This window comes from Mus musculus, chromosome 8 (genome assembly GCF_000001635.26).
Source record: "Mus musculus strain C57BL/6J chromosome 8, GRCm38.p6 C57BL/6J".
Classification (NCBI taxonomy): Eukaryota; Metazoa; Chordata; class Mammalia; order Rodentia; family Muridae; genus Mus; species Mus musculus.
In genome coordinates, this window is record NC_000074.6 from 46,266,965 (window position 1) to 46,338,567 (window position 71,603).

General features: G+C 44.8%; 1 protein-coding gene, 2 long non-coding RNA genes and 2 pseudogenes across 7 annotated transcripts; 3 read left to right on the top strand and 2 right to left on the bottom strand.

Moving 5' to 3' along the window:
• Nucleotides 1-5,086: 5,086 nt before the first annotated feature.
• Nucleotides 5,087-5,183, top strand: Gm24669 (annotated as a pseudogene).
• Nucleotides 12,644-13,231, top strand: Gm8575 (predicted gene 8575; annotated as a pseudogene).
• On the bottom strand, nucleotides 14,981-17,705 carry Gm30880. The gene is made up of 3 exons (XR_378932.1): nucleotides 17,627-17,705; nucleotides 17,084-17,085; nucleotides 14,981-15,027 (listed from the first exon to the last, which is right to left on the bottom strand). It is a non-coding gene; the product is annotated as a predicted gene, 30880 (long non-coding RNA).
• Nucleotides 17,706-25,078: 7,373 nt separating this feature from the next.
• Helt (helt bHLH transcription factor) lies at nucleotides 25,079-27,784 on the bottom strand. Of its 4 annotated transcripts, none has more exons than XM_030243446.1 (4): nucleotides 27,060-27,784; nucleotides 26,521-26,625; nucleotides 26,204-26,369; nucleotides 25,079-25,765 (listed from the first exon to the last, which is right to left on the bottom strand). In XM_030243446.1, the coding sequence occupies exons 3-4, from the start codon at nucleotides 26,262-26,264 to the stop codon at nucleotides 25,272-25,274; spliced, it is 555 nt and encodes a 184-aa protein (XP_030099306.1). In that variant the 5' UTR covers nucleotides 26,265-26,369; nucleotides 26,521-26,625; nucleotides 27,060-27,784; the 3' UTR covers nucleotides 25,079-25,271. The 4 variants fall into 4 exon arrangements, with proteins under 4 accessions (XP_030099306.1, XP_006509452.1, XP_011240515.1 ...); XM_006509389.2 differs by having other exon boundaries at nucleotides 25,079-25,768; nucleotides 26,204-26,300; nucleotides 27,060-27,641; NM_173789.4 differs by having other exon boundaries at nucleotides 25,083-25,765; nucleotides 26,204-26,300; nucleotides 27,060-27,707.
• Nucleotides 27,785-34,672: 6,888 nt separating this feature from the next.
• Nucleotides 34,673-58,765, top strand: Gm39168. Of its 2 annotated transcripts, XR_001778550.1 has the most exons (5): nucleotides 34,755-34,783; nucleotides 37,538-37,713; nucleotides 39,690-39,835; nucleotides 40,047-40,134; nucleotides 57,818-58,765. It is a non-coding gene; the product is annotated as a predicted gene, 39168 (long non-coding RNA). The 2 variants fall into 2 exon arrangements; XR_001778549.1 differs by lacking the exon at nucleotides 37,538-37,713 and having other exon boundaries at nucleotides 34,673-34,783.
• The last annotated feature ends 12,838 nt before the right edge of the window (nucleotides 58,766-71,603 follow it).

A 71,603-nucleotide genomic window follows, 5' to 3' on the forward strand; every position in this document is an offset into this window, starting at 1 on the left:
GGAATTCTTCCCTTCCCTTGAAGACAAGAGCAGCCTCATCCGGCTGTTTGCTGTTACTGGCTGGGGACCAGTCACTTTGCCTTGTTGATGACTTTTCTGCATTGAGAAATGGAAATAATCACACCCACCTCACAGATATAAAGTATTCTGGGAGAGACAGATGTGAAACGAGACACTCTAGAGCAGCAGTTTTCAGCCTTCCTAACACTGCGACCCTTTCATACAGTTCCTTATGTATTGGTGACCCCCCACCCCTGACCATAAGTATGTTTTTGCTACTTCATTACTGTAATGTTGCTACTGTTATGAATCATAATGTAAATATCTGTGTTTCTGGTGGTTTTAGGTGACCTCTGTGAAAGGGTTGTTTGAACTCCAAAGGGGTCACGACCCAGGATGAGAAACATGTCTCTACAGAGATTGCTTAGCACAACTCTAAGATTTCAATATCTCTTGGTGATGTGGCTTACTGCCGTTATTATAAAGAAGGTGAACACTGTGCGTGTTTGAACCAAGTGGGCACACTCAACCTGATAGATTTCCTGTCCTAGATGCTCTGTGTCATGTCAGGATCCACAAAGGACAACTTTTGAGTTTCTTTAACTGTCCTTGAATCACATGATAAGGCATCACAAAGTCAGAGCACCTTTGGGTGTTCTGCATGAGTGGTTAATGGAGGAGGTCCTCTAATATTCCATTCAAAAGCAAAATACTTTAATGATAACATTCAGGGTTCAGGCTGTGAGTATCGTTTGAAAGGTTATACTAACACATTACAAACAGCATCAGTGACATGGCTTGTCATTGGTCAAATTGGCACTTGAGACCTTGTAACTTCATCTTGGCTAACTCCTTTCTGATAATAAACTATTCTCTGAAGGGCCTTTTTTAAAAAAAAGATGTATTTATTTATTTTGTGTATGTGAGTACACTGTAGCTGTACAGATGGTTGTGAGCCTTCATGTGGTTGTTGGGAATTGAATTTTTAGGACCTATGCTCGCTCCAGTCAACCCTGCTCACTCAGATGGGCCCCGCTTACTCTGGTCAACTCTGCTCGCTCCAGCCCAAAGATTTATTTATTAATATACATAAGTACACTGTAGCTGCCTTTTCACACACCAGAAGAGGGAGTCAGATCTCATTGTGGGTGGTTGTGAGCCACCATGTGGTTTCTGAGATTCGAACTCAGGACCTTCAGAAGAGCAGTCAGTGCTCTTACCCGCTGAGCCATCTCGCCAGTCCATTCTAAAGGGTATTACTGTGTTGATATTTTTAAAACCCTGGATTAGGTTTGCTTTTGTTTTTTTTTAAAGATTTATTTATTATTATACATAAGTACACTGTAGCCTTCTTCAGACACCCCAGAAGAGGGCATCAGATCTCATTACGGATGGTTGTGAGCCACCATGTGGTTGCCGGGATTTGAACTCAGGACCTTTGGAAGAGCAGTTAGAGCTCTTAACCACTGAGCCATCTCTCCAGCCCTGTGTTGATTTTAAAAATAAGATTATCCTAAGGACAGGAGAGATGGTCTGGCAGTTAAAATCATGTACTGTTTTGTTAGAGGACCTGAGGTCAGTTCCTGGCACCTATTAATTATATATTAATTATGTATTATATATACATAATTAATAATTTTAAAACCTTTTTAAAAGTTTTACTTAAAAAGTAGTCCTAGAGCACACATTAGGTATCAAGAGTAGTAAATTATTGTGTTTCTGGGCATAACATAGATCTTGATTTTATTCTTCTGTTCTCTCTGGTCTTAAAATAATATGCTTATTAATTTGGAATAATGGGAAGAAGGGCTTGTCTATTCATTATTGGTAAAAATTGAAGAGGCAACTTCATGACATCAAGCGCTAACCATACTGCAAATGAGAGCATAGCCAGGGAAGCCCTAGGTCTGTATTGAATGACAGTGCGTCTCAAACAAAACAGGGTTTTCAGATACAAACATTGACTATGGACATTCAGAAGTTGAAAACACACCTCAAGACTTGAGATCAGATGTTTGGGGTGGCAGTTACCAACCTCAGACTGGCTAGATCTGGCTAGGCAAGCCCAGGGAGGATTATGAAGATACGTTATTTTGAAGAGTTTTTTAATTTTATTTTGTTTTTAATCAACATGGGAAGCAGCAGATTTTGTTACAGCATTTTCATACACATATGTCATTGTCCTTATTCATGGTCCTCCCCGACACTGTCCCTAGCTTTCTGTTCTTCCAGCAATAGGTGCTTAATGTCATAATACTTACCACTATCCAAGCAGGGAGCACTGAATTAATACTGAAACCTGGAAAAGTTGTCTCGGTTAGAATTTGTTAATTTTTGCATCTCCATGCTAATATATCCTATTTTAGGATCATAAACAACCAAATGCTTGGAAGAAAATCCTGCTATTGAGTTCGATGGTTCTTTTGCCTTTTCTCATCCCCACCCTCGACTCCCAGGGAAGTTTACCTCTCTGTATCTCAAGTGAAGCAGCACCTTGACACTTGTGCAGCTCTGTATTGCCAAAGGCTGTGTGTCCTAAGTCAAACACTTACAAAGCACCCTGACCGATTCACACTAGTGTCCCTCCAGGGACCTTGCTGTCACGCCTCTCTTTGAAGAGTCAGGGGGGTCTTACTCCTGTAGGGAGCCTTCACTGGGCTGATGTTCCTGGCGATTTCTTCTCTGAAACCATCATGCTGAGTTCTTGTGTTCTCTTCTCCCAGAGGTCATGTCCTGCCCAGCATCCCATGGTGCTGGGTCAACAAGAACATGGGGTGACCATTATTTGCCTAAACCTAGAGAAAATAAAAGCATGATTTGATTTCACCTCTAGGTTTCCCCTACATTCGACTTTGTTATTATTCGTATAGAGTCTTTATCTGTTTTACTCCTTGGGCGTGTCTAGAAGGTAACGATAGATTCTTTACTTTTCAGTTTGGGCAGGCCATGACTGAATAGTGAACGCCACCAGAGAATGCCTGAAACGATCTTGTTTCACCCAGTAACCACTGAGACAATTTCAACCCATGTACAAAATCAAGGATCCATTAGACCCCCTCTTTTTTCTTTGTATGTGTAAGTTTCATGGAAGTTCAGATACTCTGGATCCTCTTTTAAAAATTAAATTAAATTAGCCAAAAGGCAAAGAAAAAGAGCTTGCATTTTCTAGAGTTCCCTGGAGGGTTTTTATCTGTTTAAAGTAATCAGGGTTTTTTTTTCTTTTCTCATATTGACACAAGCATTCATTTGCTAATTCACTGGGCATTACACTGTGTGGCGCTTTCCCCAGAGACTTGCATGAATCTGAAATGTGTGGGTCCTTACTGTTGCCCAGGTCCTGCATCATTCCCTGCACACATATGGTTTCCCTCCTCTCCCCATAGATAAGAGTCAGCCCTGATCGCCTTAAGGGATAAATGAGTTAAATGGACCAATATTCTAGGCCTGGACATAAAAACCCAGGCTTTTCAGCAGTGCCCGGAGCACCTGCAGCAGCAAAGTCATTTGCACATACATAAATAAATAAATTAACAATGAATAAATAATTTAATCCCAGCCACACAATGCCACCTTGCAGATTTGGTCCTTCGAAGCACCCAGTGAGTTTGCCCATTGCTAATTCTTTTTGATAAAGTCTTCAAATACTTGCTGACTGTCAGGGTCATTTTCTTATTGATTTCACTTGATTAGTTCTGTATGACCTAGGGTCACCCTAAAATCTACATCTCTCGTGAAGACTTGGGAAGACCTTCTTTTTCTTTTTTTTTTTTTTTCTTTACGCATCCCCTGGAACGGAGAGAGAGCACTTGCCATCGCTCCATACAATGGTAAGGTTATTTTTAGTCACCAGCCTCCTGAGGAGGCTTTTGGCTTAACCAAGCGCAAAAATAACTCATTAAGGGATATCCTGTTTTTTGTAGCCTCTTGATCCAGTGTGCTTGGGTGTGCCTGCAGCAGGTCTCCTGAGCCATCTTTCCTTTAACCCTGCTGGGCCAATAACAGCACCAGGCTCCTGGCACCTGGCCACCCACAGGATGGCTGCTGTTCTGTGCTCTTCAGCAAAGGGTGTTAGTCTCTGCGGGGAGGAAGGCTCATTTCTTCTTTAACTTGCTTACTTAGGTAGCCGGAATCCTACCTAATTCTCCAGTATCTGGGATCCCCTAGTTCTAGATTGGGTCCTTCTTTTATAGTCAGCCTGCCTCACCCTGGTTACTCTATCCCTAGCCAAAACGTCAGGTCTGTAAATGAAAAAACAAAAATGTGTAAGACCTTGGTTGAATAAAACAGCCTGAATTAGTGGGAGCTAAAGTCTTCACTTCTGCTTTTATTACAAAACTCATGATTATTTAAAGTAGCTCTTCAGCATCCTCCACCAGTTATTTTTAATTTTTTCCCCTTTTACTTATTTATTTTTTATTTTTTAAATTACTTTTTTTTAAAGGTCCAGTTGTTACCCCATCCTGGTCGGCCCTCCCACAGTTCCTCATCCCATATTTTTAAAATTTTTATTTATTTTACGTGTGGGTGTGAGGGTGCATGGTATGTCATATCACATACAGAGGTCAGAAGACAGCTTATAAGAGGCAGTTGTCTCCTCCCGCTGCGTGGGTTCTGGGGATCCCCCTTAGGTGTTAAGTTTTCTTTACTTGCTGAGCTGTCTCTCCAGCCACCCCCAACGTCCCCCACCAGAGCTGCCAACAATTCTGGTAGCGCTTCCCACGGCTCTGAGCGCCAAGTTCTTGGTTATAATGTGACTGGGCTTACACATCGTTCTCACAATGATGGACAGTAACCCAGGACTATGGCTTAAAACAACAACAAGAAACCCTTTCTCCCTAACTGTCTTTAATTGTTGTGTTTTATCTCAGTAACAGAAAGCAAAACTAAAAGTTAATAAATAATAGTTATGTGGTAGATAAATTATACATAATAGATGATAGATTAGATGATTGATAGATGATACATAGGTAGATAGATAGATAGATAGATAGATAGATAGATAGATAGATAGGTAGGTAGATAGATAGATAGACTGACAGATAATGACTAGACTATCGCTGGCCGAATCATTAGAAAATAGATTATAGTGCTCGCTTCAGCAGCACATATACTAAAATTGGAGAAGATTAGCATGGCCCCTGAGCAAGGATGACATGCAAATTAGTGAAGCATTCCATATTTTAAAAAAATAGATTATAGGTTATGAATACAACATTGCCCTTTAAAATACTTTCCCACCCATATCCTAAGACTAGTGTAACCATGGTCTCTAAAGAATTAAAATTCCCCTGGAGCTCAGTACTGAGAATGGAAACAATTCAGTTGGCCTGGGTACCAGGAAAGTCACCCGACATTCACTAAGAAAGGATGGATAACCTGCCTGCCAGCTACATCCATATATGCGTAACTCCTGACTCTTGAACTTTCCCACAAATCCTAACACTGTTATAGGAAGGGAGGAGAGAAACTAAGAATATTTTTCTCCTTGGTTGTGGACAAAAGAGTAAATAAGCTTTCTTCTACTTTGTTATAAGTTCTGTCCTCTAATTTTCTTGTGTCCTGAGGGCATCTTTGTGATAACTTCTTCGGACAAAAAGTGGGAGTTGTCAGGGAAACAGTTAGGAATAAATATAAGCTGACTAAGGGACACCAGTTCCTGGAAAATGAGCATCATTAGCCTAAAGATTCCATCAACCGTGTACAACAGCAAATTCCATAGTGACTAGAGAGATGGCTGGGGTCTGAGTTTGATTCCCATCACCCACATACAGAGCAGAACCTGGAAGCCTGAGCTTGGAATCCTACTGTTGGGAAGACTCGGATTCCTGAGGCTTGCTGGCTGGCCTGAAAAACCAAACCAGCGAGCCCTAGGCAAGCCAAGAGACCTTATCTCCAAAAACAAGATGGTGGTTCCTGAAGAACACCACCTGAGGGTAACCTCTGACCTCCACATTCACACATGTGCATCCCCCAACACCTACACACACATAACTATGCACACTCACCTACACACACATGGCTGTACACACTCATCTACACAATATGTATACACACTCATTTATACACACATGCCTGTACACACTTATCTATATACACAAACCCATACACACTCATCTATACACACATGCCTGTACACACTCATCTACACACATGCCTGTACAGACTCATCTATATATACATACATGTACACACTCATCTACATACAATACCTATCCTCACTCATCTATACACACATGCCTGTACACACTCATCTACACACACACATGCCTGTACATACCATCTACATACACATACCTGTACACACTCATACACACATGTGCCTGTACACACTCATGTTCACACATGTGCACACATATAGGATACTCTCATCTTTCCTGCTTCATCTGTTCAGACTCACAAACTCAGCAGGAGGTTCCGTGGGGCCTCTGTAGCTTACAGGAGCTCATCTTTAGTTGGGTTCTTTATTTGCTGTGTGTCTTTGTCCTTCAGAATTTTGGGGGAAAGTATAATCTGAAGGAGTCGGGCATTTGTACTTCTCAAATTGCTTCTTAGTCGTCCCCCGAACACTTGAAAATTTGTCAATCTACCCATGTCCGGTTGGATTTAGTTTACTTTTATTTTAATTATTCTTTAAGAGTAGTTTTCCGAGGCTGGAGAGAAACCCAGCTGTTAGGAGTGTGTGCTACTCTTACAGAAGTCCTGAGTTCAGTCCCCAGCACCCGTATTGCATGGATCACACCGCCTGTAACTCCTGCTTCAGGGAAACTGGTCACTCCTGGGCTCGGTGGGCACCTGCACTCATCTGCACAATAGACACATAATTAAAAAGAATAGTACTTGTTCTTTTACCATTTCACACATGCATACATCTATCCTGACCACACCTTCCCACTCTGCATCTACCTAGAACCTTAACTTACTCTTTTTTTATTAAAATCTTTTCCACATAATATCTTTTCATCACATTCTTTCCCCTCCCACAACTCCTCCAAAATCTTTCCCTACCTCCCTACAACCCCAACTTTGTGTTTTTTCTCTTCCTCTCTCAGAAAACAACAACAAAAATATAAAAATAAAAACAAATAAAACCACAATAATACAAAAATACCCCAAACAAACAAACAAACAAACAAACAAACAAACACAAATGCACACACAAAACCATGGGATCTCTTTTGTGTTGGGCATCTCCTCTTGGGCACGGGGTCTGCTCTTGAGTGGGGTGGCTGTATACATTATCACCCTCTGTCGGGGGAAACTGATCTTCCCAGAAGGTATCAATTGCAAAGAGCTTTTGGCTAGGGATGACAATTTTCCTCTTCTTTGTGCTAGGGTTTTTTTCTTTTTTTGGTTTGAACCTATGCAGGCCTTGTGCATGCTGTCACAGTCTCTGTGAGTTCATATGTACATCAGCTCTGGCGTGTCAGGAAGATGTTTCCTGAAATCACTCACCACCTCCGGCTCTTAGACTCTTCCCACGTCCTCTCCACATAGATCCCTGAGTCTTGGGGAGAAGAGTTTAATAAAGACATCACATTTAGGGCATAGTTATCCAAAGTCTCTCACTTTCTGCAAGTTGTCTACGTATGAGTCTTTGTGTTAATTCCCATCTACTGCAAGGAGAAACTCTGATGAAGTCTGAATGACCATTGTATGCCTAGTTTCATAAGTAATAGATTTTCCCCTAGGCCTATGACCTATTTAGCCTCAGAATCCTGGCCATTTACGTTGTATCAGGTATGCATTCCATCTCATGGAGTGGGCCTTAAATTCAATTTTTTAAAAAAAAGGTTGGCTATTGCCATAACTTTTGTGCCACCAGTGCACTGGCCTATCTTATAGGCAGATGGCTGTCATGTGTCTCTAGGTGATACTGATCATTAACGTTCTCTCCTGGTAGCATGCAAAGTGCCTCTCAGCACCACAGACACTAGTCAGCGGTGTGTGTGTGTGTGTGTGTGTGTGTGTGTGTGTGTGTGTGTGAAGCTTCCAGCTGTGCACCGGCTCCATTTGTCCACATTCAGCGACATAAATGGTGTCTTCAGCGCAGGGCCTTATAGTCAGGTAATGGAGGGTAACCAGCAACCTTGGCAATGATGATGATTGGTGATTGGGGGGGTGGTTCCCTGGGGTCCCTTGGGCCAATGATTGAAAATGATATAACTCATTTCTGGCATTGGAGGTTTACTTGTTGGCAAAAGGCATTTAGTTGGAGCAGCATCCCCCTCATTATATGGTGACTGTACTTAAATTCATCTTATATATGGATATATTTTAAGAAGTTTCTACAGTAGTAGCTTTCTATACAGTTTTTCAAAAGGCTTTTAGTGTATTAACTTATTTTTAATTCAACAGCAGGAACATCTCATCTGCTCTCAAAGTAAATAATAATGGTCCCTGTCCTTGGGAGGCATAGTGGAGGACAATGGAAAAAGGACGGTTTCATTCTTTGCCTGCTTGCCCTCGCCTTGCTGGCACATCCATCCCTTCACTGGCATTGGAGTCTGCTTCTTTGAGATTCCAACATCTACAGAAAAACAGATGAGACGTCCAGTTTGTGGGCTGAGCAATTATAGATTCCTGGACTTTCAGTTCACAGATGGCCATTGTTGAATTAGCTGGACAGCAGCTGAGAGAGAGAGAGAGAGAGAGAGAGAGAGAGAGAGAGAGAGAGAGAGAGAGAGAGAGAGAGAGAGATTCATTCCATAAGTTCTGTTACTCTAGAGAACATACTAACATACCTTTGTAGGCATACATTTTTTGCAACTTTTTTTTTTTTTTTTACTTTTTGGGAAAAAAAAACACTTGATTTTATTTAGGTTGCTATCTGTATGCTAAGCCTCCTCCTTGGCTTGCATCCAGTTTTTGTTTTCTACCTACTTTTAATAAGGGTTCAACCTCTCCTATAGCCCACCACTCAGCAGAGGTCGTGGAAGATATTAGGATATGGGGGAAGTGGACCTGCTTAGCAGGAATTCTTTGGGGGTAAGCCTGATCTTCTTTCTCAGCAGTTCTGACCCATAGCAAACATCAAATATGACTCAGCGGCTGCAGGGCAGTCCTCCAGGCAGACAGACACCAGGCACGAACCAGCAGCTGTAGGTCAATTCTGAAGAAACAGAAAGGCTCACCAACCAGCCTGCATCTGGCCGTGGAAACAGCAAACTGCCTCAGGAACCTCACTAGCAGTTCTTGGCCAAGTTTCTCTCAATGGTGTTGTTACCAGAGGTTGAGCTCAGCAATGCTATGTAAGGTGAACCAGTGCATGCATGTTGCTAGCAAAGATTAGCAAGGAGAAGCAAACCAAACCAATGCTCAGTGCTTGTCTCCCATGCTCTGTGGGGTCATATCTACACTCCTTCATCACAAGTCCCTTCCCATGTCTGATCCAGCAAAACATCCTTTCACCTGTGTGCCCCAGCAAACCATCATTTGACATAACTAACTTTCCAAAGAAACTAAAGTTTCCAAAGACGAAGAAGGTGGGTGAGGAAAGACCTGAGCTTCACCACAGAAACAGCTTTATCTGTAATTTGGAGGCCGTGGTGACAAGGCAACAGTGTGTCTGTGTGTGTATGCACAGGTGATGTTGTAGTTTGGAACTTGAATGGCCTTCAAGTCTTTACTTGAATGGTCCTTACTCTGAGCCCTGGTCATTAGCTGATGGCACTATTTGGGTGTGTTTAGAACCTTTTAAGAGGTGAGATCTAGCGAGAAGAAATTAGGTGACTGAAGGCATATGCCCTTAGTGGAGAGAATGGGACTCTAGCCCCTTCCTCTTTCCATCTCTGTTTACCCTGATCCCTAAGCCATGAGCACCTTACTCTATCCTGTGATTCCAGCATGATGCACTACTTCCCATGGGCCCTGAAACAGCGAGACTACAACCCCAGGATGAAAACTCCACATAAGTTAAGACAAACCTTTCTTCTTCCTAAGCTGATTGCCTCAGTTATTTGTCACACTCATAGGAAGCTGAAGAGCACGGACTGGAATCCTGCCTGCCCAGGGGAGGGTCACATGGCACACGTAGGCTTCTTCCTTGCCATAGGCATGGTCAGCGATGAGAAAGGAAAGAGCCGGGTAGCCTCTATGCCTGTTAGTTTGCTGGCAGCAGCTCGCTTGGTGGTTGGTGTAGCCAATAGTAAAGAGTTCACACATGCTAGTGTTCCCAGGCTCTTGCTGCCGCCAGTAACTCTCCAGCGAGCCCCCGCAGCATCTGGCTCGCTTGTCCCGGGAGCCTCTAGTACTTCCTTAGTCATAACCCACGTAGTCAGCAACCCCTTATTCCAGTAACTAAATGGAACCGCCTACCTCGGGGTCGCATATCACAATATCCAGTAACCCTGTAAAATCAAGACTCTTAAAGCTTAATTAACCAATCTGATGTATGTATCAACAATATCACAATTTACAAAATGCCGATACAAAAATTTCAGAGCCAATTGATAATGATAAAAGCTTTATCCCGATTAATCTAACCTTACGATACCACAGCTACTTGTGGCTGGTAAACGTCACACGGGTTCACGTCTGCAGCCATCATCTTTCTCCCTCCTACCCTGAGATGCTCTCTGTCTCTGCAACTCTTAGCTCCTCCTCCCTTTCCCCTGTCCAATCACAGGCCTCCTCTGCACTAATATAATTGGACAGGGAAAATCCTGCGACATGAAAGGACTCTGACAGAGGCTATTTTTATTAAGCCTCTGTCAGAGTAAGTATTTCTATATGCCATCAGGACACTGCTATTGACCAACAGCTATTACAATTTTATGGTTAAGAGCTGTTTATCCGGCATGTACACTGATAGCCCGCTTTTATTAACGTCTTGCTTGTTTGTCACAAGGAATATTTCAAATCCCATCAGCTTTCCCACCACCACCACAGCTTCTTTAAGACTTAGCCCAACTAAGGGATCCATCCCATAACCAGCCTCCAAACGCTGACACCATTGCATACACTACCAAGATTTTGCTGAAAGGACCCTGATATAGCTGTCTACACAGAAGTGGATGCTCACAGTCAGCTATTGGATGGATCACAGGACCCCCAATGGAGGAGCTAGAGAAAGTACCCAAGGAGTTAAAGGGATCTGCAACCCTATAGGTGGAACAACAATATGAACTAACCAGTACCCCGGAGCTCTTGACTCTAGCTGCATATGTATCAAAAGATGGTCTAGTCGGCCATCACTGCAAAGAGAGGCCCATTGGACTTGCAAACTTTATATGTCCCAGTACAGGGGAACGCCAGGGCTAAAAAGTGGGAGTGGGTGGGTAGGGGAGTGGGTGGGGGGAGGCTATGGGGGACTTTTGGGATAGCATTGGAAACGTAAATGAGGAAAATACCTAATAAAAAAGACTTAGCCCAACTAGAATAAATATACTTAATTCTAAGTTCAGGTCACAGGGACAAACACAGTAGTGTGTGCTCACAGTCCTAACACTTGGAAGGCAGAGCTGAGGACCACGCATCTGGGGCCCTTCTCTCATGGAGTGAGATCATGTCTCCAAGATGAATAGGTAATGGATAGATAGAAAATGTATCATTGTAGATGCTTAAAACCGTGTTCTCTATGTTTCATGTGGTCTAACAGAGTTTCTAAGGTGACCGCTTGCCCTAGCAGAGATATTAAATTTAGAGTCATGGAACTTAAACCCCTTATTTTTAAAAAATTAATTTATTAATTTTTTTACTTGTTCACTTTACATTCCACTCACTGTCCCCCTCCCAGTCATCCCCTCTCAAAATCCTTCCCCTATTCCCCCTCCCATTCTCCTCTGTATGGGAGGGAGCCCACAGTATCCCCTCCAACCCCCCCCCACACACACACACACATCAAATCTGAGGCTAGGTGAATCTTCTCTCACTGAGGCTAGACAAGGCAGCAGCTAGAAGACCATATCCCACCCCTCATTCAGGCAACAGCTTTCGGGATAACCCCTGCTCCGAATCCACATGAAGACCAAACTATACACCTGCTAAACTCCTTATTTTACTAAAGGGGAAATCAAGACCTAGAGAGCCGGTGACACTCGGCTCTACCCTTCCTTGTTTTGACACTTAGTTGGATAATCTCTCTCCGCCCCCCCCCCAAAGCTCCCATGTTGAGTTTACTGTTGTCCCATGATCCCTCGAGAACAATATCATCGGTTGTAACAATCATTTTGGGTTCCTAGTCAAGACTAATATATTATAAAACCTAAACAAACATTTGTGACTATTTCTGAGACACCTTATATTAAAACCGGGTTACTTAGAAAATAAGTCAAAGCTTTCTTTATTCGTTCCTAAAATAGCTTAATATAAGTTTCAAATTTTGACTATCAAAAGCGATCAGCTAGTAGCAAAATAATTTGAAGATTTAGGCAAGATGAACTTGATACCTTACGCAGGAAAAGGTCTGTGTCCTTATAAAGAGGTGAAGAACTTCGCTTTGTTTAAAGCCTATTTGTAAGAGCATGCTTAACATTTCACATCCTGGCTAGATGTACTCTTTATAATGACTAAAGCATGACCTTGTTTGAGAGAACAAATAAAATCATTTTAAAAAATAATCGGGGGTGGGGGGGGACACCTCTTCCTGCATTCTCGAGGTTGTTTCTGTTTGTGAGGCCTGTGGCTCAGCCCTGCTGATAGCAAGATGTCTTCAGGAAATACAAACACTGGGCATCCTGCTCCCAAAACTTCAAAGCAACAGCTGTTGTGCCAGATGGGCAACTCAAAGATATCAGCCTAAGTGAACACAAAGGGAAATAAGTTGTGCTCTTCTTTTACCCTCTTGATTTGACTTTTGTGTGTCCCACGGAGATCGTTGCTCTCCGTGATTGAGCAGAAGAATTTAAGAACTCAACTGCCAAGCGATTGGAGCTCCTATGGATTCTCACTTCTGCCATGGATTAACACACCCAACAAACAAGGAGCACTGGGACCCATGAGCATTCTCTTGATATCAGACCCCAAGTGCACCATTGCTCAGGACTACGGAGTCTTCGAGGCTGATGAAGGCATCTCTCTCAGGGGCCTCTTTGTTATTGGTGATAAAAATATCCTTCAACAGATGACGATAAACTATCTTCCCTCTGGCCGCTCTGTGGATGTGATTCTGAGACCAGTCCAGACCTTCCAGTTCACTGACGAACATGGTGAAGTGTGCCTTGCTGGCTGGAAACCTGGCAGTGGTACCACCAAGCCTGATGTCAATAAGAGCAAAGGGTATTTCTCCAAGCAAAAGTGAGCACTGGACCACTTTTCTGCCAGGCAGTGTTGAGCAGCCAGAAGAAAATCTCTTGTATTCTATTCATGCTTAAACACATGATGTGGTGTGATCCCAGATAAGCCTTTCCTACAGGGCTGGGGATGGTTAGCCTTTCTTCTGCTATTGGTAATGGCCTGAGCTGTGTTTTAGGCAGACCATCTTACATCAGTCACACAAACCAGCCTGTTAATTCTTTTTTTTTTAATGTTTTAAAAGTATCTATTAAACGTGAATTCTGAGAAACAAACAAACAAACAAACACCACAATTCAAATTCATACACGATTGATGCATATGTTTATTTGGTGGCATTTATTGAAAACCTGGACTTTGCTTCACAGCAATGCCTCTCATGCCCTAGAAACGGTCATGACAAAGAACCCAGAGGCATAAATCCATGTTGTGAATGTATTTCTGTGTGCTTATATGTCTAGCCTATTCCAACTTCCCACGACACAGCACAATTATCTAGCCACAGGTTTGATGTTCATCCTGAACTATCAAGTGGAGATATTTGTGGTCTAGAGGAAACACTGACCACAAACAAAGACAAGACCCTGAACTTCATTGGATCTGTAAGACACTTGGGTGACCTTCCCAAACATACCCACTTTCCAGAAGCTAATATCAGCTCCCCAGGGAGAGGTGACAGCTGCTTCAAGAGATAGGATTTTCGACTCTCAGCTGTAGTTCTGAATTCTTGTGGATCGGAACCGGAGCACAAGACCTGCCATGCCCAGAGTAGACGGGTGAATGGCTCAGTTAGCTGCCGGAGTGATCCAGGCTCCAGAGCCTTGTCTTTAGACCTCTGAAGAAAGGTGTTGATTCCTCGGTCCCGGGGTGAGGTTCCAAGTAGAAGAGGGCTAGCAGGGCACCATCGATTGTGACTTTTTCCAGACAGGAAATTTTCTTTCATCACTGCACCCCCGACTTCTCACACTACTTCTGAAACTCAGGAGTGTGGCCCCTGCCTCCCGTCAGTCCCACCAGTGACCAGGGATTGCATTTTCTATATCCTTTATTCTGTGATGTGCAGCTTAGTTTTCCCGGAAGACTTTCACTTCTTATTTGTAAACATGTTTAGAGAATGTAGATGCAGTCGTTTTAAAGTTAAGTTAGCAGACAACCTAGTTCAACACATGAGGAATACCTTAGAATTGGGATCAATTACATGTGGGAGATGAGGCAGGTGTTTAAACACACACACCACCACCACCACCACCACCACCACCACCACCACCACCACCACCACCACCACCACCAGTAACAGAAAAATAATCTCTGAGAGATGGGCCTGTGGGTGTGGGCGACTGGTTGTATTGCTTTTATTACAAACTCGATCTTAGCCATTTTCTCCTCTCATTGCAGTTTTCGTTTTCTCATCTGCCTTTCTCCCTTCCTTTTGGGGTCCGCCTTTAACTTTATACTTGATGCAGTGTTCTGAAGTGGGAGGGAGAATGGTTAATAAGAGCAACGCTAAGCCTCACGAGCGCCCCCTGCTGCTTCTCGGCTGACTATACAAGTCCTTGCGATTCGAATTGGCAGAAGCACCCTAGTTCCAAAGGGTGCTACAGAAGCCCTTGTGGGTTTGCTTGGTCTAAGCTGCAGATTCCTTCATTGCTGGAGCTTTATAGACTCAGACGCGAGGGGAGGAGTCTCGGCGTTTTATCTGAACTATTGCTTAAATAAATTGCTGATAAAGAATGAAGTCAAACAAGTTCACCGGGCCTGAAGTGGAATGACAGCAATGTTGAAGCAGTTAAGTTTTTTCTGTAAAAAGGTAGAAAATGATTATAGGTATAGGTATTTGCATTGTATCATTTATGTTGTGCTTGCTTTATTTTCTCAAACATCTTAAAATTACATATATATGTAATTATATATACAAATATATATATATATATATATATGTATATATATATAGTTAGTTAGTTAGTTAGTTAGTTAGTTAGAAATGAAAGTAGTTTTTGAATATGACACCAAAAATCCAGTTAATGAAAGAAAAAGATAGGCAAAAGGAATTTTATCAAAATTAAAGCTTTCATGTATCAAGGGCACTAGCAACAGAGTGAAAACATTTGATAGAATAGAGAAAACATTTACAAGTCACGTATCTGGTTGAGCACTGATATTTGGAATATTAATAGCCATAGCTCCAATGATACACAAATGATGACTACGTCCACGGAAATGTCCACTGAGTATTGATGTGCATGAGAGCCACTGCATGAGGTATGACCCCACACACATTAGAGTCAATCTTTTAAAAACCACAGAAGCGCTTAGAATTGGGAACAAAACACCCATGGAAGGAGTTACAGAGACAAAGTTTGGAGCTGTCACGAAAGGATGCACCATCTAGAGACTGCCATATCCGGGGATCCATCCCATAATCAGCTTCCAAATGCTGACACCATTGTATACACTAGCAAGATTTTGCTGAAAGGACCCAGATAGAGCTGTCTCTTGTGAGACTATGCCGGGGCCTAGCAAACACAGAAGTGGATGCTCACAGTCAGCTATTGGATGGACCACAGGGCCCCCAATGGAGGAGCTAGAGAAAGTACCCAAGGAACTAAAGGGATCTGCAATCCTATAGGTGGAACAACAATATGAACTATCCAGTACCCTCCTGGAGCTCGTGTCTCTAGCTGCATATGAATCAGAAAATGGCCTAGTTGGCCATCAGTGGAAAGAGAGACCCATTAGTCATGCAAACTTTATATGCCTCAGTACAGGGGAACGACAGGGCCAAGAAGAGGGAGTGGGTGGGTGGGGGAGTGGGTGGGGGAGCATGTGGGGGACTTTGGGGATAGCATTGGAAATGTAAATGGAATAAATACCAAATTAAAAAAAGAAAAAAAAAGAAATATAAAAAAAAACGAAAAAAGTAAATATTGAGGGATCCACTTAAATGAAGTCCCCAGGAGAGTCAGGTTTATGGAGCTGGAAAGTAGAATCAGGCTTCATGATATCTAGTGGGAGAAAGATCACAGGTCAGGTATACAGAAACTGCTTCAAAAGTGGACATCTCCTGCTTCGGTGTCTATTTCATGTTTGACATTGCATGTTACACTGTTTCTTAACACTTCTGTATCTATTTTCTCACATCTAATTCTTCATCCCTACGACTTTAACAATTTTCCTCATTTGTTTTAACTCATAATATACATAAAATTGTCATTGACCTACACTACAAACACTAACAATAGAAGGCATGATGACCTTGTTTTTTAATGCATGTAAGTGTTTAATGGATACAAAGTTACACTTCAGAGAACTTTGAGTAAGTTCTCTAAAGAATAAGAATAAGAAGGCAGGAACACAGTGGCTGTAACAAAGTAACATCGCAAAGGAGGCAAGGGACAGCTGAATCCGGTGACCGAAAAGTCAGCAGATGTTTTTAAATGAGTGAGACAAAAACTAAACTATATATCAAAGATTCATTTGGATGCTAAAATTATTTTTCAGCACAGGAAAAAGATGACTATGTTACATATTTAGGAGAGGCGTATGTGGTTGGGATGAGGCTATATAGAAGTAGCAACCTTCTGTTTTATTTGCTCTGTGAGGTTTTTTAGGTTCTTCCTTTTGCTTGAGCAATAAAAGATTCCATGGGTAAGCATCGAACTCTTTTTTGAAACATGGTCTCAATAGCCCAGGATGACCCTGAATTTCTAAGCTTCCCATCACTGTCTCCTGGGTGCTGGGATCAAGGCAGTGTGCACACCAGGCCTGGGTTTTATGCAGTGATGGGGACCAAATCCAGAGCTCTGCCCAAGAACTCTGACAAACCGATCTACATCCCCTGCCCTCAAGTGTTGACTTCTTGGGCGTTTATTATCTTGATTCGCTTGCCTACCATGCGATCTTGCCCTACAATTCAGCGCTGCAATTTGCTTTATGTCTGGACTTTATTGTCAGGTATGCATAATTTACATTCCTAAAATCCTTGTTAGTCATTCCCATGTCAAACATCAGCTTGATTTCAGTGGCTGCCTAAAGGCCTTTCACCTGTGGCTAGGTCTGGGTTATGCTCATTCCTGTAGATGGTACCTGCCTTTTGTTTTCAAGTTTAGAAATGTGTGTGTGTGTGTGTGTGTGTGTTTGTGTGTGTTTGTTGTTATTGTTGTTGTTTTTTTTAGTTTTAGTTTCATATAGTATGTTCAAATTAAAAAAAAAAAAACCCAAGAGATTGCGTTTTCTATTGTATATACACTGAGATTCAGCTGTCCTGTGTTGAAGTCATGGTGAGCCACAGTTTTACACAACACAAAGAAGATTCTGTATTAAAAAACAACTAAGAAAATGTGTGAACTGGCAAGGAACAGACCCAAGTTCAAATTAAAACTCTCCATGAAATACTCACTGTCGGCAGATCAGCTCTCCGAGTCAGCCATCGCCAGCAAAGCGCAGGCAATAAAATCCACTTCAGAGGCTCTTGTGAGATAAATGGACTGTTGATGTCTGACAGCCCCAAACAATATGCTGGGTTGGGGAGGCATGGAGACCATCTCAGAGGGTGTTGGCTCCTCCTTACTCTCAGCTCTACCAAAGTCTCTTCAAAAATCATTTATGCCGTGCTGTACTGGCTAGTTTTGTGTCAACTTGACACAGCTGGGGTTATCACAGAGAAAGGAGCTTCAGTTGAGGAAATGCCTCCATGAGATCCAGCTGTAAGGCATTTTCTCAGTTAGTGATCAAGGGGGAAAGGCCCCTTGTGGGTGGGACCATCTCTGGGCTGGTAGTCTTGGTTCTATAAGAGAGCAGGCTGAGCAAGCCAGGGGAGGCAAGCCAGTAAAGAACATCCCTCCATGGCCTCTGCATCAGCTCCTGCTCCCTGACCTGTTTGAGTTCCAGTCCTGACTTCCTTTGGTGATGAACAGCAGCATGGAAGTGTAAGCCGAATAAACTCTTTCCTCCCCAACTTGCTTCTTGGTCATGATGTTTGTGCAGGAATAGAAACCCTGACTAAGATACGTGCATATGCATCTCGACAATAATGCCTGTTGCTCCTAGTTGGTTCTTCTGGTCTCTTCTATGACTCTTAGACCCAACTCAGCTACTGTTTTCAGTGGATGATTGTTTCCTCTGTCTTCAGTGTTTCCATCCATGTATACACTGACTGAAAACCTGCATGTGGACATGGACACACACACACACACACACACACACACACACACACGGCTCTCAGAAGCCTATGCTGCTCAGTACACACAGGCCTGGAGGTTGATCTCCGATCTTAGTTGTGAAAACTACAGGTTCTGGTTTACACTGACCCAATACATAAAACTCATTTGCTCCTCTGTGCTCAGAACCATTTTAGATCTAGATAAAAGTGTTAAGAAGAGACCAAAAAAAAAAAAGTTCATTTTGTGATTTGGGATAGGATGGAATTCAACAAATGGGGACAGTGGGCTTGAAGCGATTCACTTCTGAATCAAACTTATATATTCATTAAAAGCACAGTAGGAGCTACAGTGTTATACCCTGCCTTGTAAAGAATATTTGCTTGGATGTAGGCAGATTGATACCTAATATTAGCAGGTATACGAAGTATGTGAAGTCCTGTGGAGATGTCCATTGCTTCACATGGGCATGGCCTTGCCAAGAACCACAATGCCTCAAACATACGAAAGTGGCAAAGCCTTCCTCAGCTAGGGCTCAGGGGGCTAGCAAAGCCCTCCTCTGGATCTGTGTGTGAATGGCGACCATGTGTGCAAAATGTCCACCATAGCTTTTTCCTCCTGGGTGTTTACTGCCTAAAGATTCCTCCCCTACAGAGACTGCTCCTACCAAGATTAGGTGGGCTCTGTGCTCTGATGGGCTCACACCAGCAGCCTGGAAAACTCAGTATGTTTTCTATCTACTGTTGGCTATAAACCTCCAAGGTAGGTTGGTTATTTATAGCTGAGTCCAGTTAGCTAGGCTCAGTAGGAGGCCTCTGTTGGGGGAGCAGTCTCAGGTTGCAGTTGTCTTGGCAGAGGAAGCTGTAGCTGATAGTTACCGCAACCCTTGGTTTTAGCTGAAGGTCAATGGTGCCTCAGGATCTGTACACGGACCAGGGGAAGGCCCTGCCTTTCCGTGGGTCTGAGACACTGTGGTCCTTGACATGACTGTGCTCCGACAAATAATACACATTTGCTCAGGACTTCATTCGCTCTTCACAGTTATGCACTGTATAGGTGTATTCAAAATGTCACATTTATGAACATAAATAAGTAAATCACTATGCATCAATCAAAAATATTTAAAAATATAAATGCTTAAAATGATGGCCATATCAACTACCATGACCACTTACTATACAATGTATTATTTATTAGATGGCATGCAATATCCTGTATTCATGTAGAATTTTTTAAAAGATTTATTTATTTATTTTATATATGTCAGTATACTGTTGCTCCCTTTAGACTCACCAGAAGAGGGCATCAGATCCCATTATAGATAGTTGTGAGCTACGGTGTGGTTGCTGGGAACTGAACTCAGGACCTCTGGAAGAGTAGTCAATGCTCTTAACCACTGAACCATATCTGCAACTTCATGTAGAATTTTATGTATAAAATATGTAAGAAACATGGAGAAAAACATTTTTGAGATAGGGCTTCTCTGTGAGCCCTGGATGTCCTGGAACTTGTTCTGTAGACCAGGCTGGCCTTGAGCTCAGAAATTGACCCGCCTCTGCCTCTGAGTGCATTAAAGGCGTGTGCCACCACATCCAGCAGAAATATTTGTAAGGGATGAGAAATAGTACTCAAAATTTGCTAGTGGCTTTTACCAATTCTTGCCTAAAGGAGAACTTTAGTCCTTTAGAAATTGTGCACAACCATAGCCCATAGCCCAAAGACTGTTTCAGAGGTAGATTTACAAATTCTAACCCATTTCCCTAAACAAAGAAAAGGTTTGTTAAAGAAACATGGGTGTGTGTGTGTGTGTGTGTGTGTGTGTGTGTGTGTAAAGACTTACTTCACTATTTGTCTGAACATTTTGTTACTTAGTTTGAGGTCACCCTAGGGTTCTGATTCTTTGAGAGGGAGAAAGAGAAAAGACAGGAATAGGGCCTGCTGTAGGGACAATCTTCTGTGTACTGTGAGGAAGAACCACCTGCCAATAAAAATCTAATGGCCAATAAACAGAGGCAGGATTAGAAGGTGAGACTTCCAGCTGGGACTTCTGGCTGAGAGAGTCAGCATGGGAATTTTCAACCACTAGGCAGAGTGGAAGGCAAGAAGACAAGGAGAGGAAACCAGCCACATAGCTGAAATCAGGTTAGAATAAAAGGGATAATAACGGATGGGGTTTCGGGGGCGGGGCGGGGGGTGTGGTCTGGAGAGATGGCTCAGCCCTTCCAGAGGTCCTGAGTTCAATTCTTATCATCCACATGGTGACTCACAAGCATCTGTAATGGGATCTGATGCCCTCTTCTGGTGTGTCTGATGACAGCTACAGGAGGGACCCACCACTATAAACACTGGATATCTTAATCCTCCTAAGACTTCTGCAGTGACTTTGGATCTCCCCAGACTTCTGCAGCATCTGTAATTTTCATATACATAAAACAAATACATATTTTTTTTTAAAAAGAATTAGTTGGGAAACCAGCCTAGCTTATAGCCTAGGCATTCATAAATAATATTAAGCCTCTGAGATTTTATTCGGGTACGAGGGCACAGGTGGAAAAGCCAGCGGCCACAGCTAACATTTATTGAATGTCTACTATATCTTTAGCGCTGTCTAGAGCATTTTGAATATACTAATCCTCTCAATCTTGATAGCAATCATGTTAGTTACGTTTGTGTCTCTATAACCACAGTAGAGGGCAGAAGCAACCTAAGAGGGGTAGTAAGATTAAGCTCAGCTCACTGTTGCAGAGGGCTCCGCACGTGGTGACAGGAGGGTGGGGCAGGACAGAGGTGCCTGAGTCATGACCTTGGGAGTGTGTGGCTGCAGCTGCTCACCTCAGGGCAGACCAGGAAACAGAGTGCAAGATAACAAGTAGGGGAGCTTACCATATCCCGAAGACCTGCCCCCTGTAGCCCACCTCCTTCAGCTGAACCCATCTCCGAAAGGTTCCACAGCCTCCCAAAACAAAAACAGTAACCCCGGCTGAGGACTGGGTGTGTGAACAAAATATGAGCCCTGGACTACATTTCAGATTCAAGCTATTGCAGCCGCATGATGAGAGATGCATGTTGGGTATTCCATGCCCCAGACCATGCAGCAGACGTACATCCTACTGAAGCCATAGTACTGTGTAAATTGAGAGACTGGCTTCAGACAGTAGCCTCTGAGTACCTAATGGAGTCAGGGCCAAGTCTGTCTGGGTCGGTTCAGCCATGTAGCTGTTCCACACAAAAGGACAGGAACCCAGGAGTTCTGAGCCTGAGTCACCGAATTGCCATCTGTGCCGTTACCTACGCCTACAGTAAGAGCTAATTACCTTAACCAAGCAAGGCAGGCATTGTCTCCCAGTGTCAGAACATAGGTAAGAAAAGAAAAAACGACCCAGAGCAATTAATTGCCCTTCTCTGATAACCTTCAGTGTGCGTGTAGACTATGCCACAGATGCCTAGATGGATACATCTAAGGGAGACATCTGAGAGATTTTGATTCAGAATTCTAACAGATTCGGCTCTACTGGGCTGTTAATTCCTTCGGCCATTCCACAAATACTGATCAGGTGCCTGATATATGGATGATCCACACACACAGTCTTCTCGGTGTGTGACTCTGTATAGACATCCATTACCAGTTTCTAAGAGTTTTTCAATCCGTTTCCCTAGTTGCTGTGAGTACCTGAGTTAATGATGCTATCTATCTATCCATCCGTCCGTCCATCCACCCATCTATCTATCTATCTATCTATCTATCTATCTATCTATCTATCTATCTATCTATCTCTGTGTTCTATCATCTATCACTGGCTTACTTACTATTTATTCTTTTATTTTGGCTTGCTATCTATGTCATCATCTCACTCATTCAAAACACAAACAAGAGAAGAACCTATCTTTGGGGACATTTCTCTCACCTTTCTTTCCTGGCATCCAGCAGCCCAGACTAGAAGGGCTCCCCCACTATACATGGGGCCGTCTTTGTTCAACAACGCTTGGAAGCACAAGTGAGCTCTGTATTTACCACCCTTTCTGCAGGGTGGCTGGGGCGCCTTCGCAGCCACGGGACCGCCCAAAGCACCAGCCACGAGCTTTGTTCCTCGGGCCTCTGGAGAAAAACCTTTGATTTCATGGGGATGATTATATTTATTCTTGCCCACTCAAGGATGAAGCCCAAGGAACAAGAGGGTCCCCCTTTCAGAGCCGTCACAATGGCTTACCTCCAGCCAAACCCACGGGGTTTTTGTGTTCTGTTATTTCTGGGTTTGGTTGGGCCTCTCTTGGAAACGATTACTATACAACTTACTTAAAGAAAGAGTAGGATTGGGCCTAAGAAACTCAGACGGGGGGGGGGGGGTAGAGTTGGAAGGGGTGGGTCTGCAGTGCAGAAGCTGGGGCGAGGGAGTATGTGACCAGAAAAAGAAGTGTGATAGAGCGCCCTAAAGTCACTATGCAATGGGAATTCATTCCACTTTGAAGTGATGTTTTCAGCCTATTGCAAAGATGCAATATTCCACAGTTGACTTTTGGAGAAGCCTAAAGAATTGGAATTTTTGCATGGAATTTTCAGGAAAAAAAAAAGACAACACACACACACACACACACACACACAGAGAGAGAGAGAGAGAGAGAGAGAGAGAGAGAGAGAGAGAGAGACTTTTATCCTAAAGTCATTGTAAATCCAAAGCAGGCTTTTATCCTCCACAGTTAAATAAGAAGGAAAGAAAAAAAAAGAAATCTCGAATACCAACATTTGAGGTACAAAGACTGTCATGGACCAGTGGAAGTTTGCAAAATTATATGTAAATGACTCTCTCTCTTTTTTAAAAACTGCGGTGGCCCTATGACACTCCCAAAGCTAATCCTAAAGAGAAAATCTACTTAGCAAAAGAAAGTTTTGTCTAATTTGGTTAACAGTTGAGAAGTGACAAAAATGTTGAATATATTAATAATTTATATTTCCAGGGTAACACTATATCTTTAATGCTTCACTGCCAAGTGAAACTCAGAGCGGCTTAATGCTGGAGGGGGGGGGGCAGGGGGCATTTGAAAGGCCTTCTTCATATTCCGTATTCAGCACTGTTGAAAATGGGTGTAAGACATGTGCTGCAATAATGGGCACCATCCATTCTTGTATTTCTGCATAATTTGTTTTTATCCCATATATCGCCCTGTGTGCATTTGCTGCCCAGGGAGGCCTGTTCCTTCCCTACAAGTGTGCACACTCTAGCTCTTACCAGCTCAAAAGGAAGAAAATGGTTCATATGTCATAGATGAATCACTTTAAACATTTAGTAAGGCAAGATCATTACTAAAATGTACAGATTCCCTCCCCCCCCCCCGTTGTTTTTAGGTCACAAGTTTCGAGGCATGGGCCATGTAATCAAAGGCTTTGTTTGTTTGTTTACCTTTGTGTAAAGAAGTTTGATGGTTTACAAATTGCAGGTCATCCCATTCCTTGACCTTGGTAAATAGAGTAGGTCAGGGCTCTCTTAAACCCTGTCTTCCAGAGGGAATAAGTCAATTTACTGTTCCCCAGCTAAGCAGGGAGAAACCTTGCCCCTCTTCAATTAAATGACGTTTAGAAACCGGAAAAACAATATGACATAATATCAAATTACTTGTTTAAAGGGCACCAATTTTAACAGGACCAACATTCTAAAGGTGGAAAATTAATGGTGAAAAAAATCAGTTTCCACTATTTCACCTGGTTAGATGCTTTATTTTACCTGTTGATATTAACAGAGCATAGAAGTCCATTTTGCTGTTTGGATTTTAGCAAAAAACGGGAGTGTGGTCTGCCCACGGCCTCCGGAAGGGAAAACCCTGATCCCTTGAAAAATCGCGGTCTCCTGAAAAATCTGTAAATGCGTGAAAAAACACCAGCCACGCCCTCTCTAGACACAACCTTTCTCACCACACTCTGCACGGAGGGAGATTAAAAGCAACATTCCATTTTAGAGCCGGGCTGAGCCTTTCTCCGCGGACCTGAGAACCCCAACAGAGGACTCAGCTTTTGGATCAAGTGTCAGAATCAGCGGGGAATCCCTGGGGGAGAGGGTCACATATCTTCCAATCAGATATGCGCGCATCTGCCAGGGTCGTCTAGAGCCCTACAGAGGGGTTGATTTGTGCGTAAAAGGGAAAGTCCGGGACCCCTCTGATGTCCAGTGATTGTCACCGGGAGGAAAAGAACAAACTATGCTTCGAAGACAACTTAGAATGTTTCTTGCTCCGCGCCTTTATTTTATTTATTTATTTTAAAATAGAGACATATTGAGGCTGTGACCTCAGCTATTCATTAGGCTTGCCTGAGCTTTGCGCTTTGCCAGACCAATGAGAGTAGGAAGGGCCTCCAGGTCCCAGCTAGTAAAAGAGGGCTCCTGCCATTCTCGGGGTTGTTTTGTGATTTGCATTTTCCAAGAACTTAAGGTCAGGTTCCAGACTTCTGCACATGTCGCACAGGGCCAGGATAAAAGGAGGAAGGTCTTGAGCACCCCATGAGTTTAGTCTCCTACCCCCTAAGAGACACCTCTAATATCTGCTTAAGCTTCCATTCTGTCTGCCTCGGACTGCGCAAAGGTCCTCTCTCCTTGGCTAAATTACTGAATGCCCTCACCTGGGCTCCTAGCCCCCTTAGGATTCCTTGTAAGACACTTAGAGTGGATGGTTTGTGGGTGAGCAAAAGATAGCAAAGAACTTCATTTCTTTAGCACAAAATATTTATTGATCTTTAGCACAAAAATATTTATTGGTTGGGGAGGACCTTCAGAAGGCGAATTCGCTTCTGACGCTTTCCCATCCAGATCTTGTTAGCACACTATTTACACTCGTACAACATATACATCGTCTCAAGCCGCCACCGAATCGCAAAGTAATCTAGGCAGTGAGTGGGTGTCAGAGCACCGGAGGGTGCTGGGGCGTGTGCAGGTTGAGGCCGTTGGGGTGGCCATGGCCGATCAGATTGAGATAATGCCGGTCCAGGCCCTGCATCGGAGCCAAGAAGGGGCTGTGCTGCTGTGCCGGGCTGGGGAGAGGTACCGTCGCGCTGGACAAGTAAGGCAGTGCTGGGCTGCGGGCAGCTCCAGGAGGCCATGGGAATGACCCTGGGGTAGCCCCCTGCGGGAACATTGTGGCTTCACCTGGGCTGTGGCCCGGGAACTCTGGGCTTGCTGCATGCAGCTGATAGGAGAAATCTGGCTCCGGAAGCGAGAGCGGCGGAAAGGTGGGCTCGGCGCCCAGGCGGGCCTTGGATTGCAAGAAGGCGAGGATGCGCGCATACTTGGTGTCTTTGGTCTCCATCCGCTCCACGGTGGTGAGGTAGTGCACCAGGTTCTTCATGCACTCGTGGTAACCGTAGTGGAAGTAGTTGGCAAATTCTGCTAAAAGCTCTGCTGGGGTAGCAAAGTAATAATAACAATAATAATAATAATAATAATAACAACAACAACAACAACAACATAAATGGTAGGGAGAAGGAAACAAAAGAGAACAGGCACACCCCTTCCTAGAACGGTGCCGAGGTATCTTAATAGGGTTTGGGCTGGATTCTCATTTGAGATTGGCATTCTCTACTCTGCAGTCTAGACATTGGAAAAGCAGTAATCTTGTCTCAAGAGCCTGACCCCGCCACCCCACGCCTGTGAGGAGTAATAGACCTGCATCTTTAGGTGCTGGTCCATAGCATCCAGCAGGTGCATGTTCAGGAACCAAGCGCCTGGACGCTTCGGGGGCTTCCTGCTCCCGGACTGTCCTCCACTCTCAGACCCTAGGTTCCCGCGAGGCATACTCTCCCCAGTCAGGTTTCCTTTGCCTGAATCAATGCCCACCTTTTTCCCTTCCCCGGGGAAAATCCGCGGAATGCAGAGCTCTGAGGTACTGCACTGTCATCTCCAGGATCTCCGCCTTCTCCAGTTTCCCGGAACTCTGCAAAAACCCCACAGGAGCTTAGAGGCGGCCCATCCACAGCAGACCCACGCACATGCTCTCTGTCTTCTGTAGGGGAGCAGCCAGGAAGATGCTGGCGTCAGAGAGGCTACTGCCGCCCAGAGTGGGGCGAGTTCTCTTAGGCCAGCAGCGTCTGTAGAGACTTTGGGGACTCTGCAGAGAGTGACAGTGGGGGAGTACCCAGCACCACAAACGTTACCTGTTTCGCCAGGGCCATAGGGACTGTCTTGCCCAGCTCGTTCAAGCAGCGGTTAATTCGGTCCCTCCTTCTCTTTTCTATCACTTTATGAGAAACCGGGGTTCTCTGTAAACAGAAAGTTTTGCATTTAAGATGGCTTCGCCCAAGGAGTCATCCAAGGCAAAGCTTCTGTGTTACAAGGGTCACTAATTCGCCAACCCGAAGAGACCCCTGCCCCGCCACACTAGACCAAGAGAGCTCTGTGTCCCCGGACTCAGAGCTCTGTGTCCGTGCTGGCTGGCTCTCTTGCCGTTCAACTTCCCTACACATCCCTGCCAAGGCCAAGCTAAGTGCCAAGGCTCTGGGACGTGGCCACCCGCCTCCCAGAGTGAGCTGTCTCCAATCAAGGACTCTCCTTCCAGTCTCTGTTCCCTTTCCAAACCACTCTGGATTTCTCCACACTTAAAGTTCTGGGTGGCACATCTTAGTCATCTATCCAGCCAGATGTCAGGTTAGTTGGTGAGTCACACTCTTCCACCACCAGAGCGCAAGGAACTCACTTTGCGTTCCTTGAGCCTGTCAGACATTCTGGTGTGCGTGCGCGCCCTCGGCAGAGGCGGTGGCGCGAGGCACTCGTCCACGTTCCACCTCGTGTGCCTCTTCAAGTGTTCCAGGTAGACTGCAGCCTCCCAGGTCCGAGGGGGCTCCCTTTATAAAGCAGCCATCTAGGACTGCAAGTGCATTCTCACGCGCTGAATTATTCCATAGGATTAGGAGTTCTGCGTTTGGAGCATGTATGCATTCAAGGTCAGTTTTAAAGAAGTTGACAAAAAAATTTTTAGCAGCCGAGGGGGGCGAGGTGGGGGCAGATCAGCTTTGTTAATCCACGTGGCTCTTCAAAGGACACGTGATTCGTCCAGGAATAACATTTGCATGGCAACAGGCACCTCAGGAAGAGGGGGCGAGAAACTGGAGCCGGCGGACCAGCGAGCGCCTGCACTCTTAGCCGGCGCAGAGCGCAGGGGCGCAGTGGCTGCGGGCACCGGGGGGCGAGGACCTTCACAAAACAGCGTCGCTTCCTTTAGTCCCACCGCTGAGTCTCACACGATCGCCTGTTTACAAATCCCAGCAAGCCCGCGGTCCCAGCGCCGAGTGCGTTTTAAAGCCTGTCCAGAGTCATTAAAGTAATTAAGTAAGCCTTTAATAGGCTGTTCCGCCGGGTTCAAGGGAGAGCTTCTGGAGACGGAGGCGCCCCGTTTGTTCCCAGGCTTTTCTCACACGACTTGGTGACACGTCCGTCTCCCCCCTTTTTGTTTACACCGCTTTATTTGTCCGGACATCCCGGCAGGTGTGGGGCTGCGGCTGGCACACGAGGCTCCCGCCTCGCTTCGCCCCTCCCGCGGGCCTTTGGCACGCGACTCTCTCCTCCCCCCGCCCCAGTCTCTGACCAAATCCTCTGCTTTCTTTTCTCCCCCCTCCGGCTCTCTCTTCGCGGGGGGAAGAGGCTCAATTTGTAGCCTATTATCCTATAGGAAAATGTCCATTGAAAAGTATGAATAGTTTCATTGGGCTAAATTTTAATAATGCCAAGAGTGGGGTGGAGGACAGACAGGCGGGTGTGTGTGTGTGTGTGTGTGTGTGTGTGTGTGTGTGTGTGTGTGTGTGTGTGTGAGGGGGGTGGGAGGATTGGGGCAACACAGAGGAGAGTGGGCCGAGAAGAAAAGGGAGAATGCAGCTGGCCCAGGCGAGCATTATGCGCCGTCACCTGCATGAGGGGGCGCCTACAGACCCCTATTCATTTGCCTAATTTTGGTCAATTTAACAAACTTCAGGAGAAATTATTGTGGCTTTGTCAGGGAGGGTGAAGCCTTCTGATCGAATTAACAGCATGTTTTGATCCGGTAAATGTCATTAGAAAGGGAGAAACAATCGCGCTTAGAGGGCTCTGGGTAATGCGCCCAAGTGGAGACGCCAAAGCGCACAGCTCACAAAGGGAGCAAGTAGCTGCCACAGGGAACTTTTGTACCCGCCCATCGCCCAAGTTTTGACACAAAAAGGCATTATTTCATACTTGAATACGTTTAATCCAACGATTGTCTATTTTTTGCAAACATATTTTCACAGCATTGTTAACTTTTTATGTCCCCCTCTCGCGGGCGCCTTTTCTTAACGTTTGGGGGCGGGAGAGCGCAGACACTTTGGGCATCAATATTTGTCACTGAAAAGGGTCCCGTGAAGTTAGGGAATTTGATCTCTTTTTTATGGTTTTAGAAAGCGAAATATGGGGGGGGGGGAGGGAAGAGACGGACAGAAACTCAGAAGGAAACTTACTGGACAGGCCCAGAGGGAAGGAGGGGGTGGCAGTTCCTGGGAACTCTCTCTCTTTGCTCGCTGTGTCTTTGCCTTGAGCCTGCTGTACAGCCCCAGACCTCTACCAACCAACCTCTCATTGCTGCCTCTGGGCATGTGGGGGGTGGTGGAGGGGGCGAGCTTTCCTTCATATAAAAACAATAAAAATGACCTTTGCTTTATGACTTTATTCCAGAGTCAGCAAGTTCTCATCTGTTCCCAATCTTTCTCATCTGGGAACAAGGAAAACCACCCTTCAAGTGTCGCCTTAGTCCCTTTGCCCCCCACCGTGGAGTAAATTCTCTCTATTCTGCTAGACAACAGCAGGCCCAAGGCTTATCCCTTTGGGGAGTGCCAGTCCCTTGCCAGAGGTAGGTAGGTAGGTAGGTAGGCAGGGTGGGTCCCTGCAGCACCTAGGAAGCTCCGGGGCGCAAAGCTAGCTGTGAGATGCAGGACTTCTGGAAAGCAGCCGCCAACCTTCCGGTGCCTGGAGGGTGTGGAATCGGTTTGCACCGAGCACACTAGGGTGCCCCAGTCTTGCTTACTGGTTTTTGTTTTGTTTTGTTTGTTTGTTTGTTTTGTTTTTTTCGACATACTTCACGCCAGATTGGGCAGGATCCGCACCTTTTTACAGGTTGCTCTGCCAGCCGCGTGCTCTCTTAGGGGTCATCGGCCTCGGTATATTCACTCGCACACAAGGGGATTAAACAGGAAGCCTGATCGTCCAAATCAGCTAACTTGAATGAGTAAAAGGGAGCCCGGAGTTCGCCCCCCGCCCCCTTTTTTCCCCTTCCCTGCCAGCGGACTTGAAGTTGATCCTCTTACTGTTGGTGTTAACTGCAGCTGCAGGCACGTTCCTCAAGCCAAATTTCATCTCACACAAACTGTTTAATTTTTCTGCGTTTATGGGAGCCAGGGACCGTTTGCCCAGAACTAAAAGTTCCTTCTTGGGGTGGTGCGGAGTGGATGGATGCAGACCGGGAGCACAGGGAGCAGGTTTGCCCAGCCCCTCCAGGATGCAGCAGTAAAGGAGAGAGCCCAAGGTTTCTTCTTAGGACTGGGGAAAGGATGCTTCCAGTTTTGCTCTTCCTTGCAGCGTGTCTCAACCACACTCTCAAGGAAATGGACGCCTTACTAGATATTGCTTTTACTCTCTATTTTTAGTGTGCTGATCAATGCTCCCTGGATCTCCGGGTGATTTACACTCTACCTGAGAGCCAAGGGGTTAAGATGCAGAGCCGGTTTGTGCACCAACTGCACTCCTGCCCTGAGAGCCAGACACAAAGCAGGGGAAAGATCCTCGACTGTGCGCCTCAGTTTTCCTCTTCTGTAAAATGGAGATAACATTGTGTCCATTATATGCTACAAGGCTGTCACTGGGGTGAAATAAGGGACTAGAGTCAAGGCACTCAAGGAGGCCTAACTACGACATTCATCTTTTATTTTTTGCCATCAGGGTTCTCTGCGTTGACTATTTTGTTTTAGGGAAACTGTGGAACTGTTAGGAGCTTCCACTCTATAGTGGACTCCCCCCCCCCCTCCTCCTCCTCCTCCTCCTCCTCCTCTTCTTCCTTCTCCTCCTCCTCCTCCTCCTCCTCCTCCTCTTCTTCCTTCTCCTCCTTCTCCTCCTCCTCATCCCTCTTCAAAAGCATTGCTCACTCCAGAAAAAGTCAGACGCCTCCTGAAGTCTGTTAAATTTAACCCAAATTAGGTAAATGAATGTGGGGGAGGGGACTTTGGGCTCCCCTCTCACTGAGGGCTTCACCCAGTGTTCTCTGGCCTGCTTGCTCTTTCAGTGTGGTTAGGGTTAGACAGTGAGACTGGGTTGGGGGGGGGGGGACTTTAAGACTAGAAACCTTTCAACATAGTCCTCATTCCAAAGGAGCCAGGTACCAGGTATCCAGCTGAGAAACACCTGCAGAACACAACAGAGCAAAGGGGTTAGTCAGAGGATACATGCTGCTGTGTGAGAGAGAGAGAGAGAGAGAGAGAGAGAGAGAGAGAGAGAGAGAGAGAGAGCATGTGCACGCGCAAGAAGGAATGCTCTGTTAATATACATTGTAGCGACTGTGGTTAGTGTTGATGCCTTGTATATTTGAAAAAATTAGGGCAGTAGTTCCCAAACTACTAACCCCTTTCACAGCCAGGTGTTGTGAAGAACAGCAGAAAACACAGATATTTGCATTGCAATCCATAGCAGTAGCAAAATTACAGTTATCAAGTAGCAATGAAAATAATCTTATGGTTGGGGCGTCACCATGACATGAGAGACTGGGTTAACAGGTCATGGCATGAGGAAGGCTGTGAACCACTGTACTAGGGGAGTGCATATTAAAGGCTCATATCACAAGATTATTGTAGCTATGGATGCAATGCATTGTTAATTACATGGACCGATACTGTATACTGTCACTCACTGTATCTGAGGATTCTACATTCAACTGTGGGGTGGGTTAAAGACAGTGGGCATGGAATGTGCCCACACTGAGCATTCTGGAGACTTATTTTGTTGGGTGGTTATTTCAGAAGCAATCTAACGTAACATCCATGTATACAGCGCGACACTACATTGGGTAGTATAAGTAATCTAGAGATGATTTAAAGTATACAGGAGGTGAGCAAAGAGGTCAGTAAGAGCAAGATGGGGGTGGTGGGGGGATGAGGGAACGGGGTGGGGTGGGGGTGGGGGATGAGGGAAGGTAGGGAGTGGAGGGGGCAATAAGAATAAATAAAATATGACACCTATGTATGAAAATGTCATAATGAAACCCAGCACTTTACATAACAACTTTTAACAGCAAACAAACAACAACCACCCTAAAACTTAGATGGAGGAGAATATAGCAGAGCTGATAGAGTGCTCGACTACTATGCAGGAGGCCCTGGGTTTGATCCCACACAAATGGTGCATGGTGCACAAACCTAGCATCCCAGCGAAGACTGGGAGTTCAAGGTCAACCTCAGCTGCATTAGGAGCTTGAGGCCAACCTAAGGGTACTTAAGATCCTACTCTCCGAAATAATAGTACACGCACCAGATATCCAAATACTATGCGGTTTTATGTAAGAGGACTTGAGCGTTTGTGGATTTGGGTTTCTAGAGTGCCCCAGGAATATTGAGAGGCTTATTTGTCAGGGTTTTTTTTTATGGCTTGTTTCCAAGAGTTAGTAGGTTCAGAGTGTTGTGCCTCAAGGTAATGATGTAAGGAGAGGGTGGGACCTTCCAGAGGTGGAGCTCAGTGGGAGGCCCGTTGGTCCTTGGAGGCATGCGCAGTAGCTCTCATTCATGAATCCCTTGGCGATTCTGAGGCTGAGAAGGGAGTTTGCTAGGAGAGCTGAGCCTATCTTCACTCAGGGCTGCTTCGTGCCTCCAATTGCAATCAGTTGCTCCAGTCCAGGTTCCCACCTTGTCATCTGCCACGATGTCATGATGTCACAGTTCTGAGAGGCCCCCCCCACGAAGTCTGAGGGGATGCAGGCACCAGGCCTTGAACTTCCAAAACTGTGAGTAAAATCAGGCTAACCCCATGCCCCTCTCCTTCACTGCCTCCTTCTGGCATGGACTCCGGGGAGTTTGGCAAGTGTGTTTTTGAACTGAGGCCCTGTGGCGTGGCAGTCTGCAGTGAGTGGTGTGAAACAGTGTGGACGTGCAGCGACAGCCTGGCCTGCTTCCTCCGTGCAGTCCCCAGGCGTGCAGTCCCCGGGCCTGGTGTGCCTTTGGCACACTGCATGTGCTGTCTCCTTGGTGGACACTGGACACACTGAATCTGGGCTTGCCGTGTGCTCGCTTGGAGTGCCTGAGAGAGGGTCTGTGGGCCTAGCACTTCCACTGGCTCTTCCTTTCTCTGGAGCAGAAGTTAGGATGTGTACCTGAGTACTCTGGGGAACAGGCTTCCTCAAGAGGTGGGAAAGGATGCTAGCTGGCTGCTATCCAGTAGTAGGGGGGGCCACTGAGCCACTGAGGCCTCTATAGAAGGCTCTGGAGCCAGGGAGAATTGTAGGCAGGGGTGGGTTCACTGAGAGCCTTCCCTGTTCTAGGGATGGGTCTTTTTATTTCTTTCCTTTTTTTTTTTTAAAGATAAAATTGTTTAGAGCCAAAAAAAAAAAAAAAGCATTTTTTTTCTTTATTAGAATAACCCCGCCAGGTAGTTTATTACGGAAACGATGACAAATGTAATGGTGTGCGATTTAAATATAAACTGTTTAATGTCATTTAAAAAATATTTACAATTTACTGTCATTTAAAAAAATGAAAAACAGCAAAGCTGGAAACAAGGCTATTTAGAAATTAGGCAATGATAATTAAATATTGTTATGGGCTTAGCTTCCTAACATCTAAAGACCTCAGTTGAAAGATACTCAGCAAACATAGACAATATTCATCATTGTTATTTTACTATATACTCCTCTAGTTACATTGTTTCCACATGCCGGATGATGGATTCTTTCTTCTTTCTGTCCAACTTAGAAACAGCTTGGGAATGAAGTGGAAATGAATGTAACAAAAAGAATGTGATGTGTGTGTATGCTAAGTTCTACCATTTCTCTAAGGCCGTGGGTATCCGGGTGATCGCAAGTCCTTCCAGTCTTTACCAGTATACATAGTAGTCATTCTACCCTAGTGACTTTCAACTTTCCTAATGCTTCAACCCTTTAATACAGTGCCCCATGTTGCGTTGACTCCCCAACCATAAAATTATTTCTGTTGCTACTTCATAACTGTGATTTTGTTACTGTGATGATTGTCATGTATAAATATCTGTACTTTCTGACGGTCTTAGGTGACCCTTGACCCCCAGGTTGAGAACCACTGTTTTAGACTTACCAAGGAAGACAGAAAATGTCTTCTGAGAGCCTCAACAGTGGGAGGGAGGGACCGGTGTGCTAGCTCTCCTGTGGCTGAAGGAACAGAAGGCAAGGGAGCAAGGAAACCAAGCCCTGGGTTTTCCTTGGAAAGACCTACGAGTGTGCTGAGACCCAATGCCCCAGGTCAGGGCTCAGGAATCTGTTACAATGAGGGAACCAAACTGCCCCGCGGTCCACAGAAAGCTGCTATCACGAAGTATTTTACCAAGGAATTGTTGATTTGATACATGATCTTCAAGGACAGCTGCCTTAATGACTGTAAAGAAGAGTCTAGTCAGGTCCCTGGGTTTGAGTCTTGGCGCATATTCTGTTGGGTGTCTGTCTGCCTTCCATTTGTGTGAGCACTGTAAGGAAGCACTAGCCACGTCCTTGAGCCTTCTCTGAACTCCTGCCCATGAGTTGAGTAATAATGAAAGCGGGCCCTAAGCATCCATGGGGATCCAGTGCTTGGGCGTAGCCAGCAGGATGGGACTGCTTCCTGCCTTCCGCAGGTTCACATACCAAGACAGAAGGAAGTAGTATATGATTGACATTAATACAGTAGCCTCAGGGGACAGTCACTCCATGCCTACCCTAGCTGCATGACATCAGCAATCCCACTGTGCTGGTGGTCTCTCTGCAGACTTTTCTTACCCAGTATCATAGTCCTCTGGTCACCAAGCATAGTCCCAACCCAACAGTGGCATTGACAGAAAGGAAGGGACAACAATGTGGCTGCCATCAGGGATAGGCAACAGAGCCTGGGGACTAGTGGAGTCTTGTCCACTGTCTTAATTAAGGTTTCTATGGCTATGAGGAAACGCCATGAGCAAAAGACACTTGGGGAGGAAGGATTTGTGTTGGTTTGAATATGCTTGACTTAGGGAGTGGCACTACTTGGAGGTGTGGCCTCGTTAGAGTAGGTATGGCCTTGTTGGAGGAAGTGGGTGGCCATGGGCTGAAAGCTGGTCTTTTCCCAGCAGCCTTCAGATGAAGATGTAGAACTAACTCTCTCAGCATCTCCTGCACCATGCCTGTCTGGACGCTACCATGCTCCCATCTTGATGATACTGGACTGAACCTCTGAACCGGTAAGCCAGCCCCAATTAAATGTTGTCCTTATAAGAGCCGCCTTGGTCGTGGTGTCCGCAGCAGTAAAATAATAACTGAGACATGGTTTATTCGGCTTACGCTTCCACATCACAGTTCATCATCAAAGGAAGTCAGGACAGGAACTCAAGCAGGGCAGGAACCTGGAGGCAGGAGCTGATGCAGAGGCCATGGAAGGGTGCTGCTTACTGGCTTGCTCCCCATGGCTTGCTCAGCCTGCTTTCTTATAGAACACAGGACCACCAGCCCAAAGGTGGCCCCACCCACAGTGGAATAAACAGTCCCCATCAGTCACTAATTTAGAAAATGTCCTATTAGCTTGCCCACAGCCCAGTCTCATGGAGGCATTTTCTCAATTGAGGCTCCCTCCTCTCTGATGATGATAGCCTGTGCCAAGTTGACTTAAACCTAGCCAGTACACCACGAGGGCATGCGGTGAAAGCCAGTACACCACGAGGACACACGGTGAAAGCGTCTGTATCCTATGCCAGGCCTGCAAGGAATGCAGGAAACCTGGACTTTCATGGAAACGCCATTTTTATCCCCATCATTTTTGCATCCTGAGCGGTTCTACAATTTGCTTTACTGACACTAGACTGAAAACTCAGGTTTAGCCGTCAAGGGCGGGTTGCAGCAATGAAGCCAAGGTGGTAGGTGTACCAGTATTACCAACTCTGTACAGATACTTTCTGTTTCTCTACCCTTGTCAAGAAATCTTGAACACACACACACACACACACACACACACACACACACACACACACTCTGTTTCAATACTGCTAATTAAGACCTGATCTTTCCCTCAGCCTTCTCCATCAGCCTGGTGGACCACTAGCTTTTTTTTTTTTTAATCTTTTTTCTTTTTGTTAATTTATTTTATTTATATGAGTACACTGTAGCTGCCTTCAGACACACCAGAAGAGGGCATCAGATCTCATTAAGGATGGTTGTGAGCCACCATGTGATTGCTGGGAATTGAACTCAGGACCTCTGGAAGAGCAGTCAGTGCTCTTAACCGCCGAGCCATCTCTCCAGCCCCAACCACTAGCTTTTTGTACGGCCTATGCACATCCCCATTGGACCTGCGATTCAGAGGGATTTGAATACACGTTCTCTCTGTTCACTGAACAGCCTTTGGCAAGCCTCTGGGCCTTGGTTTCTGGCTCTATAAAGCAGCAATGGATGTGCCTACCTCCAGGGCTTGTTGCCATGACTCCATGTTGCCATGACTCCATGTCAGTCGTTGTTCTTATGCTGGGACCCTTTACGACAGTTCCTCATGTCCTGGTGACTCCCAATCACAAAATCATTTTGTTGCTACTTCATAACTGTAATTTTGCTACTGTTCTAAGTTGTAATGAAAATATCTGATATGCGACCTCTGTGAATGGGCCCTTTGACTCCAAAAGCATCATGACCCACAGGTTGAGAACCACTGCTCTACTGCTCTACATAGCCATGTGTGATGCTACGCAGTATCTGGACCACAGGGGATGCACTTAATAAATTCTCAGAATGGCACTGGTGTCACAGTGGAGACAGAACGGGTTGCTATCTTTAAGAAATATAGAGAGTGACTTAGACACGGAATGATAAAAAGCCAATGAGATGTGGCTTACAGGGAGACTTCCAGAAGGAGATGTGGCCTAAGTCCTTAAGAGAGACTATTTTCCTCTTCCGGGCTTCATAATAGGTGACCATCAGCTTGGGAATTTAAGACAATGGGAATTTATTCTTACAGTACGGGTGCTACTAAATCTAAAATCAAGATATCAGCAGACCTGCTCTCTCCTTCAAGGCTCTCAGAAAGACTCCACACCTCCCCTCTCCTTCTTCAATATGTAGATGCTGTTCCACTGCTGAGTGCACATTGCAAGCGTCTTTCTGCTCATCCATCTTGAAGCCTGAGTTAGATCAAGTATTTCCCCATAGGATGCCTGGAAGATTACACACTGATAAAGCATCATTGGGGACCGGTTCTAATGCTCTGAATTAATCCAACCCCCCCCTCCCAAAACGGGAATCTGCGTGTCTAAACGCTGAAGGTCCTTTTCTCCAATTGGTTTTTGATTGATCAATAGAGTCAACAGACAGTGGCTGGGCAGGCAGACTGAGGCGGGACCTTTGGATTTGCACAGGTTAGGAACTAGAAGAGAGGAAGGGAGGAGAGAAAGCCATGAAAGGGAAGAAGGAAGACCAGTCCTAAAGGCCAGCTGACATGTGAGAATCAGGGAAAGTGGGCACACAGGCCACTTCTCCAGTTGTGTTTGGGGAAGCAGAGATGAAATATAGATGAAATAAAAGATGCTAACTCGAGAGTACTGGTGGGAGTGTTTGCTAACAGTGGGAAGGATTAGAACTGCCCAGGCTTTGAGCTAGTCAAGGCATATTAAAATTAACGAGAGAGAGAGTGTGTGTGTGTGTGTGTGTGTGTGTTTCATTTGCAAATTCAGAGGACTCTGGAGGGTGGCTGGAAGCAAAGGCCCACCAGGAGCACAAAGTGGTTTAACTAACTACCGCTACACAGCATTTTCCCTCTCTCTGTACTATGATGGTAAATACTTTTGACTTGAGGCATCTCAACCTCACGCCTCTGGACACATCTAGGAGGGAGTTTCTCGATTGAGTTAATGAGGTAGAAATACCTATGCTATATATGCTCGGTATCACTTCTGGACTAAATAAAAAGTGAGGGGAGCATCCCTGTTTATCTGTTTCTCTGTCTGGCAACACAGATACAATGTGACCAGTCGCCTCCACTCCTGCTATGTCCTCTCTGCCTTGAAGCGACACAGATACAATGTGACCAGTCGCCTCCACTCCTGCTATGTCCTCTCTGCCTTGAAGCGCTGAATCTCCTCACACTGTAACCCACAACCAAACCTCCCTCCCTTAAATTTCTTCTTGTCAGGTATTTGATTGTAGCAATCAGGAAGTAACCAGGAGATGTGGGGGAGTCTCTGACCACCACAGCCAGCAGAATGATGACCCATGGGGAAGGGAGGCAAGAAGGTAGTTTGGTTCAACAAGACTCAATTGGTGGTGTTTGTACAAACATGGGGAGTCTGACCCCCCAAGTAGTTTATTTTAGGCATATTCAAGCCCAGAAAAATCTGGTGAAATTTTTCCTGGTGATAATTAACTCAAGCTCATGCGCACAATAAAGCTTAAAATATGACTACATTAAAACTCAGTAAAGGTCAAGTGATCTCTTCCGTAAAGATGAGGCTAAAGATCAGCGACATGTGACACCTCCCATAGAGGCAGGTTCTATAGACTGAGAAGCTTACACACACACACACACACACACACACACACACACACACACACACACAAACACACACACATACACACACACACACATACACACACACACACATACACACACACACACACACACACACACACACACACACACACACACACACCAGCTCATACAGGAAAGAAAAATGAAGCATATTTCTCATGCTTTGATGATCAGGCCATGGCATCTGAACTCTTGGCGATCATAAAACTTCTGGAAGTATTAGTCCTGCATTCTACCACAAACTCATGGTTAAAAAAGAACCTTTGCTGGGTATGGTGGCCCATACCTGTATCCACAGCACTTACGGTATGGAAGGGGCAGGATCTCAAGTTCAAGGCCATCCTGAAATTCAGACTGAGACCTTGTATCAAAACAAAACAAAACAAAACAAAACAAAACAAAACAAAACAGAAAACAGAAAACTGTGATGCACTGGAGTCTATAGCTTTAAAGCAAAGCCCTCAGGCAATTCTGGTATATAGGTCTGTGACTCTATTTATTTGATACCATTACTATACAGTGATTTGTAACTAATTAAAGGTTATGTTGCAGTTATGAATTGACAGGATAATTGGCAAAAGGTTCTGTTTTTGAGTCTTTTGTGCCATTTGGTTCTAATGTCTATTACTACAGCCATTGTTGCTGTCCTTTCTTTACGTTAGCCTGACTGACTCCTTATGACCTTTCTTCAGTTCTTCCTGAGTCAAGAGTAAAATCTGTGCGGTCAATTTAAAGCTTGCCTGAGCTGCAAGACTCTCTTTGAGATAAGATGAAAGTTATCAATACGGTCACGGATCGCCTAGCCTCCTGAGTGTTGAGGCCACTTCACGATGTGGCCAATTTGAACCCATTGAGGGTTGGTTGGCGCCCTCTAGTGGTTGAAACTAAAAAACTTCTAAGAAAAGAAATCATTCCATAAACTGTGCAAGAGACTGACTCTAGCCTGGGTCTCACTGTCTAAGAATGGCTTCGTTTTGATGGGACACCTTGTCTCCGCTGGATGGGTAATAATTGGAAGCGTTAGATGAAGGTGTTAGTGAATGGGAAGCCATCACATTCCCAGGAGCAGGATATTCATCCTGCTTGCCTCCTGTCAAAGCCTACCCATGCCACAGGCCACACAGGCTGTGTCTTCCCCTGGTATGGGAGTGCCTGAAGCCTGAGACTTTAATTAGTCATCTTTGTTTATATATATATTGATATATATATATATATTTGTTTATATATATATATATATATATATATATATATATATATATATATATTGATTGCAGTGTCTGGCATCAGAAAATGTTCATAAATGTTTATTGAAATAAGAGAGGCAAAGGGGGGTGGAGTGGGCAGCTTTTGACTCTAGTGGCTCAGGAGGGTACAGGCCAGGATAAAGCCTTCCAAATGAGAACTTAGCATTGCAACTCTTTGAATATAACTGGACATGGTGTCACGCTGGCCCCACCCCCTCTCTGGATTTTGATGTTAGGCATTTGGTCCCTGTATTTATTAGGCTTCCTGAGATGAGCAAAACAGTAGGATGAATACACATCCCATGGGAATTTATTACGTTGTCCCACATATCTCAGATTGCATGGTCCAACGATGGAGAAACTGGGAACGCAGTGACTCTCCCATTCCACGAGAATGTAGACTGTCCCTGTATGGTCCCAAAAGCCTGGAGATTTCCTGGAGAAATCCTTCATCTCCCGTCTACATCGGAAGGATGAAGAAGGTGAGCTCTGGTGTCAGCAAGAGGTAGCAGGGGTGAGACTCCACAGCAAAGAGCAAATGCAGGCTGGTGAGGGCAGCGCCTTTCTTACATCCTGGTCCCTGGTGGAACTGCAGCCTGCTGGGGGGTGGGGGGTGGGGAATCGTTCCTCTCAAGTTATCCTTTCAACAGCCTCACACACCAGCCCAAACGTGTGCCTCCTTGTTGGTTCTAGATCCAATCAAGACAGCCAAGATGAAGTACTGAAATCCCGACCTGGATTCTTTGCCTGCAGGAGGAGTGCAGAGATCAGGGCCCTGCAGGTGAGTGATCAGGATGGGTTTCCGCACCAGGCCCTTTTGGGGGAACTTCTTGAGTATTTCTGCACCGTGGATAGAAGAAACAGTACTGATTGCCAAAGAGGCTTGGGTACTGGCTCAGGCTTCTAACTGATGTTACTTAGGGACCCTGACAAATCTTTCCTCCTGATGGCCTCCCCCGTGAGAATTTTCCAGGGGTCAATGTGCTCATAGTCTCTCCTTGGTTGTCTCCCAGGGTAAGAACCCTTACATGCTGGAAGAAACCACAGGAAGAAAGACACACAGGTCATTGTATTAGTCAGAGTTTTACTGCTGTGAACAGACACCATGACCAAGGCAAGTCTTATAAAAAACAACATTTAATTGGGGCTGGCTTACAGGTTCAGAGGTTCAGTCCATTATCATCAAGGTGGGAGCATGGCAGTATCCAGGCAGGCATGGCACAGGAGGAGCTGAGAGTTCTATGTCTTCATCCAAAGGCTGCTAGTGGAAGACTGACTTCCAAGCAACTAGGGTGAGGATCTTATACCCACACCCACAGTGACACACCCATTCCAACCAGGTCACACCTATTCCAACAAGGCCACACCTTCAGATGATGCCACACCCTGGTCCAAGGATATACAAACCATCACAGTCATCAAGGAAGGAGAATTGAGAAGGGGGAAGTAGGAAGGCATTGAAGGAGGCAGGCCAAGGGGAAGAGGAATGAGAGGTGTGGGGTCTTCGGGTTTCACTAGGGCGCTCCACAGACATCTCCAAGCACCTGTTCTGAGTTAGCTTGCACGTTCCCATGACTAGGCCGTGGTGTCTGGATATCCAGTTAATCCCAGATTAGCTAGAGCAGAGAAGGTATGTCCTAAGCATCCTTGTGGTCAGTGGACACTTGTCATCTTTTAGCATTTGTCACGTGAAGGTCCTTGCTTGCTTGGTTTCCATGACATCATAGAGAAGAGATCTCTCGCCTCTTCTCAATCTCTGTTGAGGATTTTTCTTCTTTTTTCTGTTGGTCTTCTGTGTGCCTCCAGAGTTCTGTCTCAAGCTACCTGGGTCCTCTTTTACTTTTGCATTCAGTTTAAGAGGTTTTCTTTCTTTCTTTTTTTTTTTCAAAAAAAAAAGATTTATTTATTTTATGTATGGGAGTACACTGTCACTCTGTTTAATTGGACTCCATTACAGATGGTTGTGAGCCACCGTGTATGTGGTTGCTGGGAATTGAACTCAGCACCTCTGGAAGAGCAGTCAGCGCTCTTAACTGCTGAGCCATCCCTGCAGGCCCCAGTTTAAGAGATTTTGTGAATGACAGATTTTCACCTGTCACTCCCTTCCTCATTTTACTTCAGCAATTCTGCTTCTGCTCCCTGCCTGTGTTTCTCCTGACTAGCAGACAGCAATTTCCATCTCTCCATTTGGGTATACTTGAGGTAGATTAGCCACACACACCAAGCCATTTAGGGCTGGGTCTAGCCTCCTCCTCCCTATACCTGGTGATAATTCCGTGCTGACATCCTTCCATTCACGTCTCAGTGAATTGAGGTTCTACATGCAGATGTCCACCAGGGCAGGCAGAAAAGAGGGGCTCCCTTTTTTCAGTTTCCAAGCGCTATTCACTCTGTTATTTAAAAAAATGTGGGCAGGAGAGATGGCTCAGCGGCTAAGAGCACTGGCTGCTCTTCCAGAGGTCCTGAATTCAAATCCCAGCAACCACATGGTAGCTCACAACCATCTGTAGTGGGATCCGATGTCTTCTTCTGGTGTGTCTGAAGACGGAGACAGTGTACTCATATATATAATAAATCTGTAGATGGAACCCAGGGCCTTGAACATACATTTTAAGCAAGTGCTCTCTAAGTGAATCATATTCCCAGCCTAGTTTTTTGTTTTTTGGGTTTTTTTTTGTTTGTTTTTGTTTTTTGAGAAACAGCCTTGATATATAACTAATTCTGGACTTGAGGTCAAAATTGCCTTGCTTCTACTTCCTAAATATTAGGATTATAGGTGTCTGCCACCACCCCTGTCTAGTTCATACACATCTTCACCCTTCCCATCAATGAACTCCCTGCCTTGGTCCCGTTGCTCAATCTCCATTCAGATGCAATGGAGCAGCGGGCTTGTCTCACACCTCTGACATCCATTTCCTTTCCCTTCGTGTCCAAAAAGGGTCCGAATAGAGCCGAGTGTCCCATACCTCAGATCCTATCCCTTTCCTCCCTTGAGTTTATTGATGGTCCCTACTGGTATCCAAACAAAGCCGAATGGGCCTAAGGTCCTTTCTGGAGATCTTGGTTGGGCAGCCTGGATGTGTGAGGACAGTCCTCCTGGCTGTCTCTCAGTTATGTCTTCCTTTCCCATCAAGGTTCTGCTCTTATGTGTGGATAGGGCCCCTGCCCTTCAGTCATAACTCAAAGTATCCATGGTATATCCCTGTCAGTTCTTATGAAGCTATCAGTCAGCATCATTCACATGTATAGCCCAAGTTTCTAACAGCTCTGGGTACATCGATTCCTCCTCTTCTTCTTCCTCCTTCTCCTCTCCTTCCTCTTCCTCCTCTTCTTCAACTCACTTTTATTTTATTTTTTCGATTCATTCATTCATTCATTCATTCATTCACTCATTTACTTTATATCCCAATCACAGTGTCCTTCTCTTCCCAGTCCCCCTCACACCACACTTCCCCCAACCTCTCCCTTCACCTCTGAGAAGGGGGGGGGAGTCCCCCCTGGGTACCAACCCACCCTGTGACCTCAAGTCACTGCAGCACTAGGCACATCCTCTCCCAGTGAGGCCAGACAAGGCAGCCCAGTTAGGAGAATGGAATTCACAGGCAGGCAACAGAGTCAGGGACAGCCCCTGCTCCAGTTATTGGGACCTGCATGAAGAACAAGCTGCATCTGGGGGCGGCTAGGTCCAGCCCTTGTATGCCCTTTGGTTGTCTCTGGGAACCCCCAAGGGTACAGGTTAGTTGACTCTGATGGTCTTCTACGGAGTCCCCTCCAGCTCCCCCATCGGGACTATCCTTATGTCATGGTTACTAAGATTCTCTTGCTGTCCCACACTCATTGGTAGTTTCTCCTCTTTTGCTGTTGTGAACACAGCTTCCTGTTCAGGGTTCCCTGCAGGGCTGTCCACATCCCCCTCCCCTCCCTCGGTCTCTCACCTCTTCCTACACATCTCAGACACATCTTCCTCGTAGGAGAGAAGTCTCCTCGTGTCTTGAATATTTCTTAATTCTATATGCTCTTGACAACTGGTTTGTTCTTCAAAAATGGACTCTAAAGCTCTGGGCGCTGTGCCCTGATCTGGAGACAAGGCAGGAGAAAAGCTGGTACCAGGAATCCACAATTCCTGGCTTGCCTCTTTCTCCTCTGCTTTGGGGATGTTAGCCAGCCAGTGCCAACTCTGGGCTGGCTCCTTTGTTTCTGGCCTTGGTTTCAGGTTTCTTCTTGTGACACTGAGTTACACGGAAGAAAAGAAGGAAGGACCATTTTCTGTGAAGATATGGCTTCAATTGCCAGATTTCTATGAAAATGGTTTCCTATGAAATCTTCATATCCTTCCTACCTCTGTTCTGACAGAGCCAGGAAAATGGGCCGGGCCTTCTTTCTACTGCGTTCTATATTTATCCCCATCCTCAACCCTGGCTTTGCACGAGAAATCAGAGCCCTCTACAGACCTTTCCACCCAAGCTCACAACAGTCTTCTCCTTTTTAATCAGTCACTGAAAAATTTCCCACCCCCAAATTGACACATTCGAGGAAAAGAAGGTCTTCTCACCCATGAGTTTATTTGCGCAATGAGCCTCGAAGAACATTCTAGTAATTGTGTGCATTTCCAGGATGCCACAGAATTTCACTGAAAAACAATAAAACTAGATTAGTTTCCCCCCTTTCCCTTAGAAAATAAGGGGAGTATAGGATTAGACCACAAGCATATTAGTAAAGGGGATGGGGCTCTGATGACACACCTGACACCCAAGCTTAGTCAGATGAAACTGCTTCTCTGTATTAGTAAGTTGTGTTAGTATCTATCGTTCAAAAGCATAGATTTTTAAATCTTAATTGTTTTGCTTGTGTGCTCACATGGGTGTGCCTGCCGTTGTACGAGCAGTGTAGACACATGGATGTGGTCAGAGGACAACCTTGGGTGTCAGTTCTTGCTTCTTGCCTCCCTTTAAATGAAGTCTTCATGCTCGCTGCTTCACAGGCTAGGCCAAGAGGCTCGTGAACCGCTAGAGCCGCATGTCTTTGCCTCCCATCTCCCGGTAGGGGGCGCTAAGAACACAGACGTGGGCAGCTGCCTCCAGCTATACATGAGTTCCGAGGAGATCTCTCCTCCATATTTGTGCCCTAAGTACTTTTTACCCACTGAACTACCTCCTGGCCTCTAAATACAGTTTTAAAGTACATTCAAAAAGAAAGATTAACAAGGTAGAAGAGAACTGACTGAAGTAACTTTCACTGATCAACCTGTCTGGGAAGTGTTCTCATGTCGTGGTGACCCCCAACCGTAGCATTATTTTTGTTGCTACTTCCTAACTGTAATTTTGCTACTGTAATGAACCGCAATGTAAATATCTGTGTTTTCTGATGGTCTTAGGCGACCCCTGTGAAGAGGTTGCTCGACCTCCGATGGGCGCGCAACCTACAGGTTGAGAACCACGGACACAGATGGTCTGCCCAAGGCTGCATGTGGAACACAGGCTCATTTCGCTTTTTTTCTGTTAGGTGTCATGGGCCTGTGTCTGTTAACCCCGTTTTTTGGGCTCTTTCCATATAAAGGAAATGCTAGGAATCGTTAGTACAGCAATTGTTGTGAAGTCACAGCTGGTTCATGCAAAGTTTATTGTTCTTTGCCGGCAGCACCCCTTTATAATCAGATCTCTTGTGTTTACAAGGATATGGAAGGTTTTCAGGCAATTTAATGAAAACCATTTGGTCAGTGTTTCATTTGTAGAAGGGCAACTTGCCTAATGATTGATTCATTGAATTTATCATGTTTTGTAGTTGGATAAATTTGCTACTCATACTGATGTCTTTCGCTGTAAGCAGAGTCTTCTGGCAAGGTTTCATTAACTGAGATTCAGTGTTGTCTCATAATATTTATTATGTTAGCTTCAATTTATTTTATTTTATTTTATTTTATTTTATTTTATTTTATTTTATTTCATTTATTAGTATTTCCAAACCCAGGTTTCTCTGTATAACAGCCCTGGCTGTCCTGTCACTCACAGAGATCTGCCTCTCCCTTCTAACTATTGGGATTAAAAGCGTGGGCCACTACTCCCAGCTTAGCTTCAGTTTTGTTTAAAAGCTATCAGAATAGAAGTAATATAGTTCCCTTATGAATGACTATAGTTAAAAACCAATAAGTCACATTTATCATCAGGAACTCTACCTTAGAATTTCAAATGAAAAAATAAAGATTACCCCTTTAGTTTGGATAACTTTTTGTGGAGCTATCTTTCTCCTCAGTCCCCACTGGTCATTTCTAACGGCCATACTAAAATCTAAAGTTTTGTATAATTCCAAGTTTCCCCATCATCTCTAGTTTAATTCTTATTTTTTTCTTATTCTGCATTTTAACCTTTTAGAAATATTTCTTTGATTGTAAATTATGTCTCTGTGTACGGGGGTAGGGGGAAGCTATGTGCAGGAGAGGAGCCCAGAGAGTCCAGAAGAGGTGTGTGTGGGGTGTCAGGTCCCCTAGAGCTGGAGTTACCTGTGGTTGTCAGTCCCCAGGCATGGATGCTGGGAACTGATGAACTAGAGTCCCGCAAAAGTGGCATGTGCCTTTACCTTTTAAAATATTTCTCTAGCCCCCTGCACGATTGTCTGTTTATATTTTAATTATTTTGACTCTATAGTCACAATTACTTTGTTATTATGATATGGTAGATTAAACTTTAGGCAATATTCATATTGTCTTCTATAATAACATCATGAGGTTTTAGACCCTTGAAAACACTCACCTGCCCACAACGAATATTTCTGCCAACCACCAGCGCACCTACATATTGCTATGGCTGTTTGTTTGTTAGAATCCAGATGTGTTTGTACAGATTGCTCACTGACTGGAGTAGCTTATCAAGTTAGCCACTCACTGATCTCTTCCACGGTCCTGTAGTTACAATTCAGTAATAGAGTCATAATTTGAAAGCGGTAGTGTCGTGTATCACCCGTTTTGTAACCTGCTCATCAAATGTCAGCGTCTTCAGTCCACATGTGAGGTTCTGAGGGTCTTGCTCTTTTGCATAAAACATAAGCAAAGCACTCACTGGATGAACTATTTAACAAACTGGTGAATTGTGGAAATCAACAAGGCATGGGTTAAGTTGAAGACAAATGGAAGAAAGATGCAGGGTCTGTGACTTTGTGATTAAATCCACATAGCCTGTCTCACTACACTGTCATCTAACACACAGCACCTAACTGTCAAATGGGTGACAGCACCTTACTTTCAACACCAGGAAGACCAGAGGACCAGAGGACCAGGAAGTTATTTTCCCCTGCAATCTCAACAGTACATCTTGCATCCTCATGGACTTCTTAGAGGCCAGGGTATCTGATGACATTGTCTCTGGCTTAGCTGCTCATTATTTGTAGTTAGAATATTGGTTAATATTTAACTAAGATGCTTGGACAAAAGTTCAAGTTCTATGATACCATTGCTGTATGCAACTCTGTTCTGTGGTGGTCCAAAGTGTTAGAGAGCAGGGTCTGGCATCCACAGTAGCCTTGGTGGTCCAACCTGAGGCACAGGTTAAGTTGCCCAAGTACTAGCTATGTCAACCATATTAATGAAATTTGATCAAGGGGTTCCAGAATATATGAGAAAACACACCCTTGAGATTTTGCAATGTTTCATAAGAACAAGTGTATCGGGTTTCCAGGCAGCCCTTGCTTGCTTGACTTGACTCAACATTGGCTAAGTTGTGCTATTGCCAAAGAGAGAAGTCACTGGGAGCCATACAGGTAGATGTGGCCTCACGGGCACTCTCTGCTTCCCACAATGAATACACATTTTCTGTGGACTCCGCAGGAGCAGCAGATGTCCTTATCCCTGAGAACAGGACTTGGCTTCCCTAGATCCTTCCAAATAAGTGGTACCGGAAGACAATGCTCCAAAGAAAGCTCTGGGCAATTCCCAACAGTATTGAATGATCAGCCTGCAAGGGAGTCGGTCATGCCCTGCAGTGCACTCACCTATCTCGGTGGCCCAGCCTTTTCCTAGTCAACAGGGATGGTCTCATCATAGAAATATTCATTCTCCATTGTTTCTTTAAGAGATTGCTGTAAATTTAAAGCCAGTAATAGCTTCAAATGACACAGATTTAGAATTTTAAATCATTTGCAGTGATGTCAAGGTGTCTGCAGAGTTGCAGTTTTGCGGAGGTTTCATAGGAGGTTGGTTTTTGATTTTTTGTTTGTTTGTTTTAGACATTTATATTCTTGGAGTAACCCTTGTACCTTTTTCTCCAAAGTACATCTCTGTCATCATCACCACCACCACCACGATCACCCCCATCACCACGACCGCCACCATCGCCACCACAATCATCACTACTTGTGATCACACTAGGCCCACTTAAATAATTGAGAATACCCTCCTATCCATTGCAAACCCCTTAATCCCAGCTACAAAGTCCATGTGACATAGAAAGTAAAAGTCTGAAGTTCTGGAGACTAGTGCCATACAGACCTTTGGGGGACAGTAAGCCTGCCACATGGGCATGATGTCACTGATCCCAGGAACACAGAAAACCTGAAAAGACCTGGTGAGGAGAGCAATGTTTTGTCTGGGGACTTGTAGGGATCACTCACCTGTGCTAGGTGAGAATTTATCTTACAGAGGTATTGCTCCGGGACACCCCGCAACATACACACTTTTGATGTCTATATATTCATCAACTATAGTTCTTCCCAGTGTGTTACTTGTTTGTAGTAAGATTTCCCAAAAGGGCTGATCTGACTTGAAAGCCATTACTGGCCCCAATGCCATGTATAGGGGGAAAACGTCAGAATGTTGGCTCCTATTCCACTCAGTCCTTCTGGGCCCAGCTCCATGGTTCTAACATTGGTGTGCTCGTCTGAGCTTTTCATTGCCCAACAATATAAGAGCAACTCTGTAGCAGGCATAATTATAAACCAAAACCACATTATAGCATGCACACTTCCATTCTTTCGGGAAAGCCATGGTGCAGGAGAGCGTGAGAAAGGCTCTGAACACACACACTTGGATAATTCTCATGGCACTTGAGGAGCTGTTTTAATATCACAGAAGGGCTGAAGGGATGGCTCAGTGGTTCAGAGCATGAATTGCTCTTCTAGAGTTTGGCTCCCAGAACCTAAAGCACATGCCTCTCAACTGCCTGTACTTCCAGTTTCCAGAGGAAATCTGCTGTCTCTGGCTTTTGAGGGCATCTGCTCTCATGTGTACACACACACACACACACACACACACACACACACACACACACACACACACGCACGCACAGGATTATAAAAATGAAATAAATCTTTAAAAAGTCACAGAACAGTCCCACTTAAAGATTAAAGGAATATTGATGATCAAACCAGGAAATGTTCATTTCGGTGCTCACTCAGGAATGGTGTTCCGCTCCATTATCCTTAGGATCGTTTACTACCAAAGCAGCCTGGGAGAAGAACACATGATGTCTCCCCTCCACCTCTGTCCTCTGCCTCTTCCAGTCTTCGTTCATCCTGGTCAAGTTTAGCTAAGATTCCAAGTCCCAAAATCCCCGAGTTAAGCCTGGTAGATGGATCCCTCACACCGTAGGCTCGCTCCCTGCATCTCCCCTTTAAAATTCACATTACCTCCATAAGCAGCTCTTCTGGGAGGGTGGGCCTTGGGGAGAATGAGGATGGCAGACCTGCTTGAGAAAGGTCATGATTGGGTTGAGAAGAAGCCATCTTTTCACAAGCTGGAGAAAAGTAGAGCATCTCTCAGGCACTGGGGTCACTGAGACAGGGCTGGACTCCTCCACCCCTCTCCATCTGTGCGAATGGCTATGAAGGTGTGTATCACAATGAGAAAGTGGGAGGCAGAGATTGTTGAGGCTCTGAACCAAGACTTCACCTCTCAGCCTGGCATAATGAGAAAGCGGTATGTTCAAATGAGCCATCCAAAGGCCTGCCCGATCCCAGGTGAGGCGGGGAGGTGTGTCCCCTGGTGGCACCATGGGACTTTGGGAAGAGTCACAGGCAGGGTTCAACATAAGATTGAGGTCCAATTTGTGGGCCTGGAACCTTTCTGGTTAACTCACATGATTGCACTAGAGACTGTTGACAGTATCTATTTCTCCATGGGAGTTGATCTTGAAGAGACCTAGCCAAGAGTGGAGTTGAAGGCAAATACTTTTTAAGTGCATCATAACTAGTGTGCACTCAAGCACGTGCCATATACTGTTCTAAGCCTAGAGCCACTTTAGTGAATGAGACAGACAAAAACCCACTGGCCTCACCCAGCTGAGTATTAGAGAGAAGATGGATAACTTAGAATGTTGGTGGGTGATGAGTGTTAAGGTCAAAATAGCCAAACAAATGGAACAAGGAGTGGGGTTGTATCCTGGATAGGATGGTAAGGTGGGCCTCTAAGAAAGAGGAAATGAGGCAGGTTCATTCTGGTAGCAGGGAATTCATAACAGAGTAGCAGCCTGGCAGAGATACCAGGTAAGACAACGTCCACAACGACTGGAGAAGAACAAGTTTTTTAACAGCATGATGGGAAGAAGGAAGAGGACGGGAGTTAGAGAAATGAGGTGTTAGTATGTAGAATCTTGTAAAAAAAATTCAACGGTGTACTCATTTTATATATTAAATTAAAAATATTGGAACATTTTCAATGAAAAAAAAAAGTTGGTCCAAACTGTTGAAGGACTGGTGCTGAGAAGCGTCTCCACCTCTCCCTGGGGACCTAGGTCCCAACTCTCTTCTGTTCTCTAAGGATTACTGAAGGTCTGTTTATGAGTAACACACACTATTCCGGTTGTAACACTTTTAGGTTGCCTCCTTTGACTTGTAAACAAGTAAAAACCAGCCCACCATTGAGTGTGTTGGGTTATGAGGTCATGAGAGTTTTACTCATCCGCATAACTTCTCTCAGTAGACTCTTATGACTTTGCCAATCTAACCATGAACTCCAGAGCCAGTGAACGTTGGCCTCTTGTTCTGGAATATGGGTAAGTGTGGACTTGGTAACCTATAAAGACACTTTCCGTTTATAAATCGTATCTTCCCTCTCCAAGGAATAACATCCAGCTTCCTAATGTTATCTGAGCAGGGGTCAAATGAGCAATTATCCATGCTTTCTGCCTTCGTGTAAGGCATGAATAATTCATAGGAGATCTAGCAAAATGGGAACAGTATGTCCTTTGGCTGAGTCCCATGAACTCCGGGTGACTAGTATGCAAACAGAAAGGTTTCCGAAGACAGATTCTAGTTTTCTGCCCTCTCCCTTCTACCAGCCTCCAGGAACTCTGTCTAGCATTGAAGCATATAGTATACTGTGTGTTTACCCAGATTAGAGTCTAAGGCCGTGGAGATTCAGATGGGTCAATGACTTTCCCAAAGTAATGTAAGACAGCGATAGCAGACCATTCTCTAAATTCTGGGCGAGGTTCCCCTTCTCCTTCTCCTCGCTTTTATTTTGGTAAATATTCTGCCTCATAAGGAAAGAGATGGCTGAAAATATTTGGTAGGGGATGACAGAGAACTCATAAAGTAAAAGGTTTGTTGCTTTTCACATAATCATTTTTGAAATTATAATTATAATACTTTCCCACTTCCCTCTCTTCCCTCCTATCGCTCCTACACATCCATCCTGTTTTCTCTGGGGTTCATGACCTCTTTATCTTCCATCGTTGTTACATAAATATGTATATATTTCCAAATACATAGATACAACCTGCTCAGTCCATACGATGTTACCTCTCTGTATATGACCCCAGGTAAGACGGCTTGGTATGAGGTAACCAGCTGGGGCTTCTTCCCTGAGGATGACATTTCTCCCTCTCTCAGAGTTCCCCAGCTACCATGGCTCTGTCTAGGGTTAAGGCTCTGAGATTGCTAACCATCGATGTCATCGCGGTTCATGTCTTATTTAAGCACAGGTGTGACATTCTAGCCTCTCTGACATTCCTAGGAGACACCATCTTACGACAAACTGTCTGGTCCTCTGGCTGGGGCTGGGTACCACAAGATCTCTTGTTCTCTGCATTTTGATGAGTCATGGTTTTCTGTCATGGTCTCATCTGTTGCAAAGAGAACTTGCTTTAGTGAGGGGTGAGAACTATCGAATCCCTCCATGTCCAGAAGGATAAATATTCAGAATGTAGTTAGGGACTGGGATAGTTTAGAAAAGGGGAGACTGTAAGTTCTCTAATATTCATGACTTCACTAGCCCTTGGAAGCTGACAAGGTTTCCAGAACCAGGCATCAATCCCCTCCCATGGGTTGGCCAGTTAGAGAGGTCTTGGTGAGCGTGAGTGGAGTGTGCCATGCTGGCCACTGCTCGGCTTTGTAGGCATCATAGCCATGTAAGACATTGGTTGTTTCGCTCTCTTGGAAGCTGGCATAGAGCCTTCTGGTACCACGAAAGCTAGAACTCAGGAAGGAGGCTTTAGGGTCAGGGCTAGCTCAGGGCCTCTGGGTCCTAGGTCGGAAGTATATGGTGTCTTCAACAATAGAGACTTAACCTTCCGCTTCTAGGAGACAACCAAGGGCAGCAGCAATGACCTATAATGTTTGGGGAATCTTTTGGACAATCCTGACCAACAACTCAGAAGGAGGATTTATCTTGAGGATGCAAAGCTGACTCAACAAAGCTGACTCAACAAAGCTGACTCAACAAAGCTGACTCAACAAAGCTGACTCAACAAAAACCAACTCGTGGGATAAACCACACCAACGGTCTATGAAAAAAAAAACATTCACAGGCTCATCTCAAAAGATGCAGAAATAATCTTTGACAAAATCTAATATCGCTTTATGATAAAGGTTCTAGAGAGACTAGAGGTAGCTAGAACATATGTCAGCAAAATAAAGCTATCCATGACTAGTCCACAGCCAATACCATCGTAAATGGAGAAAAACTTGAAGCAATCTTAGTAAAATCAGTAAAGAGATAGAGCAGTCCATTATCCCAATTAGTTTTCAATGTTGTGCTTGAAGCAGTAGCTGGGACAGTAAAACAGGAATAAAAATTAAAGGGATATAGACAGTGAAAGGAGAACTGGAACTATCCCTGTATGCAGGTGATATGATGCTATACATTAGAGATCCCCCAAATTCTACCAAAACACTTATAGAAATGATCAACACTTTCAACAGTGGGACAGAATGCACAATTAATATTCACAAATTCATAGCTTTTCCTTTTTTTGTTTTTTGTTTTTTTGAGACAGGGTTTCTCTGTTTAGCCCTGGCTGTCCTGGAACTCACTTTGTAGACCAAGCTGGCTTCAAACTCAGAAATCTGCCTGCTTCCCGAGTGCTGGAATTAAAGGCGTGCGCCACCACACCCAGCATTTTTGTTTGTTTTTCAAGACAGGGTTTCTCTGTATAGCTTTTCCATAGCCCATCAACAAACATACAAAGAGTTTACGAACACACTCCCATCCGCAATAGCCTCGAAGAAAAGAAAATATCTTGTAATAACCTAAAGGAGATGAAAGACTTCACAATGAAGAATTCCAATCTCTACAGAAAGCAATAGAGAAAAACACTAGAAAATAGTGATATCCCATGCGCATGGATTGGTAGAATTAATGTTGTAAAAATAAGTATTTTACTCCAAACTATTTACAGATTTGATGCTATCACAATCAAAATCCCCATCTCTTTCTTTTCAAAAAAAAAAAAAAACCCAACTATCTCAAAATTCATATGGAATCATAAAGGACTCCAGATAGCCAAAATAATCCTGGGCAAAAAGAACACTGCTGAAGGGATTATCACTCCAGACCTCAAGATACATTATAGCTATAGTAATAAAAACAATATGGTACTGGCATAAAAACATACATGTAGATTAATGGAACAAAATCAAAGACCCAAACACGAGTACATGTGTCTTAGAGTTTTACTGCTGTGAACAGACACCATGACCAAAGCAGCTCTTCTAAGGGCAACATTTAATTTGGGCTGGCTTACAATTTCAGAGGTTCAGTCCATTCTCATCAAGGCAGGAACATGGCAGCATCCAGGCAGGCATGGTGCAGGAGGAGCTGAGAGTTCTACATCTTCATCTGAAGGCTGCTAGGAGAAGACTGGCTTCCAGGCAGCTAGAATGAGGGTCTTAAAGCCCAAGTCCACAGTGACACACCTATTCCAACAAGGCCACACCTCCAAAGAGCGCCACTCCCTGGACTAGGCGTGCTCAAACCACCACAGCATATAACTATAGCCACCTAATACCCAACAAAAATGCCAGAACTATACACTTGAGAAAAGACAGCATTTTCAACAAATGATGTTGGGACAACTGGATATACACATGTAGGAGAATAAAATTAGACCCACACTACCTTGCACAACAACTCAGTACCTCCTCAGAGATGGGAGACCTAAATGTGAAATCTATGCCACTGAAACCGCTAGAGGAAAACACAGGCAATACCTACATAATATAGGCATAGGAAAGGACTTTCTGGATAGGACTCCATTTTCCTGGGAATTGTGGTCAATGATTGACAAGTGAGACTTCACAAAACTAAAAGGCTTCTGCATAGTTAAAAAAAAAAGTCACTCAAGTGAAGAGGAAAGTAACAGAATGGGAGAGAATCTTTCTGGATGGATGAAGGTCCAAATACGTAAAGAATTAAAAACGGGAAGAGTAATATAAAAATGACCCTTTCAAAAGTGGGCTTGGGACTTCAACAGAGTGTTTTCGAGAGAAGAAATAACAATAGTTAATAAATGCCTCCAAAGAATGACCATTGGTCCTCACAATTAGAGAAATTAGATCAACAAAATAGCCGGCAACAGATGCTGGAGAGGATGTGGGGAAAGGAGACTCCACAACACTGTTGGTGTGGCAACTAGAGAAAGCAGGGTGGTTTCCAAAAAACTTAAATACAAATCTACCGTATGACCCAGCTTTACCAGTCCTTGGCATCTGTCCAAAAGACTCAACATGGCACTCCTCTGAGCCTTGCTCGGCCATGTTCTCGGATTCTGAATTCAAAATAGCTAGGAAACAGAAACAAGCTAGAAGCCCAATAACTGGCAAATGAACAACGAAATGTAGCATACATACACACTGTGAGACTCAATAGATGAATATCTTACTATTTGCAGCCTAGTAATATCTAAAAGTTGAAAAAGTTTCAGTACCCTGGACAAGCAATGTAATCAATACGTGTGTATAGATGCTTGAACAATATTGTAAGATCAAGAATCCCCGAGATGGCCAGGCAGTGCTGGTGCATGCTTTCAATCCCAGCACACGGGAGGCAGAGGCAGGTGGCTCTCTCTCTCTCTGTGGGTGCCAGGCCAGCCTGGTCTACAGAGCTAGCCCGGCTCTGTAGCCAACGCTACACAAATAACCCGAAGAAACCCTGTCTTGAAAAACAAAAACAAGATGAAAAGGAATCAACACGACCAAGGTCTCTATCAGGTGTTCTAGAAAGTCTATCAGAATGAACTCTGTCAGCTGTGGTGAGAAGAAAAACAGAATCATGAACTTGGCATGATGGTTTGGATGAGAATGGCTCGTGGGCTCACAGATTTGAGTGACTGGTCACCAGGGAGTGGCACTCTTTGAAAGGATTAGGAGGTGTGGCCTTGTTGGAGGAGGCGTGTCACTTTGAGGTTTCAAAAAGGCCATTCATTACAAGCCCAGCATCTCTCCCTTCCTGGTGCCTGTGGATCCAGATGCAGAACTTGTCACTCCTCTAGCACCATGTCTGCCTGCATGCTGCCATGCTTCCCGTCATCATGTCAATGGACTAAATCTCTTTACTGTAAGCCAGCTCTAATTAAATGCTTTCTTTTTTATAAGAGTTGCTGGGGTTATGGTGTCTCTTCACCGTAGTAGAACACTAAGACCGAGGGGAAACTAACAGTGAGGATGTCTGAAATGTCATACAGAGACGTGATCTATGTACCTAAAATTATAAAAAAAAATACATAAAAGTCTGTGTCTCCATTGTTTACACAGTGTTCCCTCCAATAGCCATAACCGAACAAAAATCTCAGAGCCAATGATCGAGAAGCCTGGGAATCGTTTGTGGGATGGCAGAGAACTTTGAAAGTATGAGGCTTTGTTTGTTTGAGGCAGAAGTCTCTTTCTAGTAGCCCTGGCTGGCTGCCCACTGTCCTGGAACTCATAAATGTAGACCAGGCTGGCCTTGAACTCACAGAGATCTGCCTGCCTCTGCCTCTGGAGTGTTGAAATTAAAGGCAGGCACTACCACAGCCTGCAGAAAGTAAGAGTCTGGATGATCACTATGAGATCGAGACCGAGGCGCCCTATGTTCCTCAGACTCTCCATCCTCTTGCTTCAGTTTCCTGAGCGCACAAGTGTGCACTGCCATCCTTGTCTTACTATTGAATCTCTTTGTTTGCCTGGGGGTGGGGTGGGAGTTACTCTGGCTACAGCAAGCTTGTGCAAGACAGAGGACAGCTCACAGGAGTGGTGCCTTCCTTTATGCAGACTGGAGAATTGAACCTGTGTCTTGGCAGCAGTACATTTGCCTGCATAGCCACCATAGTCATCCTTTTTGCTTTTAGTATAAGTACTTCTAGATCCAGGGCATTAGAAATGGCAGTAGAAGATTGATTCTCTAAAAATGGCAGCAGGATAAAAATAAGAGGCATTTCATCTTATAGCCTGCAAATTTTTTTTAAAAGAAAAGATCTTAGGTCATTTACTCTGGTCACTTATCAATTTTTGTCACTAGGTGTCCCCTTGGTTAGTAAATCAGAGGCAGCCCAGCCAAGTGCCTGGAAGTAGTCAGCAGCTAACACGATGCCTTTCTGCCAGGTGTGTGTGTGTGTGTGTGTGTGTGTGTGTGTGTGTGTGTGTGTGTGTGTAAGAGAAAGAGAGAGAGAGTGTGTGTGTGCGCATGTGTGCACCTGTGTGTATGGGTGTGTAAGTGTGCATGTGTATGGGTATGAGTGTGTGTGTATGGGTGTGTGAGTGTCTGTGTGTGTGTACCTGTGTGTGTTTGTGTATATGTGTGTATGTGTGTGTGAGTATGTGTCTTGTGTGTACCTGTGTGCTTGTGTATGTGTGTGTATGTGTACCTGTGTGTGAATGTGTGTGTATATGTGAGTGTGTCTCTGTGTGAATGTGTATGTCTGTGTGTGTGAGTGTGTGTGTACCTGTGTGAGTTTGTGTATGTGTGAGTATATGTACCTGTGTGTGTGTATGTGTGAGTGTATGTGTGTGCCTGTGTGTGTTTGTGTATGTGTGTACATGTGTGTGTGTAAGTGTGTGTGTGAGTATGTGTGTCTCTGTGTGTATGTATGTGTGTGTGTGTATGTGTCTCTCTGTGTATGTATGTGTGAGTGTGTGTACCTGTGTGTATGAGAGTGTGTGTATGCATGTCTGTGTATATGTGTGTAGCTGTGAGTATTTGTGTATGTGTGTGTGAGTGTATGCCTGTATATGAGCGTGTCTATGTGTATTGGTGGGGGAAGGGTGCTGGAGGAGGAATTCTGGCACACACTGCCTTTTAACCCAGGCTTTCTAGCTGGGGACTGACTGTAATTTAGAATGAAGAGATTACATGCAAAAGGCACATTGTCAAAATCCAATTTCCACTCCAAGAGATGAATATGGCCCAGAATAGATCCAGAACGTGATTAAACTGCAGAATGGGCCTCTGAAGGGAGGCTGGGTTGGCTCAGGTCCAGCGAGGAACAGTCTAAGCCTCTCTCTGGGCCTACCGGTCCTTTTCAGGCCAATCTGAGAAACTGGACTGCCTGGTGTCATTTCAGGTGAGTTCTTATCTTAACAAACCAAAGTCGATTTTATGACAGAGTGCCAGGATTCAGACAACCTACTACTGGCCCACATTATTCTCTATCCTATGGCTCAATCACCAGGCCCTGGAGTATTCTCTCTGTAGATGGCCTTTAGGGGTATTTAGAAGGTGATTGGCATCAGAAGAACAAGTCCAAGATGGGAAGGCACTGCAGCTGATCAGTCAGAGTGCTGCTGGCAAATGCCAACAAGTGCTTGATGTTTCTTTCTTGAATCTCCCTCACCCCGCCCCCATCCCAGCCACCTTAGAATTCGAGCAGAACTTCCAGGGATGCATGAGCAGAAACAGAGTCCTTCACCCCTAAAAGACAAGTTCTAGAGTCCCGGAGAAATTGTGTTAACGGTGTGCAAGGCAGGAAGTATGAGTGTACCCGTGATCAAAGCCTGACTTAGCTCCGTGTAGCTACCGCTGGGAGCTGGCCAGCAGGTGGGAAAAGGGAGGTGATATTGCTAGCTTTGTTTGTGCAGCTGGAAACTCTCAAGTCCCATCTTGTAAAACCTTTAAACACACTGGTCTTAAGGTGACCTTGGAGCAAGGTGGGAGGTTGGGAGTGATGGAGATTGCAGGTGTGGAAGTGTGTTAGTAGATGTCAGCAGTTAAGTTTGATGAGTGGATGGAAATTTCGCATAGCATCAGGTGTCCATATCTGAGTGGTGTTTCTGATCCAGCACCTTTTCAGGGACGGTGGCTGGACATGAAATCAAGCAAGGAGAAAGGGTGGCTCCAAGTTTCCCAGCACCGGTACCCCTGAGAGAGCTTGCAGGCCCATGTGGAACCAGGAGAAGTGGAATCCAGGCAGGGCATCCAGATTGTGGTAGAAATGTGGAGATGTGCTCAGCTGGAGCCTGGGCCTGATGGGAGGCTGGGAAGTCGTTGAAGATCTCCTGATAGTTGGACACAGCCAGATCACTCCAGCTCCAGGAATTACTTAAAAGTCTCACCTGCCCAGCACGTCTTTCTGCCTCTGTGAAAGATGGAATGAGACCCAGCGAGTGTTCTGAGTGACTTGATCCAAAAGCTGCATGTGGTTGACCAGATGGATGTCCCTCTCGACTTCAGGTTTCCACTCAACTAAAGCACAAATGGTTTATCTTTAAGGAACCATGTATTTTCCACTTCTGTGGCAGAGGACAAAATGTGAATAATTTCTAGCGTCCCTCTGTGCAGCATGATTGCTGGCACCTTCCAAAGCCCTGAGGACTAGGGACCCTCCCTCAGGTGCAACTAAGGCATGAACCCTACAAACCCTCTTAGTTAAAGAAGAAGAGCAAACAAATATTCATGAACTCCTCCACTCTTCGGCTGGAAATGTAGCTCAGTTGGGTTCTTGCCTAGCAGACATGAATCCCTAGGCACCACGTAAGACAGACATGGTGGAGACTACCTGCAATCCCATGGCTCAGCAGATAGAGGTAGCTTTCCTTCTCTTCACTGATACTTAAAGCTAACACTCACCACTGGTCTCCTATAAGTGGCAAGTAAACACTGTCAAAATCTTCTATTCTCTAATCACCTATTGTGTAACTAAGCTGAAGGTGGTTTATTTTATTGGCAAAAATAAAAATTGAATGCAAAATGATTTTAAGAGTATAACAAGAATCATCAAAAGTGTGTGCACTTGACATCTTAAGAGGTGACTTTTGGGGCTAATCCTTGTTTGCTTCGGAGCTATACTGGGCCACTACGGGGGGCGGGGTGAGCAGACACTAGACTCGCAAAATAACTGTCTGAGGGACAAGAATCAGAAACTTCACACAAAGAGATCACCACGGGGTCTAAGCCATGGTCTCTTTCATCTCTCACTTTTCTCTGACCCAGTGAGACACAGAAGGGGCCTTGGGCTGCCGTCCTGCGTGCAAGGACCTCATGTTCTTCCCAGACAAAGGAGCAAAAAGTACCTTTTGTGGTGACCTTCCCCTGTTTCTGGATTATACTTCTTCCTGTTGCTTCCTCTGACATTCACCTAAGATGTGCCATCTCTGGGGTTGCTGACAATATCTGGTCATTTTTGGAGACTGTGTCCTGGTAAAACTAACATTCTACCCCATCAGAGAAAGTTCCCTCAATGGGGAAAAGGCTGCTCTCCACATCGCCCTTGGTCACACCTACTTACCTCCCGGTTACAGGTGTAACTCATTTTTTCCCCCTGGGGATGTAGGATGGCTGTTCACTGTGATGCCTGTCTTTCTCAGGGTTATTAGGGAAGTTCACAATAGTGGGTAAAGGGCTGGATTCTTCTGAGTATTTTTCAGTATTGCTATTTAGGGAAGATCCCAGTCTTCATCCAGAAACCATGAAACATTTGAGTGTAAACCACCAGTCAATTTGCTAGTTATATGTCACCAGCCTTGAAGTATTCCTCAGTGTGCTGGTATGAGTGAGAATAGCCCCCATAGGCTCATATATTTGAATGCCTTGTTACCAGGGAGTAGTACTATTTGAAAGGATTAGAAGGATTAGGAGGTATGACCTTAATGGAGTAGGTGCAGCCTTATTGGAGGAAGTGTGTCACTGGGGGATGGGGGTGGGGAGCTGTGTGATTTCAAAAGCCCACACCTGGCCCAAGTTCTCCCTGTCTCTCTCTGTCTCTCTCTGTCTCTATCTCTGTCTCTCTCTGACACACTTTGCACTCCCCTCTCCCCTTATGCCTAATTCTTACCAGTGATGTCATTTCCAGCTGTTTAGATTCAGGACTTTGTGGTTGGTTTTCTTTTCCCACATGACTGGAAGTAGAGAACTTTAGCAAACAAGAGGAACGAAGTTAGCCCTGCGTCACCTTTTGAAGAGTGTTATGCAAGAGAGCAACTTCCCTTACAAAGGTGAGACTAATCCTCTGTTCAACGAAGTCACTGAGTGTTCTGGATTCAACCTCGGTGCAAGCACCCCTGATGACCCTGACTAATAGGATAAAACCTTCTCTGTTCACACATGACAGAGGAAGCATCCTTAGCACAGTGGGCACAATGTTCCGAGTGTGATGGCCAGAATTCAGTTAGTTATCTTGAAATTGATCCAATGTGGGATCAAATGAGAAAAAAAGAGGACCGGTTTCATCCTGTTTGTATTGTCATGAGGAAGATGTTTGAGTTCCTTAATTCTCTCATGCTCGGAGCCAAGAGCGAGCTTAAAAATCACCCGCAGAACACACAGGAAGTGGATTCTGAAGGCACCTTTCTGTGTTAATCCCTTCGAAGGCCTAGATAAGAGGGATTTCTTCTGACTCAGATACTGGTATTGCATATATCTGTCAAAAAAAATTGATCTTGGAAAAAAGCATTGGAGCACACATGTGCTTGACGCCCCACTGAGAGAGCAAGGTCTTAAAACGTACTTTGCTCACTAAGCAAGAAGAGGTTGATGAACCCGGGAACCAGGCCTGATAGAGTTGCCCTTGTGGCCTTCCTGGCAGCTATTCCGTGGTGACGCTAACAAGTCTGTCAAATACACGAACAAACATCTGGTGATGTAGGCACATGGTAGGAATATTCTTCAGTCTTTAAAAGAAAACAGTCAGAAATGGGAAGCCAAAATAAACCTTTTCTATCCTGAACATGGATGCACCTTGGAGACCATGTGCCAAACAACAGAAGGCCGGCACAAAAGGACAGCTGGGCACTTCCTTGAGGTTCCTAGACAAACCCATTCACTAAGATGGAAGGCCGAACGGAAGTTGGAGGGGGGCGGGGGGAGGGGGATGCTCCTGCACAACAGGGTTTACTTAGGGGGGACAAAAGTGCTCTGGAGATGGAGAGCAGTGGCTGCCATACAATGCGCCTGTGCTTCATGCCTCTCAACTATAAACTTGAGATGGTTAAAATGATAAATTGTACTGCTTTTATCAGACTTCCCAATTTTTTTAAAAAATTTTTTTTCTCAGTTTTTCTTAAATGGAGGAAAGTGATATGGTAAGTTAGAGGAAATGTTTGACGCATTTTAGGGACACTGAGGTAGAAGAATGACACCCTGGGTGGAGGGTTGCAATTTCTTGATGCTGCTGTGTGCATTGCTAATGTCCTGCAAAGGCCATGGTTGGAGGCTTTGTCCTTGGGGCTAAGGCAGCATTGAGAGATTAATGAGGCAGTTTGGAAGAAGGACATAGAAAAAGGAATCCTGGGGTCTAAGGTGTTCCCTGAAAGAACACAGGTCCTTGCCTCTTCTTTTTCCTCTCTGTAGTCACTTATCTTGAGGTAAGCCAGCTGGCTCTGTCATACTTCCTAGTATGATCTTATTCCTCCCTACAGGCCCAGGCACACAAAGCCCACTGCTGCTGGCCTGAAGCTGCTGCATCTGTAAGCCACGTTCAGCCTTTCTTCCTTGGAAGTTGATTGCTTCAGACATTTTTATCCCAGCAATAGAAAGCTAATCAACACAGATAAAAAGAAATAACTTCAGCAGCAGGAACGATGCTCTCAGCTCTGGCCACTGCCCCCTGATCTCAATGGCAATAAAGAGTAAAATGCAAAAGTGAGGCATTGTGGGCGAGAACTCAAAGAAGGGCGTTGTCGGAGTCTGAGAGCTCACGACAGGGATCTCAGGAGAAAAGCCAGTCTGTCTAGATCTTAATAGATGGGTGGTGACTTCAGCTTAGAAAGTAGGTGGAGAGAGGCTGGGGATGCAGTTTAGTTGATAGAGCATTTGCTTAGCATGCATGGAGCCCCTGGTTCCAGCTACAGAGCCACATAACTGGATATGTGGCACTTCTGTAAACCCAGCACTTGGGGGGCAGGAGAATCTGAAGCTTGGGAGATGATGCAGTGGCTAACGCACATTTGATACGAGCCTGACAGCTGGAGTTTGAACCTCCAGAACCCACTTAAAAAGCTAAGCAGCCATGGTTGCTGCCTGTCATCTTGAGGCCCAGACAAGAGATCGCCAGGGCTATCAAGCTAGCTCAGTTAGCTGGAATTAGTAACTCTGGGTTCAGTGGGAGACCTTAAAATAGAGAGAGATTAATCCTTCAACAAGTTTGGGCCTCCACACACGTGTGCACACATGTGCACACATAGTCACATGAGTGCCCACACACATGTGAATAAACATGCACACAGAGACAACATCCCTAACCTCCAGATATGAAAAAAAAAAATTCAAGCTCATCCTTGATGACATAGATAGTTCAAAGGTCATGGGGGAGGGCATAGGTTCTGTTCCAAATAAAGACGTGAAAGAAAGAAAAGGAAAGAGAAAGAGAAGAGGAGCGAAGGAAAGGGAACAGGTGGGGAGGAAGGTAGTGTTCTGCATGGTGGGACATGGCTTGCTGGGCCTTGAGTGGGGAGTTGAAAGACCAATTTGAACAGAGGAGAAGACTCCAGGGCAGAAGGAGGTCAGGTTGGGTCAGATAAATAGAGAGACTAAACAATTTCTCCATTGTTTAAGTAACATTTGAATTTTAAAATAGCTTCAGATCCCCTAGCCATTGCAAAGGTGACACAGAATACACAGACAGCCCCTACCTAGTCCCAGTTCTTGGCAACTGATGAGTCAGCCCTGACAGATGGCAATTAACTGGGCTGTAATTATCCAGATTTCACCCGTTTTCCTTGAATATCGTTTCACTTCTTTCAGGATTTCATCCGAGCTTGCATCCATCCAGTATTTCAGAGGGAGTGTCAAGTTCCCATGTACCCTACCTGCCTATCCTCATTAACAGCTGGGGTTGATACATTGTTACATTGATCGTATTGATACATTGTTGCAGTAGATGAGCCAGTACTGATACACTGTCAATAGCTGAAGTCATACCGTGTTCAGCTTTTCTCATTTCCATTTCATAATTTCAACTGGAATCCCACATTACATTTTAAGACTTTAAATCTGATTGACTAATTACTCTATTGACTGACTGTATGTGTGTGTGTGTGTGTGTGTGTGTGTGTGTGTGTGTGTTTGTGCACTAGCATGTGCTCGATCTTTTGTTTATATGTTGGATCCCAGGGATTAAACTCAAGCTGTCAAGCTCTGCCCAAGTGCCTTTCCCTGCTGAGCCATGTCACTGGCCTCATGATCCTGCCTTACATTTGCTTTTAAGTGACATTAGGTTCCTTTCAGTGTGACAGTTTCACAGTGTATTAAAGTCTTGATTTAATGACTTAGATAATTTTGATGAGTATGGGTCAGATATCTGGTAGAGAATCTTTCCTCTCCTTTCTTTCCCCTTTCTTCCCCCTTCTTCTTGTCTTCTTCCCCCAATTCCCTCACCCCTCACTATCACCTCAAGCACACCTCAAATTCCCCCCTGCCCCAGCCTCTTGTACTATAGAGGTACATCGCGATGCGTACTGTAAGAATCAATGATGCTTTTATTGGTTTTGTTTTCAGTGACGGGAATCGAATCCAGGATCACGCATATCAGGCATTCTTGCCTTCGGCTTGTCTGGTGTTCTTCTCAAAGTTAGCCTTAGCTTCCAAGTTATTGGAGGAAGCCCCCAGCAGTGAGATGCCTGCTCTCTCACCATATCATGAGTGTCTGCTTCCACTTTGCCTTATCACTACTGATGTTACTCGGAATCACTGGACCAAGGGACTCTGTACCACTCTCTGGAATTGAGCACTGCAGTTTTGAGTAAGGAATGTGACTGGGTGAAAACTGTATTTTAAGAAAGTGCTTACTACACAAACATGAGAGCTTGAATGGAGCCACACCACTCATTTGAAAAGCCAGCTGCAGCAGCAACTCTGGAAAAATGGGGCAGGGGGACCCCTGGGACTTACTGGCCAGTCCATTTAGCAAATTAGTGAGCTCTAATTGCATACACTTGCACACAGGTGTGTGTGTGTGTGTGTGTGTGTGTGTGTGTGTGTGTGTACAGAAAACGGTATTCTGAATTGAAAAGTCCACTCATGGCTTATGCACTGAGTTGGAGCACCATGGCCTTACGTTGTGCCTACACTGGTCTAGATGATTCATGGGACTTTCCTCATGGATGCTTCCTTCTTGCACACCAATAAGCCCAGCAGAAGCTAGAGAAACACTGTCTATCAGAAGTGCATGGAGTAGGGCGAGTCTGCTGAATATCAGAGCTGGACAGCACAGTCCTCTGTAGTGTTGGTTGTCCCTCTGTAACCATGTGGCTTGCTGTCGCTGCCCAGCATCTTGGAGGGTTGGACCACATCTTGCTACCTCATGGAGAGCTCTGATTTTAAAATCAATGTGTATTTCCAACTGGATGTGCATCTTGCTTCCACCGCTGTGAAGTCAGAAAGCATGTGTCTAGTGTCTAAGCAGTGGACTGTGTCTATTTAATCCTCTCATTGACTCCCGTTTGACTGACAAGGGAACTGGAGCTTTTAGGGGACATATTATCTATTACACAACCAAGAAGTGGTCAAACTTGTCTCTGAAGTAAAAAAAAAAAAAAAAAAAAAAAGGTCTACTTTATCACTGTGCCATTTGGGTATCACCCACTATCACGGGGGTGGGGGGTGGAGTACCCTGTTAGAATGTGCTTAGGTACCAGGGTTCAAATTTGGAGTCAGATTCTCCAGTCCCACCTCCAGAGATTCTGTCCCAGTGGTGTGATGGCAAGACCTAAGTTTCTCTGTTTCAGATGGATTTATTTAAGTGTGAGTGTTTGGCCTGCATATATATTGGGCATCACATGCATGCCCGGTGTCCATGGAGATCAGAAGAAGACAGTGGACTTCCTGTAACTAGAGTTATGGATGGTTATAGGCCACCATATTGGTGCTGGGAACTGAACCCTGGTCCTCTGCAAGAGCTAGAGGTGTTCTTCACTCCTGAGCCCTCTCTCTGGCCCTGGTTTTTCTATTTTAGTATGCTCCCAGGCCATGTGCCCACGAGGACCAAGAACAAAGGATGTTCAGTGAACCTTATAACCATTACATCCCTGAGTGGTTGGCCTGCAGCTTTATCTGGGACGAGCAGTCATGAAGAGGACACGCCTGGGGAATATTGGCAGGGCTCCATCACTAGCTGGATGCAGAGGCAACGAGAGGCAGGCGGCACTGAGCCTGGTACCTGAGGAAATATCTGTATCCAAGACAGGAACACTGCTAAAGGGGAGAAGAGATGATGATCTGAACTTGATTTTGAGATGAGGTAGATTGGCCTGGGGATGGAATTCCCACCAGAGGCTCTCCTAGAGAGTTGACAAGCTAAAGAAAGACACCCCAGGCATATGGGTTTTCTGTGTAAAGCTGCAAGGGGAAGGCCTAGGAAGTGAGCTCGTTTTAGACTCAAGGGGAGGGCGTAAGGGAACCCCATCTCAGACCACTCTTCTGGTAGAATAGTGGACAGTGACTAGAACCAGGTCCCACCATTTACCCCATCATCAGGCTACTATTGTCAATGGGCAGGAACAGAACTGAGAGTATTTAGGGTCACTGGGGGACATCTCCCTGTGTCTTCTAAATGGAGTTCTGTAACTGGATTCATGTATCCTCAAAGGTCTTGAGCTGGGATGGTGGATCTGGAGCCATCCCATCTCAAGACGCTGACGCGGAGAGTGACACGGATGGCTAAGCCCCGTTTTGGCAAGATGCAGCTCAGTGGTGTTTCTGCCCTGGATTCAGGCCCTTGCAGCAAAATTGGAATAGAGAATCCATGTCACTACCCCCCCCCCTCCCCAGGCAAACACATGGTTCTTTTTGCTCCAGCGATCATTTTCTTAGTTCTGATACTTGGTACCTGCTGGGACCAAGCTCACGCCAGGCCCTGTTTCCACACCTGCTCTTTCCTGACCTGTAATAACCTTTTCCCTTGTTCCCAGGACCTGCCCTGCCCCAGGGACACTGCCAGCTGTCACTCATCAGGAGGCACCTCCTCTGGCTGCTGGTTAGAAAAGCCAACTGGGTGGGTCCATAATGCTTTGCTCTGGGCCAATTCTGTCATTAAGGAAGGGAAAGAAAACCCAACCCACACACTTTTGTCAATGTTTGCTGGAACCTACTTAGCCTTCATGTTGAGCTGTTAACAGTTGACATTCTCAAAAGAGGGTTTTAGAAAAGGCTGGCTGACGTTGTCAGTTGAAGTCTCTAATATTTTTTGGGGGGCTGTTGGTCTCTGCGCATTGGTGGACAGAAATTTGTATGCCATCAAAATTCTTTCCCTTTCCTTATCAAAGACCTCAAAGCCAAGAACACGTCAGAGTACTATGAGGAACAGTGCTCTCACAATTAGCCACTTAATCAGCATGTCTCATGTGGCCCATTTGATACAGCTGTAGACAGAAACCATTTCTAGTTCCCCTCTGTACACCCTCCTCTTTCTCCATCCTCTTCCTTCCTTCCCAAAGCTCTAAGCTGAATTTGTTGTATTGTTTTTGGGATTATTTGTAAACTTAAAAAAAAAAAAGAAACAACCTTGCTACTGTGGGGGTTGGAACAGTGGTTCATCAGGCAAGAGCACTGGTTACTCTTCCACAGGACCAGCATTCAATCCCAGCAGCCACATGCAGTGGCTCACAACTGTCTGAAAGTCCAGTCTCAGGGGATTGGACACCCTCTTTTTGCTTCTGGTGACAGTGCATATATATGGTGGACAAACTTGCAGGCAAAATACCCACTCCCTCAAAATAATAAAGTAAAAAAACAATTAATTGCTATTATCCTGTATTATGTGTTCTGTTGTAATGTTAATGAGTTAGTAAAGCAAGCTCACTCTGTCTTTGTGTCTCTGTGTCTGTCACTATTTCTCTCTCTCCTTCCCTCCCTCTCCCTCTCTCTCCCTCTATTCCCTTCAATTTTCATTTTGAGGCAATTTTAAACCCCGAGAAAAGCTGTAGAAGGAATTCCTGTAGGCTTTCTATCCATTGTATATTTAAATATTTTTCTCGTTTGCCCTCCGATCTCTCTGAGGAATTGCCTCTGTCATGATGACATCCTGTGGGCATTTACTTCATTGCTTAGATACTGAAGACTGGTAGGTGGCACACCCATTAACACCTAATTCTTCTGTGTATTTTCTAAGGACATGGACATTTTCTCCCTTAACGTTTAGGAAGTTATCACATTTAGGAACTTTAACATGGCACATTTATTTTAAGTTCCTGTTCCAGCTTCATGCATTAGTCCAATAGTTAACCTTACAGCAATCTGTTTTTCTGGCAGAAGATTCAATTCAGGATCCATATTGCATTTAGTTTTCTCATCTTTGCAATCTCCTTTAATTTGAAACACTCCCTAACCTTATTACATCCTGGTAATACAATAATGTTCTTCAATTTAGGTTTGTCTGAGCGTCTTCGTGACTAGATTTAATTTTGTTTGTTTGCCCAAATGCTACAGAGCTTCACATTCGGAGGCCTTTGTGTGTCCTTTGTTCCTTTCATCCCTCACAGATTGCCTAGGAATACAGGTTCCCATGGAAGGAAAAAACCCAAGGCTTTTCCTCTCTTTCAAAATCTAAGTTTTCTTTTTCTAAAAAAATAAGTTAAAAAAAAAGCACCAAGTATTTTCTTTCCTAGCTTCCTGCCCATGTGAGAATGCCAAACTGCTTCTGTGTTATCTCTGAAAGCTTTGGAATACTCCTACTTTCAATGGCTTGAATGAGAACGGCCCTCATGGGCTCATGTGTTTGAATGTTTGGTCCCTAGAAGGATTAGGAGGTTTGGCCTTGGTGCTGGGGGTGGGCTTTGACTTTTCAAAAGCCCATGCCAGGACCAATATCTCCTCTCCTCTCCTCTCCTCTCCTCTCCTCTCCTCTCCTCTCCTCTCCTCTCCTCTCCTCTCCTCTCCTCTCCTCTCCTCTCCTCTCCTCTCCCCCCTCCCCCCTCCCCCTCCCTCCTCCTCCCCTCCCCCTCCCTCCTCCTCCTCCTCCTCCTCCTCCTCCTCCTCTTCTTCTTCTTCTTCTTCTTCTTCTCTCTCTCTCTCTCTCTCTCTCTCTCTCTCTCTCCATCCAACTTTGATCAGGATGCAAGCCCTCAGCTACTGCTCCAGCAGCGCCATGCCTGCCTGCTGCCATTACACTCCTTGTGAAAAATATAGACCAACCTTCTGAAACTTTAAGGAAGTCCCTGTAGGCTTATATCTTTCAAAACCTACTTTCGATAAGGACTTTTAAATGCTTTAACCTCCCTTCTAGCCCACCACCCACCAGAGGTAGTGGAAAAGAAAGGTTAGTAGAACAAAGGAGGATGTGGACCTGTTTAGAAATAGTTCTTTGGAGCAAATCCAATCTGTGTTGTCAGGATATCAGCAGCTCAGTTCACAGGAATCAGCAGCCACAGCTCGCTCCACTCACAATCACCATTCACAAACCAGCAGTGGCAGCTCAGGCCAGAAGAAACCACAAGGCTCTGCTAATCAGTTTGAGTCCATGGAAGCAGAAAGAAGCCAAGGGAATACCAGCAGAAGTTCTTTGGTGTGTTTCTCTCTCCAAAGTCACAACAAACAATGGCCAGCAAAGAGTGGCAAGGCAAACCAATACCACCAAGTGTCATCAGTGAAGACCAGCATCAACAAAGCCTAACTATGGCCAGCAGAGTGGCAAGACATACCAGTACCACACAGCATCATCTGCTGTCTGTTGGGTTATATTTACACCCTTTCTAAACATCCTATGTTCTCTCAAGCATCTGCCCTAGCAAACATTACATGCATTTGGGGGGCTGCTTCCAGACAAATACCATGTATCTTTTCTCAGCAAAACATCCTCTCATGTGTCTACTTCAGCAAAAACATCCTCTCCTAAGACAGTTTCCTGAAGAACACCACATGAAGCAACCGAGTCTCCCAAGAAACGAGACATTTCCTCTTCAAGTTTAAATGCTTCTTTTTATAACTTGGTCATGGTGTCTCTTCACGGCAAGAGAAAAGTCGCTAAGTCGCTGCTATAATTCACAGTCTCAGGTGGATGTTTCAGTAACTCTCACTACAGCAGGTGAAAGCAGGCAGTAAGTGGTGACACACGAGCTCATCAATCAGTGACATCAGGGTATTTGTCAGCCCAACAGCAACAGAGTACACACAAGAAAACCACGTGTACAGAAAGAATATTTACCAATGTAGACCACATTCTATCTGCAATACACGTCTCATGTCTCAGTCAACTTTAAAAGACTTTAGACAAAGTATGTGCTCTGGTCACAATAAAACTAAACAAGAACTCAATTACAGAAAGGCTTCTCAGAACAATTTGAAAAGCGTCTTAAAACTACGTGAGACCTTTCAAACACTTAAAAACTAAATAGCATGATTCTGAATATCCCTTGACTCAGGAAACCAGATAAATCAGAAAGTGGTTTGAATTGAAGAAGACTGGAAATATAACACATCAGAATCTATGGGGCACGATAGCAAAGCTATGGGCTAACAATGTAGGAAAGAAGTGTTCGAAACCAGTCATGTCTCACTTTTTACCAGGCATTAGACGGAGTAGCACACACTGAGTATGAGAGGGTGAAGGGAAGTCCACTGGGTAAGAACCACGAGTGCGTGGAGGGGGAAATGTCACTGAAATGGAAAAAGATGAAATGAAACCAAAATTGATGCTGAGGTTAATAACATGTATGAATCAAAAGCAAAAGAGAAAGGAGTTATAAACTACCAACACGAAGAGAGGAGACTCTGCTGGGGACTTACTACACGGACGCAGGGTTTCTGAGGGGAGCCTATGTCTCACAGTAGGTATTGCAATATCTAGGGACTGGAGCCTGTAGATGTGGCTGCAATGCCCACATAGCACATGAAAAGAGGGACATTGCTGAAAAATCCCTCAATGTATAAGACATGCCCGCTTAACAAGGACTGTCAAGAACAAATGTCCACAACCCCTATTAAAAACTGCATCAAAAGGACAGTAACTTTAAAACACTAAATAAAAAGTGTAGTTGAAACTGACAGTTTTTTAAAAATTAAGTGGGGTTTTTATTTGTTTGTTTGTTTATTTGGTTGGTTGGTTGGTTGGTTTGTCTGTGTTTTGAGGCCAGGTCTCACTATGTAGATCTGGCTGCTCAGGAACTCACTATATAGACCAAACTAGCTTCCGACTCTTAGGTGCTGAGATTAAAGGTATGTGACACCATACCCAGCTGAGACAGACACATCTTAAGAAAGATACCAGCTAGCCGGGCAGTGATGGAGTTTGCCTTTAATCCTAGCACTTAGAAGATAGAGGCAAAGGACCTCTGTGGGTTCGAGGCCAGCCTTGTCTGTAGAGTGAGTTCCAGGACAGCCACAGTTACAGGGAAACCCTCTCTCAACAAAACAAAACAAAACAAAACAAAACAAACCTCAAAACAAAAAAAGACACCAATTATAAAAACTTACACAAAAAGCCTCCTGCATAAAACAGTTGAAAATAAATCTTTTAAAAAAGAGATGTTAGGAGATTCCACTATGTGTGTTAGAGACTAGTTCTTGGGAATAGGCAGCCTGACCTACAAAGTTCTTGGGAACAGCCTGGTCTACAAAGAGAATCCCAGGACAACCAGGGCTACACAGAGAAACCCTGCTTGTAAAAGACAAAACAGCAACAACACAAACAAAACAACAATTAAACAGACATCCAAAACGAAGTCATTTCTCTTAAAGACAATATTTATGACACTCCCGCTTCCTAGTCTACACTTTCAGACATGGAAATATGAGAGTGGGTGCCTGGTAGGTTCCAAGTCGGTCACTGCTCTCAGCATTCGACAGTACAGGCTCCATCCAGTCTTATGCTGTCGTCAGTGTGCTCGAGTGAGGAAATATTTAGAAATGTGTGGATAGAAAGACTGAATAAAGAAACCCTCTAAAGAGCCCCTGAGCAGTGGGGTGGGACACCCCACACCCCAAAACTCCACCAGTCCTGAGAGTCAGCTGTGTGTACACCTGAGCTACTGTGAGAACCCCTGGGTACATTCCCCAGGAAACAGCCAGGGTCAAGAACGCACAAGCCATTCCCAAGGCTGTCCGCCTCCCGTCCAAACAAACATCTCTTGCATTTCAAGCTAGGTTTCCCATCCTCGATTTAGACTTCAATTGTGTGGTATCCACATTCCATCTTTGGTAACCACCCAGCTGTAATTAGAAGAGCAGGTCAATAAACCGTCCATGTTACTCATCGTGGCTGAGGACAGAGCTCAGCTGGGAGAGGGTTTGTCTTACCCAGTCTTACCTCAGCAACACCACAAGCGTTTCTCCTTTGCATCACCAAACGGAAAACACAAAGAGATTTCACTGTAAAAAGTGACCGTTTTCTTAGTCAGACAATCTCGGAGAGTTTTTCCCATAGGACATATGTGTGTATACTGTTTACACGTGTGTGTGCAATATGTACATGGAATTATATATTGTATATATACACACTTTCAAAAAACTAGAGTGGCAGACTGTCGGTAAAACAGTACTAAGTGAGGCCTGAAGAGATGGCTCCGCTGTAAAGTGCATTTGCTGCTCTGGCAGAGGACCTGAGTTCGGTTCCCAGCACATGCACCACCGCTTATAAACCTCTATACCTCCAAGTCTAGGGGATCCAAGAAACTCTTCTTGCTTCTTTGGTACACATACATAGATGCAGGAAG

Bases quoted from the DNA above. Each gene is read 5' to 3' on its own strand.
- Helt (XM_006509389.2), bottom strand. From the start codon at position 27,086: ATGTCTGACAGGCTCAAGGAACGCAAA. The intron at 26,626-27,059 runs GTGAGTTCCTTG...TTCTGTTTACAG, and splicing joins ACAGGCTCAAGGAACGCAAA to AGAACCCCGGTTTCTCATAA. The intron at 25,769-26,203 runs GTGGGCATTGAT...TTGCTACCCCAG, and splicing joins TCCCCGGGGAAGGGAAAAAG to CAGAGCTTTTAGCAGAATTT.